The sequence below is a fragment of the Symsagittifera roscoffensis genome, chromosome 8, assembly GCF_963678635.1.
Source record: "Symsagittifera roscoffensis chromosome 8, txSymRosc1.1, whole genome shotgun sequence".
NCBI lineage: Eukaryota > Metazoa > Xenacoelomorpha > Acoela > Convolutidae > Symsagittifera > Symsagittifera roscoffensis.
This window is the reverse complement of record NC_087069.1, coordinates 25,456,066-25,528,154: the sequence shown is the minus strand read 5'-3', so window position 1 is coordinate 25,528,154 and position 72,089 is coordinate 25,456,066. Positions and strand designations below refer to the sequence as shown.

Sequence of the window (72,089 nt, the reverse complement as noted above, 5' to 3'; positions counted from 1 at the left end):
GTTAAAAGTAATATCGTGCAAAATGTTGAAATTGAGATTAACAAACCATAAACTCAGAATTGCAATAGGGCTCCTAAGCTAAATAAAATGCAAAAAACAAAGGCGTGCGCGGAAAGTATGTCTATGAAGATAGGTCGCGTGGCATATTTCAGTGAGAATCTCCAGATATTCTAAAATTGTTGTGAAAATTGCAGGAATTCTTTTTTGAGTGCCATTATAAAGCAAAATTTGGTCCCACTCACAATCCTTGTTTTAGAGCCACGACAATTCACGGGACATATCAGATGTGACTAGGTGGTTTGACGCTCGTCCCTTCAGCTGTTTACAGTCAGCTCTTGTGCAATCGATGTACTGGTTATAAACGCCATAGCCCTTCGTAGAAAATGCACTGGCTCATTTGTATCTTTTTCAACCGCTAGGTTTTGAGGCTCAGGGTGCAGCCGGCCCTAGTACAGGGTTTCCCAAGCAAGCAACTCAGAACAAATTTTCAGCTTTTTTTGTTTGTAAGCCCTTTTGTGTAAGCATTTTTTGTGTATGTTATAATCTATCCTTATTGTTTCTCTTACTTAATTGTTCTTTCCCTGATTTATAAAGTACAATGTTTTTTTTTGACTTTTTATATGATGATGAAGGACGAGTGGTGTAACTTCATTTTATTATGGAGTTCCGATTGTTACGTATAAGTTGAAACGACTGAGTCTGCATATTTAGCGAAAATTTTATGTCCATGCTTGGAAAGACTTTCCTTTTGGTTCTAGTGTTCTAAGAGTTTTTGATTATGTTCAATTTTTTAGGACTGATATATTGTAAATAGTGCGGAGCTCCACTTCGCCTCTCTGTAAAAGTATTCAGCCCCCGTCTTGTCAAATATTGGGCAAATATTCTTTTAAATTTAAATCGGCTTAGATAGATGCTGTCCAAAATATTATAGATGCGTCTTTTTAGATTCAGTTTGCTGCTTTCAATGTCTCGGAAAAGGCCCTCCAGTAGTGCTGAAAGTTCTCATGCATCACCCTCGAAGAAAAAAGTAGCAGATAAATCACCCGATAGATTGAGCAACGGTGTCTTAATATTCGACGATTTCCCGGACTTTCGGCCAAATTTAACGCCGAAAGAGGTGCTTCAACTGGGAAGTTTTGGTGGGACTTATTTTCGACCTATCTACTCAAGTGTAACTAAACAGCATTATAATGACGAAGTCTGGAAAGAGTTACCCGATGACTGGCTGGAAGGCTTAACTATAAAGAAGCATGTGGCTAGTCCTCACTATGATGAAAATGTTAATAAGTATAAAGTAAAATGCGGAGGATCGCTTGAAATGTGGGAAAGCAGCGGATGGATGCGAGCTTGTGATCCTTACGGATGGTTTCAGTGGTATTGTCGGTTCTACCAAGGTCGCCGATGTGATGACGATGAGCGACAAGTTGGGCGATGGATGAAAAGCACCGGTCCCAGAGGTCGTTGGAAGAATAATCTAATCAGTAAAATTGCCAAATCAGGAAAAAACTTTGACGATCCTTCGATATCACCAGTTGTGCGGCAGGTCTTGCAGCATTGGGGATATGTGTTAACGAAGGCAGATTTTGATGCAACCAAGAGTAAATTTCAGAAGTGAAAACTTTGGAATATTTCACCATGTTCAGTAACTCACAGCTTTTGATCAATTGAATTGCGTTTTTTATTCGAAGTGGAATCGTTTGATTGAGAAAATATTTGTCAAGTATCAATTTAGAGTTTAGAAACTTTAATTATTTTCGAGTTTAGAAAGCATCAATTTAGAGTTTAGAAAACAACTGTACCAAATTTGAAATGATGCTTAATATTCTAACAGCCGCAAGGCAAGAAAGTGATTTTTTTTCTAAAAAATTACAAACTAACGTATGTTCGAGTTCGGTTTTTTACATTTTCTTACATTTTATTGGATTAGTGACTGGTGTTTGAAAGAAAAGTAGGTGGGGTTGGCGTAGTTGTGAGGCAATAGTCAGACTCTGGAGGACAGTCAGAATCCCATAGGCCGGATATTTTTTTTATTTTGAAAAGTTTTTCAAGAGTAATGAACGTAGTGAGCACTCTTATATAGGTCCTGCTGTTTTTTTACAATTCAGCTTTTTTTGAAAAAAAAGTGACTTGTAAAAAATACAAGTCAGTTTTTTTTCAGTTTCCTTGCGATCATTACTCTTTTCCAAATGCCAGTTGCCTATGTTTTCACATTTTTAAAAACATTTTAAAAAAGTAGCAGATAAATCACCCGATAGATTGAGCAACGGTGTCTTAATATTCGACGATTTCCCGGACTTTCGGCCAAATTTAACGCCGAAAGAGGTGCTTCAACTGGGAAGTTTTGGTGGGACTTATTTTCGACCTATCTACTCAAGTGTAACTAAACAGCATTATAATGACGAAGTCTGGAAAGAGTTACCCGATGACTGGCTGGAAGGCTTAACTATAAAGAAGCATGTGGCTAGTCCTCACTATGATGAAAATGTTAATAAGTATAAAGTAAAATGCGGAGGATCGCTTGAAATGTGGGAAAGCAGCGGATGGATGCGAGCTTGTGATCCTTACGGATGGTTTCAGTGGTATTGTCGGTTCTACCAAGGTCGCCGATGTGATGACGATGAGCGACCAGTTGGGCGATGGATGAAAAGCACCGGTCCCAGAGGTCGTTGGAAGAATAATCTAATCAGTAAAATTGCCAAATCAGGAAAAAACTTTGACGATCCTTCGATATCACCAGTTGTGCGGCAGGTCTTGCAGCATTGGGGATATGTGTTAACGAAGGCAGATTTTGATGCAACCAAGAGTAAATTTCAGAAGTGAAAACTTTGGAATATTTCACCATGTTCAGTAACTCACAGCTTTTGATCAATTGAATTGCGTTTTTTATTCGAAGTGGAATCGTTTGATTGAGAAAATATTTGTCAAGTATCAATTTAGAGTTTAGAAACTTTAATTATTTTCGAGTTTAGAAAGCATCAATTTAGAGTTTAGAAAACAACTGTACCAAATTTGAAATGATGCTTAATATTCTAACAGCCGCAAGGCAAGAAAGTGATTTTTTTTCCAAAAAATTACAAACTAACGTATGTTCGAGTTCGGTTTTTTACATTTTCTTACATTTTATTGGATTAGTGACTGGTGTTTGAAAGAAAAGTAGGTGGGGTTGGCGTAGTTGTGAGGCAATAGTCAGACTCTGGAGGACAGTCAGAATCCCATAGGCCGGATATTTTTTTTATTTTGAAAAGTTTTTCAAGAGTAATGAACGTAGTGAGCACTCTTATATAGGTCCTGCTGTTTTTTTACAATTCAGCTTTTTTTGAAAAAAAAGTGACTTGTAAAAAATACAAGTCAGTTTTTTTTCAGTTTCCTTGCGATCATTACTCTTTTCCAAATGCCAGTTGCCTATGTTTTCACATTTTTAAAAACATCTACAGAAGTGAAATTCCCAACCTTGTTGTTAGGTACTGTGAAGGTACTCTCAGGAGTTCCAAATTGCAAATCTTGCGCTCAAGTGCGACTGCTCAAATGCTCTTAGTTTCCGAGATGTCACGTTATATTTTTTTTTCAATTTTTCAAAATTTGAAGTTCCCATCTCTACAGTGAGGATTTTTCTTTTTACTCTCAGGAATTGCTAATTTTGCCTCCTATTATGACTGCTCAAATCCTTGATTTTTTCGAGATATAGGTTTTGCTGTTTTTTTACAAGTCAGTTTTGTTTTGAAAAAAAGTGACTTGTCAAAAATACAAGTCATTTTTTTTTAGTTTCCTTGCGATCATTACTCTTTTCCAAATGCCAGTTGCTTATGTTTTCACATTTTAAATCTTAAGCGCTCTGAAGTTTTCCATGTTTTCGACGTGCAACTTCTCCTTTTACAATGTTCAAAATCTATGTATTATTATATATTTAAATGCGTCCTTCACTATCTTTTTCAACTTATTATTTTTACATGTATAACGAAAGAATTTTTTCACGTTTAAGCTATATCGCATATTGCAATGGTTAAGATTTTTTTAGTTTTTCAATTTCAATTCCGTGTTTATTTCACCGAAAATAAATTAAGCAGCCCAATAGTGGGATGCTGTCAGGATTCCCCCATTGATCGAAAATTTGTTCTTCAGTTATGAATGCCCAAGTTCGTATAGTGTATGAGATACGACGATTTTGATAATTTTTCAAAAATTTTAAAAAACTCAAATTACCAAAAAATTTACTAAATTTGAAATTCTAAGCCCTGTAATTGAGTGCCTTCAGAGTAATCTCAAGGCTCACGAATCTTGACTCCAAATATGGCTGCTCAAATCCTTGTGTTTTTGGAAATATGACGAGTTTTATGATTTCATTTCAATTTTTCAGAAATCTTAGATTTCAAAAAAATCTACAGAAGTGAAAATCCCAACCTTGAAGTTGGGTACTGTGAAGGTACTCTCAGGATTTCCAAAATGCAAATCTTGCACTCAAGTGCGACTGCTCAAATGCTCTTAGTTTCCGAGATGTCATGTTATAATTTTTTCAATTTTTCAAAATTTAAAGTTCCCATCTCTACAGTGAGGGTTTTTCTTTTTAGTCTCAGGAATTGCTAATTTTGCCTCCTAATATGACTGCTCAAATCCTTGAAATTTCTGAGATATGACGTTTTTTAAAACTTTTTCAGAAAACTTAAATTTAGATTATTTCTGAAAAATTGAAATTCCAACCCTTTAGTTAGGAGGCTGTTAGAGTACTCCTAGGGGTTGCGAATCTTGCCTATGAATATGATTCCCCAAAGCTTTGTAGTTTTCCAGATCTGACGTTTTTTGTGATTTCAAAAAATGTTCAGAAAATTTAAATTTAGACGTTTTTCAAAATTTGAAATTCCAAACCCTGTAAATGGGGGCTATCAGAGAACTCTCAGGAGGTGCAAATCTTGCGTCCGGTTGCGACTGCTCAATTGCTTTTAGTTTCCGAGATGTAAAGTTTCTTAATTCATTATATACTTAGATATAAAAAATTATGGTTTTTCAAAATTTGAATTAAAAAAAACTTGAATTTACCAGGCCTGTAATTTGGTGCTGTCAAACACATTTGAAAGATGCAGATGTTTTTTTCCAATAATTGCTGTTTTATGAGTTGTTGAAATTTCGAAGCAATGGAGGTGCGTTACACGCTGATCCATTTTAAACTCATTTTAGATTTCCCTTACCTCTTGAAAACTCACCGTTTTTAACCGGGAAGAGCTTCATTTCAAATATTTATTTTTTCGAAAGTTCAATCAGTTTCAGTTTTTGAAATTTTTTTAAGTCGATGATTGTAGCTTCAGACTCGTCTATAGGTCGTGATGATTTAGTTTTCAGATTTCTCTGCGAAACAAAAAAAATTACCTTTTTAGCCATTTTCTCAAATTGGGTGAATTTTATCAAAAATGTATTATTGATAAGTTGCTCCAGAAGTTCAAAGAGCATCTTGAGATTTGAGATTTTTTCAGAAAGAGTTGAAATTTTTTAGAAAACAAGTCAGTGTTTTTTTTAGTATTATTGGTTCTTTTGCAACTGTCTTTTGGCTGTGTTTTCTGTTGACTTGCATTCATTGACTCTTTTCCAGCTGCCTATTGGCTATGTTTCGAATCAATTTTTTTTTCGGATTTCTTGTTCTTTTGCACTTTTCAAGCTTCTGTTGGCTATAATTTTTCAGACAACTACTTCGGAACCGTTTTTCTGTGCTCACGAAAATGTTTATTCATTATAGCAAATAATCGTAAAAAAGGATGCTACAGTTTTCTTCCTCGATGAGCTCTTTTTGAGCTGACTAAAATCATTTAAATGATCTGGTATTTTTTGACATCTAAACAGTTGGTAATATTTATTTTCTGAAATAGCTCCAAAGGTTTACATTTGTTTGTATGCTTAGACCATCAGAAGGTTCACATGTTGATGTTTTCAAAATTTATTAATTTGTTAAACTTGATCATCTCTTCTCTATTTTTTTTCAGGGTTTACCACTGGGTGGGCTGAAATGCTCTTTGATTACTTCTCCAGGTATTTTGTAAATTTTTAGGTATTTTGTAAATCTATCAACAAGTGTTTGCAACATGTAGCTGGTAAATTTAACACAAATGATAGGGACCGAATGATGAAAAACTTTAAACCAATCAGAATCGTTAGACGTTTTTATTGGCTGAATGAATTTTGCACGAAACCGAAAACACGTAACAGAAAATTATAGCAGCAAAGGTGCAGCTAATCAAGAAAAAAATTTTGTTCGCAAAATCGGGTTAACGTTTTTTGCATAACCGATTTCAGTTTCGCGATAATTGAAAGTTCAGTCATCTGATTATTTTCTTATCGATCGATATTAATTTTTACGGATTGAATTGCTATTTTTGAGATTTTTGAATATTTAAGTCTGATTGGCTAAAATTGACTAAAAATAAATTACCATCATTCGGTCCCTCCACCAAGAGAGACTTCCATAAAATCTGAGAAACTGAAAAACAACTCTTTTTGAGCCACTTAAGTCTCGTTCATTCCAAATCAAGGTACTAATTCATTTAGATTGGCACTAAATTTTCCTGTTCAATCCTGATCATAGTCCAGGTTGAGATACTCCTGTGAGTAATTTTTTCGTGGGCTTATTTGTTCGGGACTGAATAACTTCATTGATTACAGCGGTTTTGCTCAGTTAAGAAAGTGACCGACTACTTGTGCTCGTGGTGTTTTTTTCCTCGATATATTTTCCGTCTATATGCTAAACGTATCAATTTGTATAGGAGATGATTAATCTTCTTAAATCGAACACCCAGGGGCGGATCTAGGATTTTCTCGAGGGGGGGGGGCGGATTTTCAAAAAAAAATCGAAAATTTTGACGACCTTTTTTTTTTTTAGGTCGACCAAATAGATTTTTTGAGCTCTCCCAAAGCACTGATTTGCCCCTATTTTAAAATTTTTGGAAAAACAGTCAAAAAAGCCGTTTTTGGGCACGTTTTGAAAAATTTTGACAAAAAAATCGCGTTTTTTTGGCGCGCGCTCCCCCTGAAAGTTAGTATATCTTAGCGCCGAAGGCGCCTTTAGAAAAATTTTAGGGTCGGTCGGCCAAAAATGGATTTCTGAAAAAGTATCAAAGGGGGACCCTTTGTGTCGGCAGGGGGTCGAATCCCTGAGGGGGGGGGGGGGGGGGGCGGACGCCCCCCCCCCCCTAAATCCGCCTCTGCGAACACCACTCCATACACTATGCCGTTTTATGGTAATCAGAATATTCAAGGCGTCGCTCTGATGCGAGCAGTCTTGTTTTGTTTTAATAAACCAATAACTCATAAACTGTCGAATGTCGACAAAGTAATTCAGCATTTACAGTGTCTCAGTAACATAGTTTTATATGATAACTAATCGATGATTAAGTTCACAGGCCTAGTTTCTTTGATAACCGCATTGAAGTTTCATGGATAATAAAGGAATCGAGTCTATTAGGTTTTCTTTGTCTACTAATTAAATGGGTCATAAAATCGATTATATTGTTTAAATAATTAGACGATTAAAATCGATGAAATCCATTAAAATCGATCATTTCCCATGAAAGTCTAGTGCGGGTACCCTTTTACTCTAATGTTCTCAAAAAAACCAATGTTTTATAAAAAAAGTTTTAATATTTCAGTCAAAATTACAACTATGATGACAAAATCTGATCTGTAGTCCAGATTGTGTCTCAAGATAGTAATGGTGTCTGAAGATGCACTCAACATGAACAATTAAAGCATCTAACATTCAATGTTTTCATTGAAATCGTAGTGGATCATTTAGAGAGTTTAAATTGATTCGAATTATACTATATTATATTAAAAAGTGGCACAAGTGTTATCAAGTATTGAAAAGCCAGATGTTACAAAAGAGCATATAAAAATACCATTTCATTCACTGTCAAATAAAACCTAATCACGGCTTTGAAACCTGTATTAGAAACACTTTGATTAGCACCAAATTTGGTTCTAAAAAGTTTCAATTAATTTCAAATCCTCTTACCATTTCAAAACCACTACTTAAAAAAATTGAAATATTGTTGAGCATTTTTTAAAACATCTTAAGAATAAATAATTGTATTCGGGTAATTTTTTTCATTGCGATCTTTTCTGAAGACATTTCAGATGAGTCCGTGAAATGCTTAAATTAAAGTGTTCAGAGATCCTGCTTTCTTCAACTTTTGACAAAAGTGGCGTAGAAAGCGATGTCCCCCTTTGGTACTATTTACGACATCCCCCTTTGGTACTATTTATGACATGGCAATTTTGAGGGGGTAGCGTACGACAGAAAACACCAATCAAAAACCCCCTATTCAAAAATTGATATTTCAAAGAATTAAATGCAGCGGAAACACTATATTTTCCGCAAAAAAAGCGAAAGATATCGTTTTTTGAGAGCTCGAAAATTATTTGGGTCAAACATTAAAAAAGCAGGTAAAATTGGCTGAAATTGGAATAAAAAAGTATTTTCAAAGAGCTTGGAAAATAATTTGGTCTGAACTAAAAACCGTTGAAAATATTTCCGAAATATTTAAATTCGAAAAATAATTTGTGATGATTTTGACAAATGCTTAATAGTTTTCAGTTGCAAACAGATGGCTGAAAGCGGAAGAAGAAGCAATCAAGCTAGAGGGTAAGTCGCAATACCAAAAGAGCATCATTCTGAACAAAACTGACCAATTTGCCAACTAGCCGAAAAATTGATATTATATAGAGCCTTGCTCCGTTCAGTTTGGTTTTTGGTCGATTGATACACGTAGGATGTTTTTTTGTTCTGGTAAAATACAAGGAAAAAACAGTCAAACTTTTCAATGCAGTTTGTCCTTTTATTAGACTTTCGTGTCCCGAGTTTTTGTCAAAGCGACATATCGGGAAAAATGACAACTAGTCCAAAGCAAAATTTAGTTGTTTTTCAAAAATATGAGTTAAGTTCGGTCGGGACTATAACTCATAGAGTAATTTCGGATAGGGTACACCGTCTGCTCGTCACGCTATCTTATTTTCGGCCGGATAGATTCGTGCAACTTCTTAGTCTAATACCGATCCTAATCTTACTCTTATTACTACTAGTCTCAGGGTGTTTAACTAGTCTCTGCTAGGCTCAATAGATCTAGAGTATACTGGTATTGTTGCGGCTGCTGAAGTACTCGGGAGAGGCAACTATTTTCTAAGTTAAATTCAAATCTCTCTGGTGCTGAAATTACAAGTAATTTCAGCACTTACAAATAAGTGGGTAGTTAGTTAGATGGATTGTGATTGGTTAATATTAAATACTTTACAATGGTTACTTGCTGTGACACGTAGCTTTACTGACAAGTCGGAGCTTCAAAAACCACTCTTTTGAAGCATCCTTGTGATTATGCACAGAAAAAAGAGGCACGTTGAGAAAGAAGGCAATTTTGAAGAATCTCTTTTTGCTTTGAGACTTTCTTTTGAAAGGTGGATGCCGAAACTTTTATAAATTGTTAAACATCAGCTTTGCATAGTACAAAAATAGAACGCAACGAGATTTTTTAAGTTTGCTTCCTTAGGATTGAAAAAGACGAACGTTGGAAAAAACGGCTAGTAAATCAAAATTTAAACTGATTAATTGACTGAGCAAAAAATTGAGTGATGATTTATGCAAAACACTAGAAAAAAAATTTATGAACAAAATTTTAGGCGGCCTATAAATTAAGTCAAAGAGAAAAATTTTTACACATCTTCGATAACAAATCGTTTTGGTCAACACTGACCTTGCCGGAGAAGCAACAAATAATATTGTTATTGTCTAATTTCAAATTTTTCGTTCAATTGGAAAAGTGTCGATGAGCACCACCTCCAAAACGAACTTTTGCCGAAGATATTCTCCTCAGTATGTTTAAAGAAATGTTAGAAAACAAATGACGCAAATGACGCAATTGATATAGAAACATTTAGACTAGTGATAGAAAGAAAAAAGGCGTTCCTATTATTATGCCTGAAGATATTTGATGCCAGAAAAAAAAACAAAGCATTAACGACAAGAATTTTCAAATTGTAAAAGTGGAATTGAACTGAAAAATCAAAATCATTTCAACCTATATGTTAATTCCAATAAGCGCAGTGTACAAACATAAAATTACCAAATTTGAAGGTTTCTCTAGTATATTAGTAGTACTTCAAACAGTATGAATGCGGATATTTTAAGGAAAATATTGGGCCCAGCTCAAAAATTGGAAATCAAAATTGTAGCATGATGCTAGTGAAAAAACTTTTCTGCATGAGCATCAAAATGTCATCAAGGGAACAAAAATTCAACAACTTCTCCGGATTATTTTTCCAAGCTGAAGGGCAACATCAAGTTGAAGACTATTACAGATCTCTTGTCGGTTTTGTGTCGCTTAGGGCGTTCAAAAAACTCAAAATTAAAAAAACTTTTCTATCTAGATAGTGCTACCTTCTCAACTCATTAAAATATTTCAAAACTAAAAACTTATCTCTCCAGGTAGTCGTGGCCTCTCAAGACGAAGAGTTTTTCTCATCATTGAACGTTGTCAATGAAATCGCATTTACAAAAATAAATCAATAGTGAGCAAAAAAGCATGAATTAAATTTCAATATCTAGATGTGCATTTGGATAGAAAAAATTGAATTCAATGGTCACACTGAAGTTATTGAAGCAAAATTAAATTTTTAGCCTGGATTTTCTTTCATATCAACTTCTGAAAACTTTTCTAATAACTTTTTGCGCTGAGTGTGAACCTGTGACTTCTAACTTTTAGATATGAACTACATCCGATGAAAACTTCATATCCTTAAAAATCAAAAAGGAACAGAAAAACAGTGATCTACTCGAAAAAACAGCATTAGTTTTCCGATGTTAATAGAACTTGAAGACTCAGATAAAACCAAAGCAGAACGGAACGAGAAAAGCAAATATCCAAATAATGTAAACAATGAGAACCTTGAACAAAAAACCTTTTTTAAATACCGGAAAAGTTTTTTATCGCGATATTAGTAAATAGATCGGCATTGAAATCCAATTGTGATAAGATTGATCTTATTTTAAACAAAACAATTTTAAACAGAACAACTAAAAATTAGAGCCAATGTTGAAATCAGTATACTTAGTGCGGGAAATTTGAAAAAATATAATGTGAAAGGGCTTCAGCTATACAAAATTTTAGAATTTTTGGTTAAAATCATTTGCAATGACTGTGAATCTGAGTAATTTTTTTTTCAAATCATATAAAAATCTAAAAAGAAAACTTAGAAATGTTTTGATTATTTGAAAAAAAACACTACAAGTTTTCAATGTATACTAGAACCCGTAAAATTTTAAAGCGGTCTCACAAATCGTCTTTCAAATTTCAAAAAAGAGCAAAAAATAAACCATTTTTTCCTGTCTTTAAAACTTCAGAGAGTAAAACTATAGAAAAAAAAGTTATCAATTTTTTTTCTAGTCTTTAAATATGCTTGAAATTTTGCCAATTTTCTAACAGAACAATTAATAATTAGAAATTGAATAATTTCAAAGTATTAAATGGCAAAAAATTTAATTTTATTGGTTGTTTTGCACCGCCATCATTAATAAAATACTGTTGTTCGAACCGTTGAAAATGGGGATAAACTGTATATTCAGGTGTATTTTATTTTCAACACAAAATTTTATCGGTATGAGTCAAGTGATAGATCATATGGAAACCCTTTCAGTCGTGATATGAACAATTTTTTTTCAATTTTTTGATTTTTTCTTTAATTTCCAGGGAATAATGTGAAGGAGCAGGCTTGTTTTCTCTTTCAGCCAAGATTATCTACCCCGAATATTAATTGTAATGGAATCGAATTATTTATCGTTTCAAAGCCCGTTCAATTTTTAGTTTGAACGACAATATTTTTTGCGCTGATTGACTCCTGAAAAGAGGCAGATTTTGTCTAATGGCAATCTGTTTTCTTAAGATGATTATATACAAAAAAGTTTTTAATGATTTTGAACCTATATTGAAAACAATTTTTTATCGTTTGTTATGACTTATTTTTATTGTTATAATTTTACTCGTGAGCTGGCAAGCAGAGTTCAATATATGATTTTTCTTTGTTTTTCCAAATTGCTCACTTGGTTGCACTTTTGCTATAATCAAATCCTGTAGCTTTAGAAATTTCATGAAAACATTTCTCTGAAAATAAGAACAGGAAAAGAATCCAGATGATGTTACAACTAGTTTTTAGAAGGAAATCTTACTAAATTGAATCAAATCTCCAATATCATGAGGACGAATTAGAGAGTCATCCAGAACGAACCATCAGAGCTGCGGAGAAGCCATAACAATTATGCATACTATTTTCAAAAAAAAAAAACCGTACTAACTACATGGAAGACCAATAATAAACAAAATACTCTGAAAAACCAAACCGAATCTATGTATGCTTCGAAATATTTCCCAAATAGACAAAAAACTTGCTGTTGATATTTCAATTGCGTGAGTTTTACGCAAGAAAAAGAAAACAAAATCATGAAAAAAGCTTTCATTAAGAGAAGAGTTTCAAATTTATAGTAGCTCTCAAAGCGTCTAACGCAATATTATCTGTATGAATATGAAAAGAAATTCTGGACAACCTTGAGAGTACAACATTAGAGATAGAGGAGCATTTGCGTAAAACAGAATAAACCAAAAATTTTAATTAGCAAAATAGTTTTTTCCTGTGCAAAGACAACGTAACCTTTTCAAACATATACTTTTGTTAATGAGGATTACATTCTGTGCATATGTGAAATTTCGAGACAGTAGCTGATTCTAAATCACTCAACAAGGATTAAAAGAATTCTGCACTAAAAATTACAAATAATTTTGAAACCTTTTTTTGCCAGAGAAGGGCTATATTAGACATCCAAAACTATATATTTTTTGATAAAACTATCAGTTTTTATCCTACAATGGTAATTTTGATACAAAATGAACTTTACTCGATTGCTTTACTTGCTCGAAAATAGACGAAAAATCAAAGGTTTCAAAACCAGTTTTTCTCAACACTGGTAATTTTTTTGGAATTTTTTTAAAGAATTGTTCGAATCACTAAAAGGGCTTTAATATGATGTACCCAACCCAGTCCGATTATTTTTTGTGGTACTTGACTTTGCGTGAAAAATGAAAAACAAGGAAAAAACTAAAATACACCTGTGTACAAAGTTGCTCCCCATTTTCAATGGTCGGAACAATAAATTCAAACGAAATGTGGTAATTACCAAAATGTAGGAATATGAATTAAAACAAAAGTTATCAAAGTGTCAACAGTAAAAATGAAAATAAAATTTAGCTCAAAAAACTAAGGAGAGAAAAACGAGATATTATATTCGTCATAAAAAAAAAACAAACAACATAAGCTCTGATCAATATTTTTGAAATGCTTAACAATCCGTTGAAATTGGACAAAGAATGCAAAGAAAAAGATAAGTCTCTCTGAGAAAACAGAACTTCCGACTAATGGTAATTTCATGTAGGCGAACAAATCAGATCGGACAGGTTAGAAAACAGGTTTGATTGGTGATGGTATCATAAAAAAAGTAGAAAAAAGCTTAAATTTTTTTTCAGCATCGCTCATGAAAGTTTCTCAATATTTGTAGGAAATCTTGAAAACTGAGAGAAAAATCAAGATGCAAAAAAGTTATCGTGTTACATCTTCTTGACATATACCCTAACCATGATTGCCTGATCTTTTTCTTTTTTTTACATGACATAACGAAAAATAAAATAAGAGATCACCCAATACAACAAAAAGCTAATAGCTGAATAAATCTGCCTTGAATCAAACGAAGTTGGTGCTATTGGTAGATCTGTATCTAGTTAATTTTGCAAAAACAAAACAAAAAGAAGCTAAAAATTAGCACGTGCTAGCTTGGGAAAATCAAACATAACAAAAAGTTAAACAGTTATTGTTCCGGCTTTCGATAGGAAAGTAACGGAATATTTGTGCTCGGGAGTGTGTTTGTTTTCTTCAGACAAATTTCGACTTTTTAACTAGCCATTTTTGAAAGAAATTTTCAAATCGTTCAAAAACTATTGTTGTCTTGAGCTTAAATTTGAAAAAAAATTTCACTTGTGATCATTTTTTGTAAAGTTAAGCGGGTTTAAAAATTGCCATTTTGGCCAATTTGGGACAATTAACGTGTGATATTGAACTTTAAGCGAGATTAAATCCGTCTCAGAAATTGTTCCAAGTGGTTCAAGGAAGCTTTTATGCCGTAATTGATTTGTTATTAGGAGCAAAATCTACCACTTTGTACTTAATTTGACATGTGGGGGATGTTTTCACAAAATTAAATTAAATTAGAAAAAAAATTTAATTTTATTTTATTACATTCAAATTTTTCATGTTATTACTGCTCCATAGACCTTAAATGCAGTCGAGACAGTAAGGGCTTCGCCCTGATACGAGCAGTTTTGTTGAAGTTTCCAAATTAAAAGCAAAAGCTGCTACAGTCTAGTGAATATTGTAACCATAGTCTTAGTGAATATTGTTCGCTCGAATAAAAAAGTTTTTTTTTTCAAAATATTGTTTTTTCTGCGTCGTGTTAGGAAAGAATCTGCATGAAAAACTATATTTTAGGCATATTTGACAGGAAAATAAAAACATGAAAAGAGTAATAAACATTTTCTGCAAAAATGACAAGGAAAACAAAAAAACTTTCGAAATTTTTTTTTATTAAATACAATTTTTTTCTCGAATTTTTGAAATTTTCGATTCCTAAAATGGCATTAGAAAACTCCAAAATTAGTTTTACTTGAATAAAAAATAGGAACGAAAAAGCGATTTCTAGCGGCTTAAGTTGAGCCTTCTCGCTCGCTTTGTATGCTCGAAATTTAGACAAAAAATCAAAAAGTTTAAATGAGTTTTTATCGACACTGAAATATGTTTTTGGAAATCTTAATGCTGTACGATTCGGGACTGAAAGGGCTTTAAATTGGTTTTACGCATAATATTAACCCAGTCTGGTAATAATTTGTAGTATCTGACTTTCTCGGGTTTTTCTCTACACTGACCGAAATTTTTTACAAAATTTTTCAATATCGTTCGATTCACGACTGAAAGGGTTTGAATATGATATTTCGATAGACACATTCGGATGATTATTTAAAGTACCTGATTTTATGTGGAAAACAAAAAAAAAGAAAAACTCAAACCCACGCGAATACAAAGTTTCTTCCCATTTTTTGCAAACTGAATACTTTTACAAAAAAGGCAGAACGCGTGCAACGTGTTTTAAAAATTATACTCAAATATTTGCAAAAAAATGTGAGAGCGAGAATTGTGTATACGTCTCTTCTAAAATAAATTCCTGATTTCAGAACTGAAAATATCTGTCTCGTGGATCAGATTTGCACACTATCAGATTAACTAGGGCTTTTCGGGATTATCAAACATTAGTTTCTTAAATTGGCAGGGGAAATGATAAAAACCACAAATCACACAAGAAGGGCAGAAATGTAGAGAGAATCCGAAATTGAGGTCAATTTTAGCAGACTTGATCAAGTTAATTAAATCAATTAGACTCTTCAAAGATAGAAAAATAATGATTCGTAAACGGCGAAATCAATAATTCTGATGGTTACTTGGTGTTGAAGAAAACAGTTCAACATCAATAATGAAGGACAAGTAGCCCTGAATATTGTGTTAAATTCATCCCCCGACGTTTTTTGTCTCGCTTCATTTGTGAATTGAATACGATAGTGAACTGATTTGAACTGTTCTTATTGTATGAAACATTTGATGCTACTCCTTCATAATTTTGATGAGCTTTTTATGTTTAGAGAACCAGTTTTGGAGAGCTACCGAATCGAGTTACCAGAAAATGTGATTGGTCGTTTGATTGGGAGAAATCGATCTGGACTAGCTAAGTATAAAAAAATTCCGGGAGTTCAAAATGTTCACATCCCAGATGAACAAATGGAGCGTTATGGCCAGTGTTACCTGGAAGTTACTGCAGATACCATTTCTACATGCAACAGAGTTCATGAAGAAGTGAAGAAAAGAATTGAGTTTATTGTCTCGAAACGTAGCACTTCAATTACCTTTGATCATACCACTCCGAATTTCGATGCAATCAGGCTGCAAAAATTTGATCAGGCTGGTTCGAACGCAGTACTTTTTGGGAAGCAGCCTCGAAAAAAAATGGTTGTTTCTGGCTTTGTAACAAGACTCGCTGAAGATATCAACCACCCAGCAACTGTACAAGACAGTTTTGAGCCAGACGCAAGCTCAAATTATTTTGACTACACTGCAGAAAATGTGGAATCGCTTTTTGACTTCTGTCTTAGTGAGTTGGAACCATCTCATTGCTTCAAATTGAATTTGATTATGAAGGTTGGTAAAATATTCTACATGTCTGAGAGGCGTTACGAAGAAATAGATTTGAAAAAATCAGAACTGATAAAAAACAAACAGTGCTTAAACAGCAAGAGATTGGAATACGTTTTCTGCCCCAGATTAAATCCGGAAAATATAACAATGGAGGATCTCGAGGAAAAGTTTGAGAAATTCGGTTTCGAGGAAGCTTCGGACGTTTGCAGAGAGGCAGACATGATCGTTAGTCTCACCCCTCGTGGGAATAAGACTATAGGTGTGAGCTTTGTTCATGACATACACAATCCGAAGATTAGCAAACTTTCTAGTGGTTGGACTCGTAATTTAATTGGAATCAGTGAGGCTCCTGTAGACTGGCGGGCAAGTTTGTTTCTTGAAAAGAATGAAACTGAGGAGGACGAATTACCGGAAGGTATCGAGAAAGTACTGGACGAATGCTGGAACCATTGCAACTCCTCCGAAGAATTGTCACAAAATGATCCCAACCAGAATGAGTATCCAATTGGCACTGAATCATGGAAAATTGTCTGTGTTGAACAAATACAAAAGACGAAAACCTGGGTGAAAAAAATTGACTATGATGACATAGATGAAACAAGCACTGAAAAACTACGCATCAAGGTACTTATTTTGGATTATTCAGTTTAGGTCCGGCGTGGCTTTCTCATAGAGTAATTTCGGATAGGGTGTACCGTCTAATTGCCACGCTATCTAATTTTCGACCGGATTGATTCGTGCAGCTTCTTAGTCTAATAACGATCCATGTCTTACTCTTATGTTTCCTAGTCTCAATAGATCTAGTATATACTGGTACTCTTGCGAGGTTAGAAGAATGGACGTGTAACTGCATTCTAAGTTAAATTATTAAAATATTTCTTCTCCGCGTGAAACTATAATTAATTTCATCTTTACAATTTATCATAAGTTTTGATAAGGGGCTGTGATAGGTTAGATTTAAATATTTTACAGTGATCATTATCTAGGAATACAGTTGGACATAAAATGATTGTTTTAAATTGATTCCACCTCTTTGTGAATGGTGTAAATGTGTAAATGGTGAATGGGTGTAAATGGTGGATTGATCTTTCGAGTGAAATGGTGAATTGATCTGGAGTTGAACATTTTAACAATTCCTTTTAACAATTGTGTTGCTACTTTTCGATATAATTCGCTGTGTTATATCTCTGTTTAGAACCCATTCCATGTTGGTATCGAAAGCTGATTTCAAAAATTTGAGTGATCAAAATTATCTTCATTGTGAGTGTGAAGTAGTAACTTTTAACATATGGACTCTTTTGATGGTCGACAACGTTCTTGTAAGTTGAACTTGTTTGATGCGTTTAAAATTTAATCTGATATCTGGGATAAGGATTTCGAATAATCCAGTTTCGGCTATCCAGTGTTCGTAAAGTGTAGTACATGCGCAAAAACCTTTACAATGTGATATTTGATTTGATGCTACAGAATGTGTGAATGCGTCAATTTTACCATGATGTATGAATTTCCTTCAGAAGAGGGTGAAAAAGGGCCTTTTGTATTGAATGAGGTTATGTGGTTAAAAAATAAACCTTGTCTTTTAAAATCTAGTTTTTGTTTTCGACATGGAAAAGGCTTTTTGAGTTGTCAGGTGAGACAGTAATTACAGTGTAATTTTATTCAATATGGTTCAATAGCGAAATAAAAGTTTTTTTTAAAATATTGTCATAGGTATTTTCTGACCCATTATGTCCGTTAGTGATTGATGAGTGTGCTGTATAAAATGCGATTAGAGTTGAACTGAATGGTAAACAGGATACTTCATCATCGGGTTGTAAATAATCCAAAATAACTGGCTTTTCAATGATTGATGTGATATTGATTTTGCGGAAAATTAGAAATGTTTTTTTTTCCTACGATGCTTATATCTGCTATCACAGGTTTAGTTTTGTTGTGTGCAAAGTTTTCATTCGGTGTATTACAGAGTCTAGCTTTTGGTTTTTTTAGTGAGTCGGTTTTAAACTGATGTTAGCGTGGGTATGGCTTATTGTGAACTGTAGGCTCAGGTCGTGCGAGAAGATGCAAGATATCAAGTGATGTCAATAATAAAAATACATATGTATCATAGTCCTGAAAATGGTTTGTGAAAAGATGTTTTACCAATGGTTTTCTTAGTGTATCTTTTGTTTTTATAAAATAATTCCCCACAAAAAAATGAGAGAAACAAAGATTGTCTGTTATTTCTACTTGAGATGAAGATAAAGAGTGACTTGTGAGATTACCTACCTCAACAGTTATCTCAACTTCTAGAAGATTTTGCTGAAATATTATTTAAATAATGATTTTGTATGTCTTTGTGGATGTCTTGTTTATGTTGTAGTTGATTTAATTCCCAACTGTAGAGTTAGGTCCTCTCCAAACGTTGATTCAATCAAGAAGGAAGTGCTACGAAGGTGTTACAATCCAGACGAAGGGGTTTATCAGAGTTTGATACCTATTAATTAGATATTGTTCTAAAATTATGGGGAGATGTTTAGAGATGAAATTCTTGTTAGTGATTGTGTTGATAGTAGAGAAAGTGTTCCTTGTAACGTTGATAAAATTGAACTAGAAAAAAGATCGATCAGGCCGTTAGCTAGGCTGGGTTTGCCGCGGGGCAATGTGTAGTTTATCCAATATGGAAGTGTCTAGGAGGGTTTGGGGGTAAAATGAGTTTTCTCTTATTTGTTCTGCTGTTTTTGTGGTGAAATTAGGTTTGTAGATAGCGAAGTGCTTTCTATTGTTGTTAGGAGGGTTGAGGAAGTTGAAGATGCTGGTGGTGAGGGTACGTTGAATTGTGTTGGTGGGGTTGCGTTTTTTCTGTTACTTCTTGGAAGAACTCTTTGTCTTTCAATTGGGGTATTTTGACTTTGACTATTATATCGAAATCTGTTCAATTCTCTTGAAAATATCGGGTAAAAATATTTGTTGGTTCTTATTGTGGTTCACTGAAAGGAGCGTATGATGTGCTGGAGTTATTTGTTCTAATAAAAAGTGCTTGTCTTTTTTAAAAGGTATATGGACTTTTGACGCATGATACCCGGGCAGGTGATTTAAAATGAGTTAATTGTGAGCTTGAATCATCGAATGTGCGGGGATTTTGGTTTGAAAATTGTGATAGCTTGACAGATGGGGGTTTAATGTTTCGGTTTTGATCAGCAATTTTGATAAAAGTATTTTTTTTATCAGATAAAACCAAGAAGAAACATGTTCTTAGTAATAGTCTTCGACGAAATTGATTATCAAAAAGGTTGCTAGTTTTAAGGCAAGTATTGTTTTCTTAAGACCTTTATGAAGTGCTGACTTTAAGCATGCAAGTACATATAGCCAGATTACAAAAATTATCAGGAAATCGTTTTTATTCAAAGAAACCTTATCATTTAGATGAAAAGTTATGGTTGTTATCGTATCTAATTAAGATATCAATGACTTGTCAGAGGTAAAAACAAGCTTATAAGAAAAGCAGAAAATGGCAATTTTAAAACAAAAAAAAAGAAGAGTTAATAATATAAATTCTAAGGTATCAGTTGAAAGAAAAATACAAAGGATCAGAAAAATAGGTATGAATTGATTTAAGTTTTTTCAGATTTTTTTGAAAATTTGAACGACTGATTGAAGCGTGATCATTCAGTTCATTCAGCCAAAAAAGGAATTAAAATTCCGAACCTTTTTACGGAAAAAAATCGAGTGGGGCCGGATTAATTATTGATTTTTGACAAGTAGGTTTGTTATAGGGAGAAAGTTTTGATGAAGACCAATCTGATGGGCTTGGTATTAGGTTGCTGGTTTTTATTTTTAGTTACAAGATGATCAAGTTCTTTTCAGAGCTAGGATTTTAAACAAGAAGATTTTGTGATCTGTGAGCTTTGGGCTGCTTTCCCTATTTTTTTTGTAGTGTTTTGAGGTCTGAATTTATTGAATTTTGTAGATTTTTGATTTATATGGATTTATACATTTTTGTTGATTTTTGTTTATCAAAAGGATTGTTTATCAAAAAAACTGCGCTCAATTATCGAAGGGGAATGTATTATTCATAAAAAAAGTTTCTAATTAGTCAAATCTGAGAAAAGTTTTTCTTTTTTACTGACCAAGAAATTTTTAAGTTGAAGTGCCAGTTTGATTTCAAGTTTTGATCTAAGCGTTGAATTGAACTGTAATGGAAAGTTTGAGAACCTGAAGAGCGATGATTGGCTGATTGTTTGAATTTTGTTTCTGATAAATTTGAAATTAAACTGGGAGAATTGATTTAAGTAGAAATTGATACAATATATATATCTTATGAAGGTGTTAAAGAGATGTTAAGAAAAAAATTGTTAAGTGTCTTACTTTTTTCAGTACCTTTGTTTGTGATCTGAAAAACTTATAATCTTTTCCTGGATAGTTTCGAAGTCTAGATCGTTTGTTTTGTTTTGTTCTGATTTTCATTTGTTTTTTCAGTTTTAAAATTTTCAATTGTGTGTGTCTCAATTTTTCCGATACTTTTGAATGTGATCTGAAAATCACATACCTTTGAATGTTTATCTTTTTTTATCATATAAAACCAAGAAGAAACATGTTCTTAGTAATAGTCTTCGACGAAATTGGTTATCAAAAAGGTTGCTAGTTTTAAGGCAAGTATTGTTTTCTTAAGACCTTTATGAAGTGCTGACTTTAAGCATGCAAGTACACATAGCCAGATTACAAAAATTATCAGGAAATCGTTTTTATTCAAAGAAACCTTATCATTTAGATGAAAAGTTATGGTTGTTATCGTATCTAATTAAGATATCAATGACTTGTCAGAGGTAAAAACAAGCTTATAAGAAAAGCAGAAAATGGCAATTTTAAAACAAAAAGAAAGAAGAGTTAATATTATAAATTCTAAGGTATCAGTTGAAAGAAAAATACAAAGGATCAGAAAAATAGGTATGAATTGATTTAAGTTTTTTCAGATTTTGTTGAAAATTTGAACGACTGATTGAAGCGTGATCATTCAGTTCATTCAGCCAAAAAAGGAATTAAAATTCCGAACCTTTTTACGGAAAAAAATCGAGTGGGGCGGGATTAATTATTGATTTTTGACAAGTAGGTTTGTTATAGGGAGAAAGTTTTGATGAAAACCAATCTGATGGGCTTGGTATTAGGTTGCTGGTTTTTGTTTTTAGTTACAAGATGATCAAGTTCTTTTCAGAGCTAGGATTTTAAACAAGAAGATTTTGTGATCTGTGAGCTTTGGGCTGCTTTCCCTATTTTTTTGTAGTGTTTTGAGGTCTGAATTTATTGAATTTTGTAGATTTTTGATTTATATGGATTTATACATTTTTGTTGATTTTTGTTTATCAAAAGGATTGTTCATCAAAAAGACTGCGCTCAATTATCGAAGGGGAATGTATTATTCATAAAAAAAGTTTCTAATTAGTCAAATCTGAGAAAAGTTTTTCTTTTTTACTGACCAAGAAATTTTTAAGTTGAAGTGCCAGTTTGATTTCAAGTTTTGATATAAGCGTTGAATTGAACTGTAATGGAAAGTTTGAGAACCTGAAGAGCGATGATTGGCTGATTGTTTGAATTTTGTTTCTGATAAATTTGAAATTAAACTGGGAGAATTGATTTAAGTAGAAATTGATACAATATATATATATCTTATGAAGGTGTTAAAGAGATGTTAAGAAAAAAATTGTTAAGTGTCTTAATTTTTTCAGTACCTTTGTTTGTGATCTGAAAAACTTATAATCTTTTCCTGGATAGTTTCGAAGTCTAGATCGTTTGTTTTGTTCTGATTTTCATTTGTTTTTTCAGTTTTAAAATTTTCAATTGTGTGTGTCTCAATTTTTCCGATACCTTTGAATGTGATCTGAAAATTTTAAATAGTTTCTTGGTTGATTTCGAAGTCTAGATCATTTGCGTTGTTGTATTTTTACATTCTATTAAGGACCTTAATGTTTTACTTGTCGTTTTGATCTGTTTTTGTGTAAGGGTGGTAAATTTATAGTGGTTTTCTGGTATAGTTTTTGTCGTGTTTTTCGTTGTTTTTTTTGTTTTCGTTTTATCAGCTATTTCATGATTAACTTTTTGTTGAGGTTTTTCAATAAGATGGAGCCCAGTAAAAAATACAACCGGGTAAGTTGTCGGATTATTTAACCTTTTGGGTGATATGGTGAGAGGTTTTTTATGTGTTGCGTAATCTTTCTTTTTTTTGGTCTATTAGTTCAAATGTTACGTCTGTGGAATTTTCAATTCTTTCATAAGTTCCTTTTCTGAACGGTTGTCATGTCTTTTTTATATTCTTTTGTGTATTGTGAAAATCCGAATTTCTATCTGAAGCGGATGTGAAACGTGAAATGACCTTATTTTGAACATTTTTGTTTGACCTTTTAACAATTATTTTGCTGATTTTTGATGTATTTCGCTGTGTTTTATTTCTTTGTAGAATCAATTCCATGTTGCTACCGAAAATTTTTTTTCAAATTTTTGGGTGATGAAAAATATTTTTTGATGGTCGACAATGTCCGTGTAAGTTTTTTGATGCGTTTGCTTTAAACCTATTGTTTTTTGTGACTTTTGAATAAAAACCATTTCATAGGGTGATAATCCAAAAGTTGTGGTTATATGAGAACTATTTATACGTCCGTTGACAATTCAGTGATTTTTATCATTTCAGTTTATTATACATCGTAAATAACCATGGAGCGAACTGTCCAAGTCTTCAGTTAATCAATTAGTTCAGGGACGTGTGAATTTTCATGTTCAAATTAATGTTATTCAAATGACATAAAGTAAGAAGTTCGTTATTAGTGATATTTGTTCCGCTATATGTGACACGAATTTCGCGTAATCCAATTTTGGATATATGCGTAATAAGTTTTACAACGTGTTATTGGATTTGATGCTACAGAATGTGCGAATGCCACTACTTTTACCGAGATGTATGAATTTCCTTCAGAAGAGGGTGAAAGAGGGCCTCTTGTATAGAATGGAATTCTGTGATTAAAAGGTAAACGTTCAACTTTACCGTCTTGTTTTCATCTTTGGCGTGGAACAAAAACATTCAGCTGTCGGGTGAGACAGTAAATACAAATTATTTTTATTCAATTTGGTGCATTTGTGAAGAAGTTTTGTATGAAATTGTCATAGGTATTTTCTGATGTATTATGTCCGTTAACAATGGATGAAGGAGCCATAATAAATGCGATTAGAGTTGCACTCAATGGTAAACAGGGTAATATAAATATCGGGTTTTAAATTTTCCAAAATAACCGTCTTTTCAATTTTTATGTGTTATTAAGTTGAGGAAATTTTGAAGTGAAGTTTTTTTTCCTAGGATGCTTATAGCTGATTTCGCAGGTTTGGTTTTGTTTTGCGCCAGCACTTCATTTGGTATATAAAACGGTGTAGTTTTCGATTCATTTCCAGTGATTCGTTTGTCGCTGTAAGTGTGATGGTGAAAAAATGTTTTTTGTTTCTTTGTTTCTTCATGGGTTGTTATCAACAGGGTCTTTGAAATCGAGCTTAATTAATGTGTGCAAATTGTTTGTATCTAATGGTCCTGATAATTTGATTGTGTCCACTATATCTTCTTTTTCTATTAATGTGAATGTTTTACTATTTGTATTTTTTGCCTTTTTTGTGTTTGTTTATATTTATTTTTTTAATCCATGAGGAATACGGTATGGGTTTAAATGTGTTTTTGCCTTTAGAGTCAACTTGACAGTGATTATTCTGACAATCTAAGCTTAATTTTTTGCATGCTATATGCATTGATTTTCTACTGCATTTGTGCATTCGAGTCGTGGTGATGTTTTATCATGAGCCAGGAAAAAATTTATGTTATGCGGAATTTCAACTTTGGTCTTTCGTGTTGGAAACTCTGGTAGAGTTTTTCTACTAGGATTACTGGCGAAGTAACAATTTTACTGTTCTCCAGACTAATTTTAGGTTATTTGAAATCTACACACTCTATGTTTTGGGTCTGTTTCCAGTTTAAAAAGAAAAATTGTAGTGTTATGATCTGTGAAAAAAACTGTTGGAAGTTTTGATCCGAAAAGTAAAAGTTCGTTCTCTGTTTGTGTAAAAATTTTAGTTGTACACTTCCACATGACCCTAGAGTGTCACAATTCTGCTTCTGTAAGAAGTGATGAGTCGGTTGAGATTAGATTTATATTATTTGTTCCGTGGTGAGGTTGTGGGAGTGTTGTTCCGATTCCGCAGTTTGTTGCATAACAATTTGCGTGGAAATAAATAATCTGGGTCAAGGAGAGTGTTCGAAATTTGTTCGCTAACGAGTTTTTCTATTTTCATCAATTCGTTTTTGATGTTCAATTGTCCATTCAAAATTATTTTGTCGGCGTAATTTACTGTAAAACTGTTTAAGACATAGTTGCGTTTTGTATATTTATTAACTTAAAAAATTGAACATTCCCAAAGCTTCTGGAATTTTTTTCATTTTTTATGGCAACGTTTTTTTTATTCTGTAAAACAGCATACAATCTTGATTTTTTGAGGGTTGATTGTTTGTCTTTCAACTCTGTCTCCTAAAAGCTTCACTATGGTTAAAAAATGCGATTTGACCGGGGATGTTTCATATTTTCTTTTTCCAGTTTTTGGTGATAATTTTCTAGGACTTGGAACATTTCTGCCTTTGTATTTTAAGATATAAAAAATTCGTCCAAACATGTGATTACTTTGTTTGATTAGAATTAGCGGTCAAATAATTTTGCTAATAAATACGGAAAAACTGCTAGTGGAAACGCCATAGAATAATCCATTAGTTTCTTACTGCTGGATTCCAATAATAAATTGTTTTAGTCGCCGTAATTGATCATCAAGAGCATTTGATTATATGCGCTGTTCATATCTGCTTTGTGTAAAGCTGTCTATTCATCTTTGTGAGTATGACTTGTATTGGTTCTATTGGACAGTTATTTTGTGGTTCATCTATTAAAGAGTCTGAATTTTCAGTGTATTGACATTCTTTGGCGTTATTTAAGGTTTCGTAAGTTAAGTAAAATCACAAAGAAATTTCCTATAAACGTTACTTTCCAACATTAGATTGAACCCTCGAGCTTGCTTAGAATTTTTGTTTTAAGCAAGCACGAGATTTCTAATATTGTGCACTAAAAAAAACATTGAAAATTAACCCACGTTGAAATATAAATTGATTTCATGAAAAATCTGCGACAGTTTTTCATTTTACACTCACTACCTATCCCAATTGAAAAAACGTACGGTTCGCTGTTCCTGGGCTCACATTAGATGAATAACAAAAATTGTTTAATAATCTGTGAATTATAAATTAATTAACAACTAAGGTGAAAAACAAAAATCAGGGCTTCGGACTCGCAAATAAAATGATATTTTTTGCAAATGAAGTTTTTTTGCTCTCAGAACAAGTAATTCTTGGACTTTCTCAAGTTGCATATTTTAAATAACTTTAATTGGTTTGTTTGGTTATGAAAATGCTTTGTGAAAACACATTTCACCAATGGTATCCTTAATGTATCTATCGTTTTTAAAAATTATTTCTCAACAAAAAAATGAAGGAGGCAAGGATTGTACTTTTATGTCTGGTTGAGATGAAGATAAAGAGTGGTTTGTAACATTGCTTAGCTTAAATTTTCTCTCAATATTTAGAAAATTTTGCATGGGTAATGTTTAAATTTAATGATTTTGTATGTCTTTGTGCATGTCTTGTTTATGTTGTAGTTGAGTTAATTCCCAACTGTAAAGTTGGGTCTTCTCCAAATATTGATTTAATAAAGAAAGAAGTGCTACAAGGTTGTTACAATCTACTCGTAGGGGTTTATCAGTTCTTGATACCTATTATTGAGATGTTGTTCTAACTTTATGGGGAAGTTTTTTTAGAAGAACAGTTTGTCTTTCACTTGGAGTGTTTTAATTGTGGCTATTATATCAAAATCTGATTAAGACTTTTGATAATGTTTGGCACACATAATATGTTTGTTCACCTTGGGGTTTTCTAAAAGGAGCGTATGGTTCGCCGTAGTTATTTGTTCTGATGAAGGTGCTTCTCTTTTTTCAAAATTATAAGAGTTTTCAACGCACGATGTCCGGCAGATGATGGAGAATGAGTTAATTGTGTGTTTGAATTATTGAATGTGCGGCGATTTTGGTTTGAAAATTGAGATAAGTTGGCAGATGGGGGATTCGCTTCTGAGTTTTTTTCAGCAATTTTGACGCAAAATTTTTTGTCAGATAAAATCAAGAAGAAATTTGTTCTTGATATTAATTTTTGACGAAATTGATTATCAAAAGGATTGCTAGTTTTAAGACTGTTTTCTTAGGACCTTTATGAAGTGCTGATTTTAACCATGCTAGTACATATAGCAAGATTACAAGATGAATCAGAATTCTTTTTTAATAAAAAGAAATTTTATCATTTAAATGAAAAGTTTTGGTTGTTATTGTACTTGATTAAATTTTCTATGACTCTGGACAGGTAAAAATAGACTTGTAATAAAAAGAAGAAATTTCTTATACAAGAAAAGACAAAAAGACCAATCTGAGTGGCCAGGTTATAAGTTGCTTGTTTTTGTTTTTAGTTACAGAGTTATTAGGGTTTTCTGTGAGAGCTAGATTCCCATAGCTAATTTCTTTATTTTTTCGTGGTGTTTTGTGGTCTGAATTTACAGAATTTTTTTGTTTTTTTGTTGATTTTTGATTTTTATGGACTTATACAATTTTTTTGATTACTGGAGGGTAAGTTATTATTCATAAAAAAAATTGTAAACTTGTCAAATATGAGAAAGAATTTTTTTTATTGACCCAGAAATTTTTATGTTGAAGTGACAGTTCTAGTTCAAGATTTGGTCTAAAAGCTGAATTCAACTGTATTGGAGAATAGAAAGTGTGAGAATCTAAAAGCCGTGACTGGCTGATTATTTGAATTTTTTTTCTGATAAGTGAAAAATAAACTGGGAAATGTTATTTAAGTAGAAATGGATAAAAATGTATAACTAATGACTAAAGACATGTTTAAGAATTCAAAGAGATGTTTGTGATGTTAAAGAATTTGTCTGATGTGTCCTAAAGTTTTCAGTACCTTTGATTGAGATCTGAAAATTTATTATTTTTTCGTTGGTTGATTTCGAAGTCTAGATCATTAGCTTTGTTCTGATTTTGCCTCTTTTCAGATTTAAAGTTATCAGGTCTTATGTGTCTTAATTTTTTCATTACCTTTGATTGTGATCTGAATATTTAGTAATTTTTCATTGGTTGATTTCGAAGTCTAGATCATTTGCGTTGATCTTATTTTCCCTTATTTTCAGGACATTGAAGTTTTCTTGTCATTTCCATCTGTCTTTCCTGTAGAAGTGGTTGTTTTTACAGTGTTTTTTCTGGCATAGTTTTTGTCATGTTGTTTGCTGCTTTTCTTATGTTTTCGATTTATCTGCTATTTTATTATTAAAAGTTTATTGAGATTTTTCGATAAAAAGGAATCCAGTAAAAATATAGCTGGGTAAGTTGTCGGGTTGCTTTTTCTTTTGGGTGGTATGGTGAGAGGTTGTTTCTGTGTTGCGTAATTTTTTTTTATTTTGGTCAACTATTCAACTGTTACGTCCATGGAACATTCAATTCTTATATAAGTTCCTTTTCTTAACGGTTGTAATGTCTTTGAAATTCTTTTGTGGATTGTGAAGTTTCGAATTTCTATCGAGGCGGGTGTAAATTGTGAAATGATCTTAAATTGAGCAGCAATTTTGTCATGTTGTTTGCTGCTTTTCTTATGTTTTTGATTCATCAGCTATTTTATAATTAAAAGTTTATTGAGATTTTTCGATAAAAAGGAATCCAGTAAAAATATAGCTGGGTAAGTTGTCGGGTTGCTTTTTCTTTTGGGTGGTATGGTGAGAGGTTGTTTCTAAGTTGCGTAATTTTTTTTTATTTTGGTCAACTATTCAACTGTTACGTCCATGGAATATTCAATTCTTATATAATTTCCTTTTCTTAACGGTTGTAATGTCTTTGGAATTCTTTTGTGGATTGTGAAGTTTCGAATTTCCATCTGAGGCGGGTGTAAATTGAACATTTTGTGTTTTTAACAATTGTTTTGCTAGTTTTCGAATTATTTTGCTGTGTTTTATGTTTTTTTTGGAATCAATTCCATGTTGCTACCAACCGAAAATTAGTTTCAAAAATTGGTGTGATGAAAAATATCTTTATTTTTTTTGTTGGTCGACAAAGTTTTTTGATGCGTTTGCTTTGAACATGATTGATTTTCGTGGTTTTTGATTGAAAGTTATTTAAAAGAGTGATAATCCAAAAGTTGTGGTTTTATGAGAACTATATGCCAGTGGGAATAATTTTACGTCCATTGACCATTCAGTGTTTTTTTATCATTTAGGTTTCTTCTACTTCGTAAATTTTCATGGAGGAAACAGTTCAATTCTTCTGTTAATTGATTAGTTCATGGGACGTGTGATGTTTTATGTTCATTTTCAATGTTATTCAAATGACATAATGTAAAAATTTCGTTATTTATGACATTTGTTCCGTTGTCTGTGACAAGGACTTCGGGAAATCCAATTATGCTATAGGCTTAATAACTTTTACAAAATGTTTTCGGGATTTGATGCTACAGAAAGTGCGAAAGCGTCTACTTTTACCGAGATGTATGAGTTTTTTTAGAGGGTGAAAGAGGACCTTTTGTATTGAATGGTTTGTCCTTGTTAGTGTACGTGGTGAAAAAAAGTTTAAGAATTCAAAGAGATGTTTGTGATGTTAAAGAATTTGTCTGATGTGTCCTAAAGTTTTCAGTATCTTTGATTGAGATCTGAAAATTTATTAATTTTTCGTTGGTTGATTTCGAAGTCTAGATCATTTGCGTTGATCTTATTTTCCCTTATTTTCAGGACATTAAAGTTTCCTTGTCATTTTCATCTGTCTTTCCTGTAGAAGTGGTGTTTTTACAGTGTTTTTTCTGGCATAGTTTTTGTCATGTTGTTTGTTGCTTTTCTGATGTTTTCGATTTATCTTTTTCCTAGGACGCGTATATTTTTTTCGCAGATTTGGTTTTGTTTTGTGCCAGGATTTCATTTGGTGTGTTAAGGGGCTAGGTTTTGATTCTTTTACATTGAACCGTTTGTCCTTGTTAGTGTACGTGGTGAAAAAATGCTTTGTGTCTCTTGGTTTCTTGGTGGGATGTTATCAACAGGGTCTTCGAAATCGACTATAATTATTGTGTACTTCTTGTTTGTATCTAATGGTCCTGATAATTTGATTGTGTCCACTATATCTTCTTTTTCTATTAATGGGTATGTTCTGCTAATTGTAGTTTTTGCCTTTTTGTGATGTTTTTTACATTGCTTTTAATCCATGAGGAGTATGGTATGGTTTTAAATGTGTTTTTTTTCTTTAGAGTCAACTTGATAGTGATTATTCTGACAAATTAGGCTTATTTTTTTTCTTGTATCCGCATTGATTTTCTACTGCGTTTGTGCATATTAGTCGTGGTGATGTTTCATCTTGAGCGAGGAAGAATATTTTGTTTTGCGGAATTTCAACTGGGGTTTTTTGTGTTGGAAACTCTGGTAGAGTATTTTTACCGGGAGTATCTGGCAAAGCAATGGGTTTAAATGGGTTTTTTTCTTTAGAGTCAACTTGATAGTGATTAGTCTGACAATCTAAGCTTATTTTTTTGCTTGCTATCTGCATTGATTTTCTACTGCGATTGTGCATTCTAGTCGTGGTGATGTTTCATCTTGAGCGAGGAAGAATTTTTTGTTTTGGGGGATTTCAACTGGGGTTTTTCGTGTTGGAAACTCTGGTAGAGTATTTTTACTGGGAGTTTCTGGCAATGTTTTGGGTTTGTTTTCAGTGTGAAAAGAAAAACTGTATTATTATGATCTGTGTTATGATCTGTGAATAAAAGTTAAAGTTCGTTCTCTGTTTATGTAAAATTTTTAGTTGTACACTTCCACAAGACCATAGAGGGCCGCAGCTCTGCTTGTGTAAGAAGTGATGAGTCGGCTGAGATTAGATTCATATTATTCGTTCCATGGTGAGGTTGTAGGAGTGCTGTTCCGATTCCGCATTTGATCGCATCACACATTGCGTGAAACTAATATATCTGGGTAAAGGAGAATTTTTGAAATTTGATCGTTAATGAAGTTTTTATCTTCAACAAATCTTTTTGGATGTTCAATTGTCCATTTTAAATTGTTTTTTCGGCGTAATTATTGTAAAAATGTTTAAGATATAGTTGCAATTTGTACACTTATTAACTTAAAAACTTAAAATTCCCAAAGCTCCTGGAATTAGTTTTTATTGTATGATAGTGGTATTTTAAAACAGCAAACAATCTTGATTTTAAGAGGATTCATTGTTTGTCTTTCAACTCAAATTTTTGTGTCCTAAAATCTTCACTAAGGTGAGAAAAAATCTTCAAAAAGGTGGGGATGCTTTCATATTTTCTTTGTCGAATAATTGCTGATATTTTTATAAGACTTGGAATGTTTCTGCCTCTGTTTTTTATTGCATGAATTTTTCGACCGAATATGTGATTACTTTTTACTTAGAATTAATGTTCAAACGTTTTGCTAAAAAATACGGAAAAAGCTGGTGGTGGAAATGCCATAGAGTAATCCATTAGTTTCTTATTGTTGATTTCCAATAAAAAATTGTGTTAGTCGCCGTGATTGTTCATCAAGAGCATTCGACTATATGCGCTGTTCATATATGCTTTATATAAAATTGTCTGTTTATCATTGCGAGTATGACTTGTATTGGTTCTATTCGACAATTATTTTGTGGTTCATCTATCAGAGAGTCTGAACTTTCAGTGTATTGGCCTAATTTGGCGTTATTCAAGGTTTGGTAAGTTAAGTGAAACCACACTGAAAATGTTTGAATGTTACTTTCCATAATAAGGTTGAACCCTCGAGCTTGTATGAAGTTTTTGTTTTAAGCAAGCACGAGGTTTCTAATACTGTGCACTAGTACGAAAAACAAAAACAAATTAAACCCACACAGGAAGATAAAAAACTTCATGAAAAATCTGCGAGAACTTGTCATATTGCACCACTAGCTATCCCAATTGAAAAAACGTACGGTTCACTGTTCCTGAGCCCAAATTAGATAAGTAACAAAAATTGTTTAAACAATTGGAAATAAACAACCAATCAACAACTACGGTGGAAGACAAAAATCAGGGCTTCGGACATGCAAGTAACATGATTTTTGCAAATGAAGTTTTTTTGCTCTCAGAACAATTATTCTCGGACTTTCTCTTGATACTTAATTATTATAGTTTTATTTATACCCCGAGCCACTATATTTCTAATAAACTTTCCCAAATTATTTTTGATTATTTTCGATTTCGGTTGAAAAATAGTTTCGATTATTTTGATATCTTTCTGTAATGGAGGAAATAATTCAAGTCAAGCTTGCACAACTGTCTGGAACGTTTCTTTCATGATAAGACTTTAGCTCAATAGCTATTCCATTCTTCATTTCAAAATTTTTTTTTCTTTTTATAGGGATGTAAATTAGAGAAATTAATTTTTTTTCGAAACATCAGGTTAATTAATACATCAAACTGAACCTCTTTAATAGCGCATTTTTAGTGCAAAGTTGTCGCTTTTGAACTTATTGACTAATTTTTTTAAAATATTTGATTGCCCAAAATATAGTTTTATGATCTGTGAACAAAGTTATTGGTTGTTTTGATCAAAACACTAAAAAGTTGTTCTCTGTTTGTGAAATCATTTAGCTGTAGACTTCCTCATGACCTTAGAGGGTCGCAGTTATGCTTGTGTAAGAAGTGATGAGTCGGCTGAGATTAGATTCAGATTATTTGTTCCATGGTGAGATTGTTGGAGTGTTGTTCCGATTCCGCATTTGGTTGATTTGTTTGGTGATATTTGGTGATATTTTTCTAAGACTTAGAACATTGCTGCCTTTGTTTGTGATTGTATAAATACTTTGGCCGATTATGTGATTACTTTTTTACTTAGAAATAATGATCAAAACAATTTGCTAACAATTACGGAAAAAGCTGGTGGTGGAAATACCACAGAATAATCCATTAGTTTCGTATTGTTGATTTCCAATAATAAGTTGTGTTAGTCGCCGTGGTTGTTCATCAAGAGCATTTGATTATATGCGCTGTTCATATCTGCTTTGTGTAAAATTGCCTATTTATCTTTGACTTGTATGGGTTCTATTGGACAGTTTGTTTTTGTGGTTCATCTATTAGAGAGTCTGAACGTTCAGTGTATTGACCTTCTTTGGCGTTGTTTAAGGTTTCGTAAGTTAAGAAAAACCACACAGAAATTTCCTATGAACGTTACTTTCCAACATGAGATTGAACCCTCGTACTTGGTTAAAATTTTTGTTATGACCAAGCACGAGGTTTCTAAAACTGTGCACTAGTACAAAAACAATGAAAATTAATCCCACACTGAAAGATATATTAATTTCATGAAAAATCGGCGACAATTTGTCATATTGCACTCACTACCTATCCCAATTGAAAAATTTGTTTGTTGTTCTAATTTGGTTCACTGATCCTGTACTCAAATTAGATAAACAAAAAAAAATGTTTAATATTTTGTTAAGTATAAAATTAAGGTGGAAGACAAAAACCAGGGCTTCGGCACGCAGGTAACATGATATTTTCGCAAATGAAGTTTTTCTGTTCTCAGAACAATTAATTCTTGGACTTTCTCATGTTGCTTAATTTGTATACTTTAATTTATACCCCAAGCCACTAGTTTTCTAATAAACTGCGCAAGTTTCAGTTTCGGTTGAAAGTTACTTTCGATCATTTTGATATCTTCCTGTAATTGAGGAAATAATCGATGTTAAGCTTGCACAATTGACTGGAATATTTCTTTCATGATGTGATTCTAGCTCAATAGCTATTCCATTCTTCCATTTAAAAGTTTTTTCATTTCATAGGGAGGTAAGTTGCAGGAATTTATTTTTTCGAAACATCAGGTTAATTTATACCTCAAACTTAATCTCACTAATAGTGCAATTTTAGTCCGAAGTCACTTTTGAACTTAATGACTATCTTTTAAATATTTGATAGACCAAATGCCATGTGTATATATTGTAAATCTTTTTATTCTGTCTTTTTGGGGGAGTGGAAGGGACGGCTGGGGTTGGAACTCGTCAGAAGCCAAATGAATGTTGTTTGTTTCAAGGCTACGAAACAGCGAACGAAGAAATTTTATGATGAACACGGGTATCGTGCAGACATCCGACATGTGTCAAACATCCGACAAACAATAAACTGGGGAAATTTTTGAAAAAAAAGCTTCCTAAGAACAAATATCAAACATTTTCAAATAGTAGGGCAAACATTCAAAATCTATCACTCGCTTAAAAGATGATTTTCGATTGATTTTCAAACATGATTTTTGATTGACTTCAAACTGAAGCAAGTTGTCCAACACCAGTATAAACTATCATTATCAAGAAAATAAATTAAGAGTCTTTCAAACCCCTCAAATTTTTCATTCCAACCTCTGAATCAGTTTAAAAAATGCAACATAATTCAATTGAGAAAGTGATAAATAATTAGCATGGTGTTAACATTAAGTATATTTTACGAATTTGAACCCTGCTTAGTGAAATTGTTTTCTCTTTCGAAGTTCTCGTACGTCACATTAGTTCTTAATTATTATGCAATATCGGATGCTCGACCTTACGGATGTTTCCACTAGACCCGATTACAAATGGGAGACGTCGATCTCAATTAATCTGAATATTGACCAATCAAACGAAGGCGAGGAGACCAAGAAAACTGCGAGCAGTTTGGCCAGAGAACTGATGTTGCTTCGCAAACGGGTCCAAATCTTGTTTCCATTGCAGTAAAATAACTCATTTTGAAAAATGATGTATCAATAAGCCGGGACTAATTTGTTTTCTTTGTGGTTTTATGGGTTTTATATTCAGACATGTGGTTTTATGTGCTTTTATGGGTTTTATGTTCTTACTTGTGGTTTATATGGATGTTGGGTTTTTTGTTCAGACATGTGATTTTATGTGGTTTTAAGGGTTTTTTGTTCAGACATGTGGTTTTACCCGCACTTAGTAAAAAGAGAAAATAATCGATTATAATATTGTTAGCTTATATTATTGTTAGCAAAATTTTACTCAATTATAAGCGCCAATTTTAGATGTTAAACGATTTATAATCCATTATAATGATAACATCTTTGGTGACACTTTGTTTTAATAAACAATAATCAGTTATAATTGATTATAACTTTTCTGAAACTCTTTTAGAATCTCTTGCAATCTCTTTTATAATCTATTTTAATAGATTTTAACTCCTTTTTCTATCAAAAATTTATTTCAAAAGAAATCAATTATAATGAGTTATAATTTAGCGATTCTGCATGAAAACAGTAAAAATCAGTAAGAAGTAAGAATCAGTATACCAGAAGCGGACCTAGAATTTTTGTGAGGGGGAGTCTCCTAAACCCTATAAAGGTTGACTATATTGACTCCGTGTCTCCCAAGGCATTAAAAAGAAACTGTTTTGGTCAAATTGTATGCGCAGCAGGCAAAGTTTCGAAAACTTGTGCACTTTTTGAAATAATTTGACCAAAAAATTGCTTAAATTTAATATATATTAGGTGCCGTTAAAAAATTTTAGAGTCTATAGCCCAAAATAGATATCGGAAAATAATGGGGGAATCTCAAAAAAATGTGTAGGGGATTGAGGATATTTTTTGGGTAGGCAGGGGGTTGAATACCTGAGGGGGTGGGGGCTTCCTAAATCCGCTGATGTTTATAATTACAAAATTACAATTTCTTTTAGTTACAAATTACAACCAACTGAAAAGCACACAAAACAACACAAAACTAAAACGAAAAGAAGCGATGACGTTTGTTGAATAATAATGGATTATAATCCATTGTAGTGGATTATAATTCAATAAAATTTGACAAAAAAACGTTCATAATTAATCGATTATAAACGTTTATAATGATTTTTATTGTTTCGAAAAACAGTCATATTATAATCCATCTCTAATCGATTATAATCAATTCTGTTTGAAATTTATGGAGACTTTCAAAATCCAGGTAAAAAAATTGCTATGCTAAAAAACTGGAAACCAAAACTGTAAAATTTTCTATAAGCGATAAAATTATTTATCAAACTTCGTGACCTGTACTGAAATAATCTGACATGGACTCTACAGTCCTGAAATATGGATACGCTTTCACAAAAAAGTCTGAACATGCGAATTAAAAGGGCTATGGGTTTAAATTTATTTCACCGAGAGGGGAAACTGGTTGACAAGCAGCTATGTTTTATTCAATAACTTTTTATTTTAAATTCCAACTTTGATAGGTAAAAGAGAGTTAAAAAGTATTTAATTAAAAGCGTTTTCTCTGTGATGCAAAAGATTGATAGCCCGGGGACATGGTGGAAATGTCGATCCCAATTTGGCGTTTGCAGACCCTCGCGACAAAAAGGCCATAATTATTGCCAAAGTTACTCAATTTTAAACCAGCAAGACTATGAAAAACTTTTGCAACCCGTACGACTAAGTTCAGAATTTGTGATCAACTCAGTGAGTCAAAAATCTCAATTTCAACCCCAATCACAATTTGTGATCAATACGTGAGTCAACTTTTGAACCGCGGTATGAATAAGTTAACATCTTCCCGTGCCTCTGGATAGTAGCCTTGAGACAGTCCTGTGTACGTATCGTTTGCATATACTTCATTCTACCAGAGGATTTAAGGTGGGTGAGTTCGATCTTATGCCGATCTAAAGGGTACCCCTTTGTCCTGTTTTGAGATCTCCATTCTTGGCTGGCGGACCCTACTTTTTTTTCTAAAGGCGCTTTAGGCGCCTTTTAATACTAATTTCAGGAGAAACGCGCGCCTATCCATAGAACTACCCATTATCAAAACGGCAAGGGTGGAATCCTTCATAAGCGAAGGGCCGATTGGACGAAAATAAACATCAGCAATCGGATTTCAGTATTCCAAAATTTGGAAAGAAAGCGTGAAAACCTCAAAGAAAGTAAACATTTCCAGGGATTTAATAACAATTTAGCCGAATAAAAAAACGGTAGAAATACGCAAAATTATCAAATTGTTACTGACCGCCGGCGAATTGGAATAAAATTTATATTTCAAGGGTTTCCTTATAAAATAAGCAAAGCATTGCTTCATTTAAATTCTTTTAGTTGAACAGCAATTGATTCATTTTAATAATTGACTTTCGAGTGTTTTTGTTTTAGGTCCCTTTCCCATGAGTTTTCGCCCATTCGGTCCTTTCACCATGAGAACAGCCCCCGGTTGCAAGTAGAATTAAGTTTGAGTTTCTTCATTTTTGGCTGCTCAGAAAACCTATTGTTTATTTACATATAGTATTTTAAGACTGAAAAAAAAGAAAAAATCAGAAACTGCCACATTAAACCAACCTAGGCTGCTTTACTAGCTATGGCTGGCTAATAGATGAATTTTTGACATTTTAATATCTTTATGTACTTTGCTCGCCAACAATTGTAGCAAAACTGAAAACAATTTGCTCTAAACCGGTATAATGAAACATTTACACAACTGGTTACCTACACAAAATATTACGTTATCTTTTTTTTGCTTGCCAACGGCAAACTACAAAAATTAAACAAAATAGGTAAAATTAGAGGCTGGTATGCAATTTAAAGCATGAGAGTGATTTACTGGCGGCGTTTACAAAACAATTGTTTCTTGTTTGTTTTTTGGCTATGGTAAACTGCAAAACTGAACAAAACAAGTCCTGATAGAAGCTGGTATGCAAGTTGGAAAACATTATGAAAGATGAAATGATTGACTGCCGATTTTTTAACAAAAACATTACGTTAACACTGTTAACGACGCTAAATTCAAAAAATTCTACCTGATTAAAAACTCAAGAAGAAAGAACTATGAATAAAATATCTAATATGGGGTGATGAGCCGATGGTGTTTTTATGAAATTATACTCTCGTTTTCAAAGGTGACAAGATTTAAAGCTGTATGATATACAAAAATGTATTAAAACTCGCACCCTGAATAAACTCATGAGAAGTGAAGTCATAAGCAGTAACGTTTGCAAAACAAAACTTTCTCGTTTTTGCTGATCGTAATTCCCAAAAACTGAAATGAATCCGTATTATATGACGATGTATGGTACTATTCAAAATTTTATTAAATTTTTTTATACTATCTTCAGCAGTTTTTAACCTTCGGGACATGGTTTTGTACATTACCTTACCAAATTCTTTCACATGGCCAATTTTTTTGTTTTGGCTCACATGGCTCAAAGCAAATGTTCTTTTTTCTAAAAACGGTTTCCCTACATAAGCTGCACAGAAAAAATTGTTTCAACGGAAAATTTTTTCACGCGCGTTTGTTCATACTTTCGACACAAATTCAGTTTTTGTCCGTACTGGCGGAGCATGAGTAAAAGACAAGAAAACAGAATTTCAAAATGTTGTTTTTATGCCGAGACCAAAACTTAAGATTCGGAAAAATTGGCTAAATTTGAAGCAAGTTTGAAATATATAAGCCCTGAAATTGTTTCGGCGGAAACAACGAGGCGTATTCTCAAAAAACAGGGTTCTGAGTAGTTCTGCAGCTCTAAAGTTAAATTTGGGAAGGAAAAACAGTTCCTACAGATTGCGGAATACCCTTTCTTGGCCAAAAGTTTTGTTTTCTGCAAAATATTGAGTTCTCTGGTAAAGTAAAATCCACTCTTGAGACAAACGCATATATCCGAGTATAACATAAGTGTGGTGAACGGTATAACGGTGCACCCTGTCGAAAAAATCGTCGCGTTTTTCAGTAATGTGTTGGGCGTTTATTGGATTTGAACTTTGACCTGGTCAAAAGCCCCTTAAATTAAAATTCAAAAGTTTATAGGGTATTTTTGGAATCATATTTTGTCAAAGAATAAGCGAAATTTAGCTGGAAACTGATGGAAAACAACTACCAGTTCATATAGCAAAAATTACTTTACAAAATACATCTGAGAATGTTGTCAAAATCATCGAACTGCCCCCCTTTAGTCCAGATCGGAACATCATAGAAAGTGTTCGGGCTTTCATGAGAAGGTGAAAGCGTGCTATGAATCTCACAAAAAAGTAGTACCTCGAAAAAAAAACATCGAAAAAAGAAATCTGTCACTTCCGAGTTTGTGGAAAAAAACGTAGTAACTCTATAGCTAGAAGTTGCTTTGGTTATCAAGTTGAGAGATGCTGCTAATGGCTACTAGTTTAATTTTCTATTTTAGTTTTTAACCTTTGATGATGAATAGACTTGTCGTTTATAAATTGTCTGAAAATTTTCAGTGTAGTTGCCCACAAAATCAAAAAACGACCAAAATACTAAAAGAAACCTAATCTTAATTCAGTTGTTAAATTGAGTGTAAACGAAATTATGCATAAGGAATAAGGAACAAATTGCAGTGAGATATAGTACGGAAGCAAATATAAGAAGGGTAGTGAAAAGCTACATCGGAAAATAGTCCAACCTGATTTCAGCGGATTAATAACATTTGGAGAAGACTAAACTATTGAAACATGTCGAAAATTGCCATTCATCTGAAGAGCCGGCAGTTCGACCCTGGCAAAAATCATCCGGGTTGACCTCCATACACCTAAAATGGTTATCATACAATTCCACACAACAAAAATCATGGCAACACAAAAACTTTGCCCCAAAACTTGTTTTTGTTTTTTTTTCAATCGCAAATTGAATTTTGTACGCAGGCAAACATTTTCCCAAAAAAAATTTTCGCAAGCAAAATTTTTTTTTTGCATGCATAACGTAGTCCTGGATACGATAATATTGGCTTTTTTCTTTTCACTTAATTTTTCTTTTCAAAAACGCTGAAAATTTTTATTTCTTTTGTATGACGTAAATATGTATGCCTTGATGAATGTGTGATATTTTGAAAATTCAAAAATTTTAATAACCATCATTAAAAATTTTGCCAAAAAAAAGTTTGTTACTTTTGTTATATCATTTGTGAAAGACAGCTGGAAGACAATTCAGGTCGTTTTTTATGCATTATAACTTTAGGACCGTCCAAATTTTGGTGCTTTGGGTAAACAAGGTCTTTGTCACTTCTGTTCGGTTGCAAAAACAACCAAAAATTTTTCAGAAAAAAAAATTCAGAAACAAAGAAAACTGGAGTACTTTTTTTAAAATCGAAAATTAGGTCAATTTTTTTCAGGCTGGCCAATTTGAATTCCCGAGAACTCCCACAACACTAAAAAGAACGTATTTTGACCAGTTTTTTTAGCTCTGCATGCAAATATGTGAAAAACTGGTCAAAAAATGCCGTTTTTGGGCCCTTTTAAGAAAATTACTAAATATTTTTTCTTCAAAAATACTACATATGGCCACCCCTGGATGAACTTGTCCGTTCAAATTTGCAGAAAATTGCCTAAAGTAGAGTCATTATTTACAAATATTAATCAATTTTCATGGATTGTTAATGGATTTTAATGGATATTTATTTGTCGAAAGTAATCGATTAAAATGGATTAAAAACCCATACCCTGTCTAAATTTGCCATGATAATCGATTATATAAATAACATTTTAGTCAACAAAAATCCAATTTAATCGATTTTTATCCATGAAACTTCGGTGCAGGCCTAATTGAAGCAGTTTCATCGTTCTCAACCGCACCCTAAAGCAATGACTAACGCCTCTGAGTAGATATTCTTTGATCCTAGAAAAATCTAAAATGGCATTTCTGTGGAGTCTACTGGGGCTGGAAGAGGTAGCCAGCCAAAACAATAACAGAGGCTAAATTAAAAACCTACGCACTAGTGGATAATAGAAACGTGTGGAGTGTCTCTACGCTGCCAGACTCCTTCATATCAAACAAAGGATTGAGGGCACGGCGTTGGAAGGTATAGAAAAAGGTGGCTGTTAGTCGGGCAGAAACAAAGCGGCGCAATGTCAACACTGACACGTGTCACGACCTCTTTGTAGGTTGCCATGGATCAAATAGGAATCTGATAAAGGGTTGAGGGTTGAACTTTTGTAATTTGAAGATTGCAAACGCCGTATGACTTGGTCCCACCAAAAACACCCCCGTTTTTACGACTGGATTACCGATCAAACAAACAATGCTTTGTCAACCGGGCGAAAAAGACTAGCTAACAAGTAAAGAGAAGTTATCTCAGATCAATACAAGGTTAAAACTGTTACAATGTGTCATAACACGTAATCGGACAAACACCTACAGAACAGATTCGAGCATTTTTCTCACCTACAGCACGGAAGATCGTGAGCGGTTTTTTATACAGAACTTCGCCTCACGTGAATTTTTAGACAGACCGCAGAAATCAACTAAGCCGGACAATTCATCCCACAGAAGTCCCCCCTCCCCCCTCCCCCGCTTCATAGCGGTATCATGGGGGTGCGGCGCGAAAACCGACATCTAGATGTCCCATTACGATCATTCCAGCTCCAACTTGAGGAGCTAGAGGACACACGACATCTCAATCTAAGCGGCAGGTGATTGTAATTTCGGCCTATAATTCTCAGGGCCGAAGGAGCCTCGAACCAGTGGTGTATCGTCACAAAGTTCACCAGTGAGCTAGTATAACATTCGCCCGGAAAGTACATAACGACGGAAAGTAGAACTTAGCCCTGTAACGATTGGCTATCCTCAAAATTAATTTCTACGTGCTTTTGAACGTCTCTACTAAAGCCAATTCAATATAGTCTTTCGTGAGAACTGGTCGACGAATGTGTCACAGTGTGAAGACTAGCGGTCGAACGATTCAAATCAACTCTTTAAATAGGGAAAACAGAGAACCAAGGACTGGCTCTCAGCATCCCCAGACAACGAGGTCACTACAGGGCTACTACGTCATAATAAATATCTTATCCATCGGAGTTGGCTTGAGCCTTTTCTCACTCCTAGCTCCTCATAATCGGTGACTAAAACTAATTGATTTTATTTAGATTAAATTCAGGACATACTCGGAGAGCTAGAAGATAAATGATTTCATTTGAGATCTCAACAACTGATCTTAACAACGGTTTTCTCAACAACGGCAAAGGTTACTTCTCTAAAACCCAGCCTTGCCGATTCGCTTAAGGGAGAAAGTAACTATTATAAACGCAGAGCCGTTACGTTTCGAAAGGCTTCTTTCCCTCTTTCAATCGCTCAACCGTAAACTCGTATTTCCGTCTTCTTAAATGGTTTTTTGGTTTATTTCTGTGAGCAAAACTTTTGTTCTGATTTCCGTAGTATTCAAGTTGGCGCGAAATATTTCGTCGTTTTGTTCCATGACAATCAAATTTCAAAGACGAATCCGACACTTCTCTTTCTTCAGTCAATTTTTAAAAAAATATTTTTCGATAAATAACGCTCTTAACTGTTGTTTTTTACGCATCGTACACCTAATAATATTCAAGTAAAATTTTCAATCATTCTGGTCGAATGGCACATTAAAGAAAAAATTTTCTGCTCAAAAGTGAGGGGAGCCTTTAAAAACTTTGAAAAAGAAAGAAAAACAAGTCTTGCTTAGGCAATGTAGTCTCGTTCATTTCCAATCAAGAAATTTTGTTATGTTCGTACTAAATTTTGCACTTCGGCCCCGACCCTAACCCAGTTTGAGTTTATGATGTAATTTTTAGAAAAAACTAAGTGCTAGAACTTTTTATCGTTACTATAGAACTGTACCCGCATCCAGTTTCAAGTGTTAATAATCGCTTATATTACGATTTTAGTACCAGTCTCACTTAAAATGAGAAACAATCGATTTTAATCAATTAATAATCCATTATAATCTCCTTTTTTAAAATCAAATTGTTATTAATTATAATCCACTATAATCGATTACAATCGATTTTTTATCCATCTTTTTATCCATAAGATATAATTCGAATACAGGAAAATTTCGGCAAAATAAAAGTTTATAATCGATTAGAATTGATTGTAGGGGTTTTTAGTAAAAAGTATAATCAATAATAATCAATTATAATCGATTAGAAGAGATTATAATCTCTTGGAAAAAATCACGATTATAATCAATTATAAATTCCTTAAAGACATAATTTTGGTAATTATAGTCGATTATAATTGTCAAAAAATCATCATAATAATCCGTTATAATCGATTGTTTACGCCTAAACTTGGATGCGGGTAAGTTCGCAGCTCATATCATATGCCAACTGTGGCGTCAAGGCAAACTCTCATGAATAATTTTCTCATGTGCATATTTGTTCTGGATTGAGTAACCTTATTCATGATCGCGTTTTTTTTCTCAGTCTTCAAAAAAAAACTGAGAGAAGGTTTGTGCTCGTGGTTTTTTGTTTCACGCGACAATTTTTGTCTTATTGGGCAAATGAAGTTATCGGGCAATTCGAGATAATAAACACGTGATAAGTTTCGTGTAACCAATGCATAAGCGGCAGTTTAATCTATGGCTCAAAAATTGTTCCAGATTGAACTGAATCACGCTAATTAATCTAATTATTACGTTAAACATCCCACTTATTGTATTGGAGATGAGTTATAACTACTCCAGAGACGTTTTAGGGCAGTCGCAACATTCACGGCGTCGCGCTGATCCAAGCCGTCTTGTTTTGTGTTAAAACTTTAATTTTAACAAAGTTATCGAAAGTTGACAAAATTGTTTTTCTTAAGCATTTGTATTCACTCTGTTGTTTTTACAGTATATTTAACTGATGATTAGTTTAAGAGGCCAATTTTCAATACCACTACTTCAGTCAGATCAAGTGAACTATCCACCCTTAAATTAATTTAGGGGAGATTGTTCACTTGGTAAAACTTAAGTTGGAGGGCCCTACAGTCTACCTTTTTTTCTAAAAAAAAGCGACCAATGTTCATAGAAAAAAACTTTCAAATATTTGAGTCAAAACTACAAATATATGATGTCAAAAGTCTGCTGCGCTGCATCAGTCAATATTGTGAATCGTGCATGCGAGTCCAAAATTGCTATTAAGATCATTCGTTGATATTGAAGAGAACAATTTAGTGTTAGAAAGTTGAAAACAAATTCGAACTGTGAAACAGTGGAACGATTATTGTCACGTTTTTACGAGCCAGATGTTACAAAAGATCTATACAAACTAAGTCCTTTTTTCCAGCCACATTTCGAAATTAAAACTTGTATTTGTATTAAGCACATTTTGCTTAAAAGAAAAATTGCTCTCCAATTTGAAATCAAGTACCGTAGCTAGCTTAACAGTTTGAGAGATTAAACTAAATTATTCAAAAATTGAGCACCGTTGAGTAATTTGTTCAAAGAAATTATCAAACCACAAAACTGTAATCAGGTAAATTTTCACCACGCTCTTTCTACAAAAAAAAACATTTTCGTGAAATGCTTTAACATAACTTTGAAACTTTTTTTCAACCTTTCATAGCATTGTCAAAAAAAGCATGTTGCCTTGGTGCTGCTTACGACATTCAGTTTTGCCAGTGGCTGACTGGCGTTCTCGTTCTCGGTCTACTTTTATTTTTTTCCTTGCAGATGATACAGGACATTTTATTGGAAAATAGGCAAAATATAGTGACTTTGGAGAGCTCGGAACATCAATTTTGTGAAACATAAACAAATTTTTTAAAGTTGCCTGCAAACATTCTATTTTCTGCAGAATATGAAGAGAATGTGTTTTTGAAAAGCTCTGAAAAGCTCAATTTGTGATGGTTTTTAAAAAATGTACGATAAATTATAGGCTTTTGCGAGAAGATGGTAGGTGCAAACACCGTGGATGAGCAGCTTGAAAGCTCAAGAAACACCTTCAAAGCCAGAGCGTAAGCTGCGAATTTGATTGTGTTTAATTCAGATCAGCACTGCCCAACCTGTCAAAAAGCCGAAAAGTACTAGTAAATTCCTTGAGAGTCTCTCAAACTAATTCAACTCTTCTTTTTCTCAAAACAATAGATTCAGTTTTGTTAGTATTTTGATGAGTTTCACCGAAACTTTCTTGCAGTTGAATAATTTTTAAAAATCATTTATCTTTATGCAATGCACAAAAAAGTTACCGACTTGACAGATAGACAACAGAGCAAAAGGAAATGAGAGACAGCATTGAGGTTCAATTATCACAAAGAATTCTGGAGTTACAAACGAAGCTGAAAAAAGAAATGAAGGAAAACATAAAATCAGAGAGTGATAGCGAGAAATAGAAAGAGAGAGAGAGAGAGAGAGAGAGAGAGGGAGAGAGGAGAGAGAGAGTGCGATTGATAGAAACTGACGGACCGTTCAATTTGATCACCTCATTGATGCGGTGATTCTTTAGTACTTAAAACTTTTGTTATTGCTTGGAAGATCGTAACCCGTTGCTGCGAGGTATGAACTCGAACTTAATCGAATGAAAAATTAAATTCAACAAATTCGCTCAGAAAAAAAATTCATTATAAAGTGCTATTTTTTTTACATCTAAGTATAAAACCTGTGAAGAAACCTTGGTATTTATAAGTTGTCGCTGTGTTTTTTTCGGATGCAGGCTCTTAGGTAACGAGAAAGCTGCTTACCTAAATCACGCACTGCAAATTTCTTAGCGATATGGTATAGACTCAACTTTTGATAATGGAAAAAAACGTGGAACCTAGGGTTTTTGTTCAGAGTATTACTGTTTCAGGTAAACTGTCGAAGTCAGGGAGATTAGTGTTTTCGAGAAATATATATTTTTTGTAGTTTTCAGAGCAGTCTGAGGCTAGAATTCTAAATAAAGATTTGAGTTGTGAAGTAGTTGAGAAAGATTTTGCAGTTATAAAATTATGCTACTGTCCAATAAAAAGAGGCACAATTGAGAAGAGGGAGAAAATTTTGAGATGAAATAAAATGATTTTCTTTGCAATGATTTAATTCAGTTTTTAGATTGAAAGCTCGTTTTGTTTGTGAGGCCTCATAGAGGCAAGGAAAACAAAAACTCAAGAGCGTAGAAGTTTCAAAGCATTGAAAAATTGTTATTTCAGCAATTTAATTCAGAATTAAACTCAATTAGAATGAGCACTAATGAGATAGTAGCCGATTGAATCACTCGAGCTGAGGAATTACAGTGTATCTTAGATGAAGCAGACAACGGTTTAAATTGGTTCCGTTTGTGTTAATCGCTTTTCAGGTCTTTCAAATTTTATGAAGACTTTTTGTTCATTGAAAACAGTTTAGTTAAGTTCGAGTGAGATTCAAGAAAAACGATAAACGGTGAAAGTGATCGTATAATTGAGAAGGAAGAGACTGAAAAATTTTCAATCCTAGAAAAAAATTTTTTAGATGCAACAACACAAAGAAAAAAGAGAAACAATGAAAACTTCCAGGAATTATCTATGGTTAATCAGTCATACAGACGGCCCATGAAGAACTTCATACAATTAAATTTAATACACATGTCTAAGCAGTGTGAAACGAATTTAGGGGCAAAAAAGTAAGAAAAAAAACAGAAGGTGATTGAACTCAAATAAACTCCTACAACTCAATAGATAAGATTGAGGTTGAATTAGTTAAAGATTCAGGCGCAACTTGTAGTTCGACAACGGAAAAACATTATTTGCTGAACTGGAAGAGAATTTCTGCGAAATATTTGATAACGCTTACTTACTGTAAGACACTACCAAAAATTATTTCAAAAGTTTTCAGTGAAAGACTGTTCTATGTACCAAGGAGATCAGAACATTTTTTGTCAGTTACAAAGCTCATCAGAGGAGCAAAGCTTTCAGTTTTTTAAGATAAGTCGTGTATTGAACAAGGAAAAATGACAATTTATTTTCTAAGTGAGCGAGAAAAAATTAGGTTTTGTTAAGCTAACAATGGTAGATGTTGATAAAGTTGCGATATAATCAGTTGGTTTTAGAGTCAATAAGGTTAATTGTTGTAGAGAGACAGATGAGAGGAATGACATTTTTAATGATATAGTTGAGGATTAGAGAACAATTGAAAGGCGACGAAAAAAAGAAAGGCGACGAAAAGATCACTTTGAATGAAAAAAGATCACTTTGAATTGAAAGGCGACGAAAAGATCACTTTGAATGAAAAAAGAGCACATCTAAAAACTAAACGTAATTTACAGAATCGAGTAAGGAGGAGTTGAGAATCAGATAGAAAGATTAGCAGTTTCAGAGCCTGGAATTCAAATTAGCTTCAAAGATAGTGAAGATTAGGTCATTTCTAATAAGAGCAAGAGAACTAATGGGGGTTTTTGAGCAACGACAGAAAAATAGTGGTATTGCTTTGAGCAACAATTTTTCAAGTCAGTTTGTAGGATATTATGCATAACTAAACTTGAAAGAAGGAGTCTTAAGTTCCGTAGAATTAAGTTCTCATCTTAAAAGGGTCACTTATAAAGTTTTTGTTCAAAGTAACTTTTGACTGGATAACGCACGATGTCTGCAATATGACGCGATAGTGTTTTACGAGATCAGACTCGAAAAATCTGCATTCTAGTTTTTTATCGCTCTCTAATTCAACTGTTGATTGATAACTTGTTTTGCTGTCAACCTGTAATAGTTTATGGGCCAAGCCGCCCCCAAAAACGTATCAGTGACGGATTTACTGGCTTAACTATGTTGTTATGAGATCTTGCTGCGATTTGGTGGCAGAGATGAATTCACTTAAAAAATGGACGATCGAAAGAAATGACAAGCCAATGGGACAGGCATTGAGAAAGTTCAGTGATCAGAGAGATGTAAGTGTGATCAGAGAGATAAAGGAAGAAATACACTGAGAGAAAGAGATATATCCAGATGTGTTTTTCGGTACGTAAACTATGCTTTAGATCAAAATTAGGCAGAGAGATACATGCCTAATTATATTACGCGCTGCGATTTGATTTGTGATCTGATATAGACAGAAGCTGTGATAATAGAAAAAACGTGGAACAATACATTGTTGTTTAAAGCTTGAGTTTTTTGGTTAGAGTCAGAAAAAAAGTGTTTTCAGAGCAGTTTGAAGCTAGCATTTTTTCTCAAGTTGAATTATGTTTTGAATGGTGAAGTAAGTAAGAACAGAATGTGGCAGCCAGAAAATATGCTACAGTCGAACAACAGAACATGACATGAAAAAGAGACAAGAAAAAGACAGAAAAGGTTTGGATGAAATTGAATTGCTTTTTTTAAATTAGTTGAACCACAATATAAAAAGATAAGCGACCAAAACAAACTGCAGTTTTTGATTTCAGATATGAGCAGCTTCGATTGAACAATCAAGAGAACTGAATCGGTTTTATTGTTAGAGCACAAGATCTGCAGTCTAGCTTGATAAAAATGACGAGTGTATAAATGAAAAAAAAAGCGTTTGTGTCGATCATCCTTAGAATCTTTCCAGAGGAGTTCACAACTTTTTGACCTTGAAAATGAGCAGGAAAAACTTTTAATCCGGAAGTTCAAAGGATTTGAAATACTAAAAAATTAAAGGTTGATAAAATCAAAATTAAAACTGTTGGATTTAAAATGAATAAGACTTACTTTTGTAGAGCAACAGAAAAGAAAATTGAAATTTTTCGTAGTCAAGTTGAGGAATTGATGACTGAAAACGATGATAAAAAGAAACAGACTGAGCCGAAAATAGAGTTTGGAGCCCGTCTTAAAATTATATTTTATTTTGATGAATTGAGTGAGGAGGAAGAGTTGATAGAAAGATTCGAACATAAAAAATTTCAGAGCATAGACTTCATCTTAGATTCAAAGATAAAAGAGCGTAAGAAGTTTGTAGAAAAAAATGAAATTGTCGAAATAATAGTTTGAATTGCATCAAGAACAAACTTAAAGTTGAAGGGACAAAATTGAGAAGCATATTCAATGATGTTACCACTTATAACAAAAATTAACAGTTTACCCTACGAAATGTAAAATTTAAAGAATTTATCACAAGAAGCGACAGAACGAGTACAACGACGAAAACAGGAGAGAAGGAAAATAAAGACGATGGACAAAAAGATAACTGAGCAAAAAAGTTTAGGAAAAAGACGTGCAAGAAAACAATATCGAGTGTAAAGGAACTGAATTTTTTGAACGGCTAAGGCAGTCAAAGAATAAAACTAAGCCAAACAATTTACTATAGCAGACCTAGATAAAAAAAAATGGCCGAAGCTGACTACCAAATAAAACTTAAGAAACAGAACAAAACATTCCGCATCATGTTAACTATCCCCCCCCCCCATGGTACTTTGTAAAGAATCTCCCCCCTTATAAAAACACATTTCATTTATGCTCAACTGGATTGGTTTTGTGTTTATCAGAAATGGGTTCTGTTGCATTCCTATTTGTTGACGTTATTTCAGTTCGCATTCCTATTGGCTGACGTTTTTTCAATGAGTTTCATCCAAACCTTGTTAATGATCCCCCCCCCCCCATTGCAATAGGGGGGATTAGTTAACATGATCCAAAAGTCCTAAAAGATGCAAGTATCTTTAAAACGACAAGAAATGGAAAAAGTTTAACTATTCCATTCTCAAAATTTATTAAAGAGTTAAGAAGTAACGTTGAAAAAATCGTTGGAATAACCCAACTCATTAAAAATGGCTTCAACATCTTAAGTTTTTTTGGTTTCGGACGACTGGATGACTGCCAATATAGCAGAGCAAATAAAAAAACAACAAGCTGTGACAGAGCAAACCAGCGGGGAAAACTCACTGCAGTAATGCAGTAACCCGACCAACTGCAGACAAAAAGGTCATGCAAATTACAAAAAATAAAATACGGTGACTAAAAAACTTTTTAATAAACGCCTACTTTACAGCGCTAGATTTATACCATTGGACTTTTATTGACCCGAACCAGTTGTTTGAATACGTGATCTTTATAAATAAGTGATGACTAGCAGCTGTTAACACTGATCGTACAATAACCAATGTAAAATTATACCGAATTTAGCTACTACAAGCTGTAAAGCAGATTAAAAATCCTGTGCTAGTTGTTGAGGATAAAATCAATATCGAAGTTATGAAGCAAAATTGTTCATTCGAAATCAATCCAATTGGAGTCCCAAAATAGCACAAGGAATATTTTCCGGTAGAAAAATTTAAAATATCATCAATTAAATTTCTCTTCAAAATCAGAAAATAATAAGAAATCAACAAAAAAGCCAAAAAAGCAAATTCGGAAAACCGGGCTGATTTTGCCAAAAATGAAGATAGCAAACGATGGAAAAGTGAAAGAAATGAAACTTTCTCAGCAGTAACCAATTTGTGACATAGAACATACTTCTAATATACGGTAAGAATTCGCCGCGTTTTTCTTAATTAGACCGTAAAAAGGCTTTAATGAAAGAACTTGGATTAAAAAACTTCATACCCACTATATATTAGAACTCGACCGTTGATTAGGTCATACGAGCTCTCCACGTTGCAGCCTGTCGTCATACAGATCTCACTGATAGTTCTTCAGCAGTATTAAGAACTCGCTGCAAGCGCTGTACGATTTGTCCGTCATAACATTTTTTATCAGTTGGGACAAGGAAACAAATGGAGTGTCAATTTAAGATTTTTTTTTCTAGTGACTCAAAGAAAACTATTTTAATTGTTCGAGTTATGGAATTACGCTAATGAACTACGGAACCAAGACTATAGCGTATGTCAGTACTTCATTATCAATTGTACCACAAGCAGTGAACTTTAAGAAGACATGCCGGGTCGAAGTCTCTGACTTTTGTCCGGAGTTTGACAGTCGCGACTTGTCCAAATCCACAGTTAAATCGGATTATCACGGCAAGATTTTAAACCGAGAAAGTCTGCACATACTTAATTAGATCGCGATAATCTCGAACCAAAGTTGATCATGTAACATACCCGCAGCTGACAGAAAAAGAAAAAAAAAAGATTATATTGGACTTTCGTTCTGTAAATTATTGTCATTAAAATCGATTCTCATGTTTTTCTCAGACAACCAAATGGAATTACAAACGATTACCTTCCACTATCTTTTTTTTTAAAAGCAGTTATAGTCCATTTGAGTATGTTTTTATTCAATTATTCGAGGAAAGTGACGGAGCATTCGTGCTTGCAGTAGTGTTTTTCTCCAGGCAAATTTTGATCTGGCATTTTGACATAATTTTCTTTCAATCAAACAAGTATAGTTAGCCTGAGCTCAATATAAAAAAAAAATACATCACTTGTGATCATTTATTACTAATTTATGGGAGTTAAAGGATTGCCAGTTCCTCCATTTTGGGATAACTAAGCACGATATATTTCGTGCATCTAACGGGTGAGCGGAGATCAAATCGTTCTAAATTGAATCAGGGCATTCAAACAATTAAAATTTGCTATAAGCAAAAAATGTTAAGTTTTAATTTACATATTGTTCGGGGAATACGTTTCAAAAACGAATATCAAAAAAAAATTGAAATAATTTTTAATGAAAATTTCATCAATTCAGTTTTTTTAAAGCAATACGATGCCATAGACTTTACAAGCAGTCGAAACTTCATGGCTTTGCCCTGATACTAGCAATCTTGTTTCCACTTTATATGTTTGTCATTTTGCAACAATTTGTGTTAAAAAAACCAAAACTTTGCAAGATATTGCAAAAATTATGATCTCACTTCACTTATTCTACCCTCTTTTCCTCAAAAAAGATTATAATTGTGGGAGGGAAGGGGTGCTAACCTTGATAAAGTTGAGAGGGCGGACGTTAACCCAACCCCTCCCGACGATAACAACGCTAACTCCCCCAACACAAAAAGGGGTTAACGTTTGGGGTGGGTGGTATAGAACTTTTTTGTCCATCAAATACAATTTTGTCTATCCCTCATACCACGCAAACACACAAACACACACACACATTTGATCTCCAAAAAACAATTATCGAATCAGACAATGTATGTCGTTAGTGTTTACACCGTTTTTTTTTCAAAGAGGTTACGAACAAATCTACTAATTAATGATTTAGTTTTATATAAATTTGCGCAACCCCGCGCTTAGCTGAAAACTGGACAGTCTGGAAAACTCTGGATAAATGAACATTCTACTTTTCGAATTGTCTAGAGATTTTTTTCAAGTCATTGTTTCAGACAATATTAACTCAATGCATTTTTGAGTTGAACTTCAATGATGATAGCACCTGTATTTTTTCTATCTTCAGCATTTCTTAACCCTTTTCATTTTGAGACGAACTAAGTAAAAACGACGAAATTCAGTGTTTTTATCGTAATAGAGACAAAACTTAGCTTGAGAATTTGACACTTTTTGATAGAAAGTTTTAAATTTTGTGCAGCTCAGTTAATTTAAATACTCGAGAAATTGTTTGTTTGATGCGCATGCTAAAGAACAAAACATAGGTTGCGAACTTATTCATGCTATGATAAACTTGATATAATTCGAAGCTCTATCTCTTGATGAGGATGCTCAACAAACTTAAATTGTGCAAAGCAAATCTTACCGTGGAAAAATTTTCATAAAAATTACTGCTAATGATGCTGCCTATAAAAAAGTACCTTCTGCGAACCAAACTTGCCAAAATAATTACCGTTTTCTTTGCTTAAAGTAGTTGCTGAAAAACCAAAACTTCGCAGCAATTCTAACTATAGAATTTTTCAGAGCAATTCAAAAAATAGTCGCTAGTTGGGCCAACTTAATCAATTTAAGGCACTATAAGTCGATTCGAATTATAAAATATTTCGAAGTTTAATAGTTCGATGAAGTTGCTTTTGGAAACTTTTTTTTGGGAGAAGATATAAATAATTGAATTATTTCAAAACTTTACCGTTTGATGGTCATATTTGAAAAACTGAATTTTCTTAGTTATTCAAGTTATAAAATAACCTAAAGTTTCTCAAAAATTCATCGATTGATAAGGTTGCTCAATTTTTTCAGAACAATTCATATTATGAACTAACATAAAATGTTTTAAAGTTTCATGGTTTGATAGCTTTGCCTAACCATTTCTTAAGCCGATTAAGTTTTTCAATGCATCAATCTACGCGACGGAATGTTTTGGTAGTTAGATTTTTGGAAAAATCATTTTAGCAAACTTATTTGATGAAAAACGTTTCTTTACTTTGGCTTATTTTGTTACAAAATCCTACTGTTAGTAGTTTTCACTTCTGAAACCAAAGTAAAAGATAATTTTTTATTACTTACCCCATTTTAACGCATTTCGCCAAAATTTTCAATAAGTCGGAATTTCCGTTATCCTAGTTTTTCTTAATGTTCTTGACAAAACCATTTCAAGAGTTCTTGATAATTTCTATCGTCCAAACACTACTGCACATGCACTAAAATTTTTTCTGGTATGTTCGATCGAAAACTGTAAGAACTTCTTGAGTTAAAGTGTTAAAATTGCAACAGTGTTAAAGTTTTGCAAAATTTTCAGTCTATAAAACAATTAACCTATGACGTAATGAAGAATAATTAGGGAACTAATGAAAATAAACTTAAGAATTCAGCAATCCTGTCAAAAAACGGACATCGAGAAAAAAAATTTGTAGCATTTGATAGAAAACATTGGTCAGTATTTTATTTTTCAAGTTATTGAGAACAGCAAATCGAAATTTTAAGTAATAACTAATTAAAAACTGCACTATTTTACTGCACTTTAGCATCAAACGCGGAAGAGGAAAACCGAGTACAGGTATAATCAATTCACATGTGTGATTTTTGTGTTCTACTTTAGACTAGCTTAATTTTCAGAATAAATATATCCAATTCATTTTTTTTTTCGAAGTAATAGATTAAGTTCAAAAAATTTCATTGCGTATATTCGTTTTTTTGAGCACAAAATGGATTTCATGAAAAATTGATAAATCCGCAAAAAAAACTCAAAAAGCTTGCTGCACCGATATGAAATGTACCAAAAAGTTGGCTATTTTTGGTGCTCTAGTGCAAAAAACTTCATCTCTATAATAAACTGAGAAAATAATACTTTGTATCAATTCTGTGAGAACGATGATAATTATTTTTCTAAAACTATTTTAGAAGCTGATGGTTGAAGCTATTAAAAATGTTTTTTTAATCGTTACGTTATTTAACCAGAGAAACTCAAACCTATTCATTGGAAGATACGAACTGCATTCAAAACTAACTTTATTGAGATAACATCCCTGGCCTTGAGCCGAAACCATTTTAATATTAATAAAGAAAGTAATGCAAACAGCGCACAAGTTGTATTGGCAAACTGAGTACAGAGTTTAGTCTTTTCATCGGCCTACATAATTTTCACTTTTTTCGCAAATTATACTGACTCTGTATCTAACTCTGTTCAATTTATCATTTCACAATTCAATATTTCGAACTCATCCAGAGTTCATTTTACGAAATTTCACTTGACTTTTATTTGTTGTGTACAATTGTAACAGAAAGTTTTAATTTTTAATACACAAAAATTGAAACTCTAATTAGTCAATTTGAATTTTTGATAACAAAAAACACTTTGATCCAAGCAACACTCATGATCAATTTATTTCAAAAAAAATTATTCACGAAAAATTACAGGGTAATTGATAAACATTTCATTTACGATGTTAAGAAACTCCTGATAGTTCGCATAATTTACAAATTATTAGAGAAGGGATTTTCACAGATTCGTTTTAAAGATACAAAGAAAAGTTTTTGAAAATTTTGGTCGACCAATTTTCAGTTTGAGCTCAATGCACAAAAATGTTTATAAGTTTAGGAGAAAAAGCCTATCATGAAATCTTCTGAACAAATTTACAACCTGGCCTGTTATAGCTTGATCAGAATCCTTATAGGTGCGCAAACCAGAGATTGACTGTAGTTAAAACACAAAAACTATACGTGTAAGTACACAAACGTACTAAAACGATAAATGAGCAATTTCAAAAAAACATAAGAAAGGTCTTGAGAGAAATTCTTTTGAGAGACTTGGAAGCTGAAGGCTCAGATTTCAAGAGCATAAGATGTTTTGTTAGGCTTGGAATTCGAAAACTCTTCAGTTTCTAGTTCAGTAAAAAAATCAGTTTCTAGTTCTCTTTTCCTTCATTGAAAACCATCACTTGAGGCTCGTATAATGGCACAAGTGAATCTACATCTGGCCAGTGCATCAATTAACTGTAAACTTTGTCTCATTTTGACGCAAAAGTGTCTCCAAGTTTTTTGAGAAGGTTCTAAATCTCAGGCCCAGCATCAATTGAAAAATTATCGAGGTGAAACATGCCTTTCGAGCAGAACCTGTATCTCGAAAATTTTTTGTTTTCCTGTTGCAGCCAAATTCAGAGCACGGAATAGCGGTCTGTTGAAAGACGAGGGTGCATCAGCGTCATTGACACAGTTATTAGAAAAATGCATCTCTATGTCAATCTTAGTAACGCGCGAAAAAGCTCTGAAAGATTGTTTCGAAAACAAGATCGTTTATAGCTAATTACCATCACAGTTCTCTCGGTATCATCGCTGCAAAACCCTTCACAGTGTTGAGAGCTTCATTTTCTCGGCGAGTCATAAGTCCTTTTTTTTCCATGCCAAAGTGTGTCGGATTGTGAATGCTGCCTGAGAGCTAACACATGCAAATGGCCCTTCAGTACATGATACACGAGTATACATAACTTAGATTTTGGAATACCAGCATGCATAAAACTTTCACGCACAAAAATTTTATGCGCTAAATTTAACTTCAACTAAAAAAAGCCTTGGATAGTGAATTCGCTAAATTTCATTTATGGAGCAAATACTACTCATAAAATTTCAAAGTCTGGAGAAAAAACTAGTTTTCGAGTATCCACTTCGTTTTGTTTTCGTATGAAATGTACATACCACCATATGAAACTGTATAACTAAAGCTTTTTGTGAACCTTGACGAAAATAAAAGTTCAACAGAAGGGTACTGCGTGATCATGATTTGGTTAGTATAAAAAATCAATTTCTCATGAAAATAATCCATGCTCGTCATTTTTAGAAAGCGCAAAAACAGCCTGAAAAGCAATTGTTACATAACCGCAAAAACAAATTTCAAGTATTTTCATCTTTTGAAGACAACAAATTTGAAATGTGTCAACTTATTCAATTTACTAAGATTTTTCGTCACAATGAAACTCTTAAAATCATAGAATTTATTAAAATTTTGAAGCTAATAATTGTGTTTCACGTTTACCACAGTAAGTTTTTGGTTTTTTTTGTGGTTTTTTCTTTGTTGGAGATCTGGATTTGATCTTAACGTTAATAAGTTTAGAGACTTCGCACCCTTGTGTTACTACCTTGTGAAATAACAAAAAGTTTAAATCGCGAAAGGCATTTTTAAAAGATTTTTTTTGTTGTTTCTCGACCTTTTGATACGCCCCAGTCTTCTCTATATGAGGGACCCATGAACTTGAAGTGATCGTTAACTGTGGTAGATAAATTATCATTCGGATCAATATCAAATTTTTTAAAATCTAAGCTTAGATCACTATAGGTCACTTGTGTGTGTTTTGTTTTAAGTTTTATGTTTGGTCTCCGCTTTAGCTGAATTAAAACAAATTACTGTTTCAATTTAAATAGAATTGTGTGCACTCTATTGTCTAAAACTTTATTATTTACTTAATTAGTTTTGCAGAAAGAGATCAATTACGGAGAAAATCTGAAAACTAAGCGTTCATTGACAAACTCATATCATTTTTAGATTGAAACAAAACTGATCGTATTAATGCAAAATCCTGAACATTCCGACTGCCTTTTAAGATCTATGGAGCAGTAATAACAAAAAAAATTTTAATGAGATTTTTTGTGAAAATGTTCCCCCCACACGCCATATAAAAATCAAAGTGCTAAATTCAGCACCTAGGAACAAATCAATTATGGCAAATCAGCTTCGTTGAACCAATTGGGAAAGGTTTCTAAGACGGATTATATCTCCGCTGATGCGCAAATAATCCGTTAATTTTGTTACGAAAGTAACAATAATAAATTTTCAGAAAATTGTCCTTAGTGAAATGTTCTGAGGCACTGAATAACAGAAAGGTTATAAGTTTCAAATTAGTTGCACTTACTTCATCGGTATGTAGCCTTTCTCGCAATGCTTCATTATTGATCCTTAGCCCGGGTTGACCTCCTTAAATTGAAAATGGTTATCTTACAGAACCATACACTGAAAATGCTTGTCATACAATTCCATACATCGAATGTATGAAAAAATGCTGGTCATACAATTTCTATACAATTTCAAAAAATCATTGAAAAAAGATTCGAACTAGTTTCTACGGCTATTTGAACCAAATAGAACGGTTTCAACCAAATAAAATTGGAACAAATTGGTTATCGTACAATTTCCACATATAAAAATTGCATGACTAGCATTTTTTTGATGACGACTCAAAAAATTTTCCAAGTTATATTGAAATTGCTCAAATATTCGTTTTTTGTTTTTTTTTCAACCGCAAATTTAATTTTGTAATCAAACAAACATTTTCCAAACAAAAAACTTTTGCATGCAATTTTTAATTTTTTGTCTGCATAACGTAGTCCTGGATTCGCAAAAATTGGATCTCTTTTTTTGGATTTAATTTCTCTGAATAATTTTTCTCAAACAGGCTATAAACTCCTATTTCTTTTGTATGGTATGTTTATAATACCTTGATCAATAATCAAAATTTAAAAGCTTGATGCTTTCAGTATATGATTTGTGAAGAGAACTCATACACAATTCAGGTAGTTTCCAATGCATTGTGAATGCCAGACGATCAACCTTTTGTTGACTCTAGGTTTGAGTAAACCATGGTTTTAGTCACTTGTGTTCGGGAACGAACACATCCCAAAAATTTTGAGAAATGAACGTGTTTTTTTGAAATCAAATTTTTAGCTCATGAAAAAATTCTTGTCCTACAATTTCCATATATAAAAACTGCTTATCTTAGAGTTTTCTTAACACTTTCTGTATCTATAGAAATGTACGATGTTTTTTTTAAATCAAATTTTTAGCTCATGAAAAAATTCTTGTCCTACAATTTCCATATATAAAAACTGCTTATCTTAGAGTTTTCTTAACATTTTCTTTATCTATAGAAATGTACTTTTACCACAGTAAGCTTTTGGTTTTTTTGTAGTTTTTTCTTTGTTTGAGATCTGGATTTGATCTTAACGTTAATAAGTTTAGAGACTTCGCACCCTTGTGTTACTACCTTGTGAAATAACAAAAAGTTTAAATCGCAAAAGGCATTTTTAAAAGATTTTTTTTGTTGTTTCTCGACCTTTTGATACGCCCCAGTCTTCTCTATATGAGGGACCATGAACTTGAAGTGATCGTTAACTGTGGTAGATAAATTATCATTCGGATCAATATCAAATTTTTTAAAATCTAAGCTTAGATCACTATAGGTCACTTGTGTGTGTTTTGTTTTAAGTTTTATGTTTGGTCTCCGCTTTAGCTGAATTAAAACAAATTACTGTTTAGATTTAAATAGAATTGTGTCCACTCTATTGTCTAAAACTTTATTATTTAATTATTTAGTTTTGCAGAAAGAGATCAATTACGGAGAAAATCTGAAAACTAAGCGTTCATTGATAAACTCATTTCAATTTTAGATTGAAACAAAACTGCTCGTATCAATGCAAAATCCTGAACATTCCGACTGCCTTTTAAGATCTATGGAGCAGTAATAACAAAAAAAAATTTAATGAGATTTTTTGTGAAAATGTTCCCCCCACACGCCATATAAAAATCAAAGTGCTAAATTCAGCACCTAGGAACAAATCAATTATGGCAAATCAGCTTCGTTGAACCAATTGGGAAAGGTTTCTAAGACGAATTATTTCTCCGCTGATGCGCAAATAATCCGTTAATTTTGTTACGACAGTAAGAATAATAAAGTTTCAGAAAATTGTCCTTAGTGAAATGTTCTGAGGCACTGAATAACAGAAAGGTTATAAGTTTCAAATTAGTTGCACTTACTTCATCGGTATGTAGCCTTTCTCGCAATGTTTCATTATTGATCCTTAGCCCGGGTTGACCTCCTTAAATTGAAAATGGTTATCTTACAGAACCATACACTGAAAATGCTTGTCATATAATTCCATACATCGAATGTATGAAAAAATGCTGGTCATACAATTTCTATACAATTTCAAAAAATCATTGAAAAACGATTCGAACTAGTTTCTACGGCTATTTGAACCATAAATTTGGAACAAATTGGTTATCGTACAATTTCCACATATAAAAATTGCATGACTAGCCTTTTTTTGATGACGACTCAAAAAATTTTCCAAGTTATATTGAAATTGCTCAAATATTCTTTTTTTGTTTTTTTTTTCAACCGCAAATTTAATTTTGTAATCAAACAAACATTTTTCAAACAAAAAACTTTTGCATGCAATTTTTAATTTTTTGTCTGCATAACGTAGTCCTGGATTCGCAAAAATTGGATTTCTTTTTTTGGATTTAATTTCTCTGAATAATTTTTCTCAAACAGGCTATAAACTCCTATTTCTTTTGTATGGTATGTTTATAATACCTTGATCAATAATCAAAATTTAAAAGCTTGATGCTTTCAGTATATGATTTGTGAAGAGAACTCATACACAATTCAGGTAGTTTCCAATGCATTGTAAATGCCAGACGATCAACCTTTTGTTGACTCTAGGTTTGAGTAAACCATGGTTTTAGTCACTTGTGTTCGGGAACGAACACATCCCAAAAATTTTGAGAAATGAACGTGTTTTTTTGAAATCAAATTTTCAGCTCATGAAAAAATTCTTGTCCTACAATTTCCATATATAAAAACTGCTTATCTTAGAGTTTTCTTAACATTTTCTGTATCTATAGAAATGTACGATATTGTATAATAAGCATTTTTTCATATATGAAAATTGTATGACAAGCATTTTCGGTCAATGGTCCACCCGGGGGAGCATATCAAGTATCAATTGACATTTTTTTTGAATAAAAATGAAGGTTGACTAAAAAGCAGTTGCCCACTGCTAGGACCAATCCAAAATTTCAAGAAAAAGTTATACTAATTTTTTTGCTTCACTTTTTATTATAAATTGAGGTCGGTTGAAAAAGATGTTGCCTATTACCTTTTATTATCTATAAAATTTTCAAGCTGTCATTACAAACTGAGTTACCGTATTGATTTTCTTCGAAACTGAAAAATAATTATACTCTTTGATTATTGATTTCATGATTGATTTCAGAATGATTTCGAAAACTATATCTGCGACACAAAAGATTGTTTCATCTTATTTTAATTTCTTTACTTTTGACTTTGAGTCACTGTAACAGCATCAGTTCAATCCCAGCTTTCTTTCGTCTTGAATTTTAGCGGTCACAGCATTTGCAAGGTTATGATAAAATGTCAATAAAATAGCGCGAGGGGAAACCTTTCCAGCATGGGCTATTCTGATTTTTTTCTTTATAAAATATTTAAAATCCACATCTTCCAATTTGTTAAAATTCTTTATATGCGCCAATACAGTCAATACATTCAATGCAGTGTCATATGCTATGACAAACCTATTATTACAAAACTATAGTATGGATAACCTATATTTTGCTAGTAATTATAAATACGTGTTTCTGTGTACGTAGTTTTCGTTATTGAACTCCTTTTAATCAAATGATTAAAAATGTTTTATTTGCGGTCAATAGACAAATACTTATCATCAGCAGACCATGGACTAAAGTTTTCAAATTTGAATTAACGTTTTATTGACCATTTTTAATCGAAAAAATAAACTATATTGGATTTTAAAAAAATAGTGTTATTGAAACGAAATACTTTCTTCGAAACTGTAAAACAATCAAAGTTTTTGAAAGTCTTTTTATTGATTTCAGAATGACATCGGAAAAATATATCTGTGACACAGAAGATGGTTTCATCTTTTTTGATCCAGATACCGAACAACGGAGCCCAAAAAATATTGCCCTAAGTTTCCAGGGTTTTTACAATGCATATCATCGACAGATAGCGTCCTATGAAAAAATATCAGAAGTAGTTCTGCATAAAACTCGTGATGGACTATCGAAACAAAGTACAAAGAGAAGGTTTGTTATAATTGGAACAGATAATGGGTTCTGGTGGTCCTTGGAAAACTACCCAGAAGACGGAATTACGATTCAAAGAAGTGCAAACTATAATACCCTAACCCGGATCTATCGGACGAAACAACGAGACGTGATAGTTACTGAAACTGAGGGAGTTTCATTGAGTTCTAACTGGCTTAGATGTCTATCTTCTTTACTTGATTGGGAAGACATAACGTGTGGTGACACTTCTTTGGAATTATCGAGAACGGATTTATGTTTTAGAGTTTTTATTCACAGATGGCTCAAAAAACAATTATCACCGACCCATGAAACTGTTGATGAAGGTCATTCATTTATAAAAACCTACCTTGTGGAAAAAACTGTTGAAACTCTCGTGATTAAATCTCTTGAACAAAAAAGACTAATCAAAGAAAACATCGATTCAATCAAATTGCAAGGAAAGATAATTATTTACCTATTCGTGTTTGCATGCCTTTCATGTGTCTATTTTACAACTTTGATATTTTTTTAATTGCTGTTTATTGCTTGAAAGTATGAAACTAAATTTGTTTTAAATTTTTTTGAAGAGGAAAAATTGGTTTACATTCTCACATTATCAGAAATTTCTTTGTATATGATTTCAGTTTGAGGCAATATGTAATTATTTTTACCCACGCTAGATGATTTATATTTTTAAATAGATGATGATTGTATTATATTCTGAACCAATTGAACAAATTCGAAACAATTTAACAAACTTAGGGGGTATTTAGAAATGTAGTAATATAAACTAGTTATTGATATCAAGTTCCATGCGGCTTATAAACTATTGTGCAGAGCAAATTTGTATTTGCGCTTTACCACACATAGTTTGCCGATATTTCTCAATATGCAGTTTTTTCTAAAAGTCAATGGCGATCGAAAAATGTACAAAATGAACAACCCTCATATGGTTGATTTTCTTGATGTTTTACAAAATTGGAGAAGTCGAGTTTCAAAAAATTGGTTTTAGTAACTAATTGATTTTTTTCTACGCTGCCAAAAAACCTCTAGAAACTGATTAAAAACTATATTTAGTAAAGTTTTCAAAATCAATATTAATCGCGTTGTTATATATTTTTTATCAAATAAAGTTTGAAATGATGTTTAAATTCTTACAAGAATGAAATTTGTGAAATAAAAATAATTTTTGTTCATTTATCAGAAAAGGTAAGATGCTATACCTTTAAATTCGAATAATTTTCAAAATTGTTTGTAAGATATTATCTAAGAGTTGATAATATTCATTAGACAAAATGAGAAACTAGCAGCTGAAAAAAAAGGAAGGAATTACCGATCAAGCATTATTGAGTTATGTATTGGTTACTATACTCATAGAGTAATTTCAGATAAGGTACACCGTCTGCTTGTCATGCTATCTTATTTTCGGCCGGATAGATTCGTGCAACTTCTTAGTCTAATGCCGATCTTAATCTTACTCTTATATCTCCTAGTCTCAATAGATCTAGTGTACACCGGTTTGCGCGAGTTAGTACAAATAAGTATGTTGTTAGTTTGATGGAGTATGATTGGTTAGTTTTTAATATTTCATAGAGATAAAATATCATAATCATAACCAATGATAAATACTAAATTAGACCTGGTTCCACCAATCCGGAGTTTAGAGAGTTTAAGTTTTTCAATCTTCTTTTGTAGTGTAGGATGAATGATGGTGTTTTTCTTTAGAGGTTGCGAGCTTATTCTTTTTTCGGGTTTGGAAGAAGAGATGTTATCACGATAGTTTCGGGAGATCATCTTATGGTTGCTGATCGGTTGTGATGAGTGTTGATCTGTTTGATTTTAGAGAATAGGAACATTACTATTCTATATTTCTATTCTCAATCTTGTTCGGATGTGGCATGTAGTTCGACTTTGGATGAAGTGCCTGGTGACTTGGATCTGTACGTATACTTGAGCATCGAGATGTCCGTTGATTAGTTGCAATGGGTTTCCTTTGCCGCGATGACAAGTCGTACTTTAAATCCATTGAGTGTAGTGATTGTAGGCAGCATGTCAGGTGGGTCTGCCATTCCGTAGTTGGAGTGTGATTGGGTTGTCAAGTTCCTTGCTGCTCGTCTTTGGGTTGTATTTTATCTATAAAATGCATTGTTTTTCTTACATAGATAAATCTTTGTTAATTTTGTTTTTTAGTCATGATCTTGTATTAGTTTTTATCGTTGTATTAGTTATTATCGTTGTATTAGTTTTTATCGTTGTATTAGTTATTAAGCGTTACTTATTTAGTTTGGTTATTTTTGAGAGCTACTCACACTTGAGTAACTCTGGTCAAAAATAGAGTCGTGGGTGCCACAAAGCGTGAATGTAGTACGGTGGGTGAGGCCGGCTATAGAGCATGCTCAGGACGTCCTCCTCTGGCGGGTTAGGCCAGAAGTGAGGTTTAAATTTCATGCTCTTTTTTTGGAGCGTCCTGTTTTAGTTCAATCTTTCATGCTATTTTTTAGTACTGGTGTTTTCTTTTGATGTCTTAGTTATGTTTTTTTCTCAAAAATCGAAATGTTTGTTTTGGGTTTGTTTATCAACTTTTGGTGTTTTGTTCTTTCGTGTTCAGACTTAAAAATAGTCTTCAAAAGAATAATTTATCCAGTTCTAAGCTGGTATTAATCCAGTTTGGGTACCGTGGGTTTTCTTTTCTTAGTCATGCTATTAGGTTGTCGTTTGTGGTGTTTACTAAGCTTGTGTTGGTTAGTTTGGATTATTATATAATTCCTTTCCAACTGGGTTAAAGGAAAGTTTGAAACGTGTTAAAATTTGTTAGAGTTGCTATCAGTGAAAGTTAAAACTTAAATTCATGATTTTAAACAATTCTTCGTGGGCGAGCTGTGCAATTGTGGATAGAATTTGTGGGCGAGTGAATATAAAGAAGCGTCTTTGAAAAGGTTTGTACTGCTATTTGCAATTTATGAACAATTTTTATTAATTTACTTCTTCAAAAATATGAAGTTTACTGCTTGATTTGGGGTTTGAAATTATTAATTTAATTTCAATTGTATGAATATTTACTGCTTTGAGAAAAGAACTTATATATCAATTTACTGCTTTTACGGGATAATTTTATTGCTCTAATTACTGAATAGGTTAATGGAAATGTATAAATTGATAAAAAGTTTCTGTTTTTCATTTTGCTTTTTTGTTTTGTTGATGATTCATGATTGTGCCTATGAAGAAAAAAGAAAATCTTGAATAAGAATGGCTAGTATTTTTTGAAAATATTAGTGAATCATTGAATTCATATTACCTAATCGTCGGTGAAGAAACCATGAGTGAAAACGTCGTGGATGATATCAGATGAGGTTAGTAACTTAGCTGGCAAACGAATGATGTGTTTAGTTTGCAGAAGTGGCCAAAGCAATTCGATTGCTTTAATGATGTTGTGCTCTTCAGTGCTAGGTGATAGTTCATACGGTGTGTTTTGAATAAGGTTATAGAGTTTATGATTATACTGAGTGTTTTCTATGAATTCTAGGACTGGGACTTCAACGGGCTGGAGGAATTCATGAGGGACGATTAGTGGGCGGGATTCGTCTACATTCAGGAGTTTGGTTGGGGGACAGAAGATATACATCTGGCTGATGGGATCGTAATTTTGAAGGGTGCCTTGTAAATTAGTGACTTTAATACTATAGGTGAAGTTCAGAAACAATGGTGAGGTGTATTTAGACTTAATGTATTGATATCTATGGTGAGGTTGTCGTGCTGGTGTATTGAGAGTGTAATGGTGTTGAATGAAATGGTAATAAGTGTACGTGTGTGTTTGTTTAGTTCGTGAAATGACATCGTGTGAACAGTGCAAATCACGTTCTTTGGGTGTGAGGAAATGAAATATTTAGTGAAAAGTGCTTAAACTTGTTAGTGTATGAATCATAAGCATGAATATCACGCAGTGGCGCTGAAATGACGTTGTGGTATTTTGTTTAGAAAGATGTCTCCGTTGGGTCGTATGATTTTACGATCGTAATAATCGATAGAATAATCATTAGCTTTAGGTGCAGTGAATTTGATTAGGGATTGTCTGTATCCTATTTGTGTGAATTGTTTTGGGGTTAGTGCTGTTGTTAGAAGATAGAGTTGGGTGCTGCACACTTCATTGTCATAGGGGGTTTGTATAGTGGCTGCGATAGTGGATTAATAAAGTGATAGTTTGATGTCCAAGAAAGTGTAGGGTATAAAACGTGCTCGTTTACATAATTGGGTTTCTCATTATTGGGGTCTGAATGGAAGTATGTGTATTATGGGAAAAAGGGTAGACATATTTGGAGATATTCTTTGGTGTTATTGTCAAGTGGATGATTGATAAATGTTGTGGATGTTCCTGGGTTAGATGGGAATGGAGTATTTGGGAATTTTCTTTTAAAGGTTCGGTAAGCTCTGGTTGTACTGGAGGATGGGGTTGATGAGGGAGTCGGGTTTTGTGAAGGGGTATAATGTGAAGAGGAGTTTGGCGTTGATGGGTTGGATGATATTATAGATTGTGAAAGTTGGTGAATAGTTAGTGTTTGAGGTTGTTGTAATTGTTGTTGCAGTGTGATGAAGTTATCAAGCTCGTGTATAAATGTGTGTTTTCTGAGTCGTTGTTATCGGTTGATTCACTGGTTAGAGTAGAATATATAGACGTCACATTTGAAATGGGATAGGGAGGGGAAGGGTGTTCAATTCCGACTTGAGAATGAATAAGTTGAAAGGGAGGTTGGGAAAATGCAGATGGGCTGGGTTGAGAGTTGGAAAATTTGTCGGCTGTTTCGATATCGGAGTTATTGAATTGGGAGATGGTGTTGTATACTGTTGTGCTGGGATTAGTCTCCGATTCCATGCTGGATGAATTGTTATGATGAGGTAATTGAGGTGGGGGGAAGCAAAAACTGGGATGATGGGAAGGTTGTTCTGGTGGTTGGCTGGGTGAGAATTTGATCGATGGAGGGATCCAACTTGGCGGCTCATCGTGGGCTAAAAAGATGGTTGTTCTGAGAACGAAAGTTAGTGGTATGTGGTTGTTCTATAATTTGTTCGTATGTGTCTTCTATACTGGGTTGTCGGGTTATTATGTGTCGAATCGGGCTTTGATAATTAGATCTCGGAGTTATGAGGTCTGTTAGGGCGTTTTTTTTTTAAATTTTGCGGTACCAATAATAGGGGATGGTTATAGTTTAGGTTTTATATTTGTGGTGCTGTAGGCGTTGTATTCGTATCGTTTTGTGATTCGTCATCTGTGTTTGGTGTTGTTGATAGCTTAGTATTGTATTCTTTTATTTGAGCGTCTAAAAGTATTTTATTGATTGATGCAGGAAAAATTCCAAAAAAATCCTGCAAAAAGTATGCGTGCTACGGTTGCTTGTTTGTTTACTTGTGTGTGCATTGTGCATGCCTTGTAGATTCCTTCTAAGAGAGAGAAAAGAAATCCAAGAAACTTAAACATTGCGTATAATATAGTCAATCTTTCTAAGATGTAGTAGGGCCATCCTAAAAAGGCAAGAAATTCAGTTTTCAGATTTACAAAACTAAAAATTTTTATTAGTGATATATCTTGTGGTCTGTATTTTTCGCCATTTAAGTAAATGTAATCTTTTTTATCTTTAAAAAATCCGCAATGGTCTTCTGCGTATATGTCGGAAAAGTCGGCTGTTTCTGCTAGTTTGCGTAGGTTTTGATCTATGGATTGTCGTTGTATTGTGTCCATTTTTGTGGGTAAATCTTGAAACTGTTGTGTTCGTATGTGATGTTGAATGTCGGATTTAGAGTATATGCCGATTGATTGTAAATCAAAATTGGGATTGCGGGCAATAGCTCTAATCCTTTCATGTGTCTATTTTACAACTTGCTGTTTATTGCTTGAAAGTTTGAAACTAAAATTGTTTTGAACTTTTTTGAAGAGGAAAAATTGGTTTACATTCTCACATTATCAGAATGTTTTTTGTATATGATTTCAGTTTGAGACAATATGTGAATATTTTTACCGACGCTAGCTGATTTATATTTTTAAATAGATGATGATTGTATCTGAAAATATTGAACAAATTCGAAACAATTTAACAAACTTAGGGGGTATTTAAAAAAGTAGTAATATAAACTAGTTTTTGATATCAAGTTCCATGCGGCTTACAAACTATTGTGCAGAATAAATTTGTTTTTGTGCCTTACCAAACATAGTTTGCCGATATTTCTCAATATGCAGTTTTTTCTAAAAGTCAATGGCGATCGAAAAATGTACAAAATGAACAACCCTCATATGGTTGATTTTCTTGATGTTTTACAAAATTGGAGAAGTCGAGTTTCAAAAAATTGTTTTAGTAACTAATTGATTTTTTTCTACGCTGCCAAAAAACCTCTAGAAACTGATTAAAAACTATATTTAGTAAAGTTTTCAAAATCAAAAATCAATATTAATCGCGTTGTTAGATATTTTTTATCAAATAAAGTTTGAAATGATGTTTAAATTCTTACAAGAATGAAATTTGTGAAATAAAAATAATTTTTGATCATTTATCAGAAAAGGTAAGATGCTATACCTTCAAATTCGAATAATTTTCAAAATTGGTTGTAAGATATTATCTAAGAGTTGATAATATTCATTAGACAAAATGAGAAACTAGCAGCTGAAAAAAAAGGAAGGAATTACCGATCAAGCATTATTGAGTTATGTATTGGTTACTATACTCATAGAGTAATTTCAGATAAGGTACACCGTCTGCTTGTCATGCTATCTTATTTTCGGCCTGATAGATTCGTGCAACTTCTTAGTCTAATGCCGATCTTAATCTTACTCTTATATCTCCTAGTCTCAATAGATCTAGTGTACACCGGTTTGCGCAAGTTAGTTCCTGAATGAGAACAACTGTATTCTAAGTTAAATTCAAATTGCTCTGCTGTTGAAACTACAAGTAGTTTCAACACTTTACAAATAAGTATGTTGTTAGTTTGATGGAGTATGATTGGTTAGTTTTTAATATTTCATAGAGATAAAATATCATAATCATAACCAATGATAAATACTAAATTAGACCTGGTTCCACCCATCCGGAGTTTAGAGAGATTAAGTTTTTCAATCTTCTTTTGTAGTGTAGGATGAATGATGGTGTTTTTCTTTAGAGGTTGCGAGCTTATTCTTTTTTCGGGTTTGGAAGAAGAGATGTTATCACGATAGTTTCGCGAAATCATCTTATGGTATCTGATCGGTTGTGATGAGTAGTGATCTGTTTGATTTTAGAGAATAGGAACATTACTATTCTACATTTCTATTCTCAATCTTGTTCGGATGTGGCATGTAGTTCGACTTTGGATGAAGTGCCTGGTGACTTGGATCTGTACGTATACTTGAGCATCGAGATGTCCATTGATTAGTTGCAATGGGTTTCCTTTGCCGCGATGACAAGTCGTACTTTAAATCCATTGAGTGTAGTGATTGTAGGCAGCATGTCAGGTGGGTCTGCCATTCCGTAGTTGGAGTGTGATTGGGTTGTCAAGTTCCTTGCTGCTCGTCTTTGGGCTGTATATTATCTATAAATTGCATTGTTTTATTTACATATATAAACTTTTGTTAATCTTGTTTTTTAGTCATGATCTTGTATTAGTTTTTATCGTTGTATTAGTTATTATCGTTGTATTAGTTTTTATCGTTGTATAGTTATTAAGTGTTACTTATTTAGTTTGGTTATTTTTAAGAGCTACTCACACTTGAGTAACTCTGGTCAAAAATAGAGTCGTGGGTGCCACAAAGCGTGAATGTAGTACGGTGGGTGAGGCCGGCTATAGAGCATGCTCAGGACGTCCTCCTCTGGCGGGTTAGGCCAGAAGTGAGTTTTAAATTTCATGCTCTCTTTTTGGAGCGTCCTGTTTTAGTTCAATCTTTCATGCTATTTTTTAGTACTGGTGTTTTCTTTTGATGTCTTAGTTATGTTTTTTTCTCAAAAATCGAAATGTTTGTTTTGGGTTTGTTTATCAACTTTTGGTGTTTTGTTCTTTCGTGTTCAGACTTAAAAATAGTCTTCAAAAGAATAATTTAGGTAGTTCTAAGCTGGTATTAATCCAGTTTGGGTACCGTGGGCTTTCTTTTCTTAGTCATGCTGATAGGTTGTCGTTTGTGGTGTTTAGTAAGCTTGTGTTTGTTAGTTTGGATTATAATATTATTCCTTTCCAACTGGGTTAAAGGAAAGTTTGAAACGTGTTAAAACTTGTTAGAGTTGCAATCAGTGAAAGTTAAAACTTAAATTCATGATTTTAAACAACTCTTTGTGGGCGAGCTGTGCGATTGTGGATAGAATTTGTGGGCGAGTGAATATAAAGAAGCGTCTTTGAAAAGGTTTGTACTGCTATTTGCAATTTATGAGCAATTTTTTTATTAATTTACTTCTTCAAAAATATGAAGTTTACTGCTTGATTTGGGGTTTGAAATTATTAATTTAATTTCAATTGTATGAATATTTACTGCTTTGGGAAAAGAAATTATATATCAATTTATTGTTTGTACGGGATAATTTTTTTGCTCCAATTACTGAATAGGTTAATGGAAATGTATGAATTGATAAAAAGTTTCTGTTTTTTATTTTGCTTTTTTGTTTTGTTGATGATTGATGATTGTGCCTATGAAGAAAAAAGAAAACCTTGAAAAAGAATGGCCCTTATTTTTTGAATTTATTAGTAAATCATTGAATTCATATTACCTAATCGTGGGTGAAGAAACCATGAGTTAAAACGTCGTGGATGATATCAGATGAGGTTAGTAACTTAGCTGGCAAACGAATTATGTGTTTAGTTTGCAGAAGTGGCCAAAGCAATTCGAGTGCTTTAATGATGTTGTGCTCTTCAGTGCTAGGTGATAGTTCATACGGTGTGTTTTGAATAAGGTTATAGAGTTTATGATTATACTGAGTGTTTTCTATGAATTCTAGGATTGGGACTTCAACGGGCTGGAGGAATTCATGAGGGACGATTAGTGGGAGGGATTCGTCTACGTTCAGGAGTTTGGTTGGGGGACAGAAGATATACATCTGGGTGATGGGATCGTAATTTCGGAGCGTGCTTTGTAAGTTAGTGTCTTTAATACTATAGGTGAAGTTCAGAAACAATGGTGAAGTGTATTTAGAGTTAATGTATTGATATCTATGGTGAGGTTGTCGTGCTGGTGTATTGAGAGTGTAATGGTGTTGAATGAAATGGTAGTAAGTGTAGGTGTGTGTTTGTTTAGTTCGTGACATGACATCGTGTGAACAGTGCAAATCACGTTCTTTGGGTGTGAGGAAATGAATGGTTAGTGAAAAGTGCTTGAATTTGTTATTGTATGAATCATAAGCATGCATATCACGCAGTGGCGCTGAAATGACTTTGTGGTATTTTTTATTTAAGATGTTGAGGGTGAAACTGTATGGAGTTTTGATGAAAATTTTTTCAGTTAGTTGGGGGTTAGCAAATGAGTCGTTGTTTAGAAAGATGTCTTCGTTGGGTCGTATGATGTTACGATCGTAATAATCGATAGAATAATCATTAGCTTTAGGTGCAGTGAATTTGATTAGTGATTGTCTGTATCCTATTTGTGTGAATTGTTTTGGGGTAAGTGCTGTTGTTAGAAGATAGAGTTGGGTGCTGCACACTTCATTGTCATAGGGGTTTGTATAGTGGCAGCGATAGTGGATTAATAAAGTGATAGTTTGATGTCCAAGAAAGTGTAGGGTATAAGACGTGCTCCTTTACATAATTGGACTTCTCATCATTGGGGTCTGAATGGAAGTATGTGTATTATGGGAAAAAGAGTAGACATATTTGGAGATATTCTTTGGTTTTACTGTGAATTGGATGATTGACAAATGTTGTGGATGTTCCTGGGTTAGATGGGAATGGAGTATTTGGGAATTTTCTTTTAAAGGTTCGGTAAGCTCTGGTTGTACTGGAGGATGGGGTTGATGAGGGAGTCGGGTTTTGTGAAGGGGTATAATGTGAAGAGGAATTTGGTGTTGATGGCTTGGATGATATTATAGATTGTGAGAGTTGGTGAATAGATAGTGTTTGAGGGTGTTGTAATTGTTGTTGCAGTGTTATGAAGTTATCAAGCTCGTGTATATATCTGTTTTCTGAGTCGTTGTTATCGGATGATTCACTGGTTAGAGTAGAATATATAGGTGTCACATTTGAAATGGGATAGGGAGGGGAAGGGTGTTCAATTTCGACTTTGGAATGAATAAGTTGAAAGGGAGGCTGGGAAAATGCAGATGGGATGGGTTCAGAGTTGGAAAATTTGTCGGCTGTTTCGATATCGGAGTTATTGAATTGGGAGATGGTGTTGTATACTGTTGTGTTGGGATAAGTGTCTGATTCCAAGCTGGATGAAGTGTTACGATGAGGTGATTGAGGTGGGGGAAAGCAAAAACTGGGATGATGGGAAGGTTGTTCTGGAGGTTGGCTGGGCGAGAAATTGATCGATGGAGGGATCCAACTTGGCGGCTCATCGTGGGCTAAAAAGATGGTTGTTCTGAGAACGAAAGTTTGTGGTATGTGTTTGTTCTATAATTTGTTCGTATGTGTCTTCTATACTGGATTGTTGGGTCATTATGTGTCGAATCGGGCTTTGATAATTAGATCTCGGAGTTATGAGATCTGTTAGGGCGTTTTTTTTTGAAATTTCGCGGTACCAATGATAGGGGATGGTTATGGTTTAGGTTTTATATTTGTGGTGCTGTAGGCGTTGTATTCGTATCGTTTCGTAATTCGTCATCTGTGTTTGGTGTTGTTGATAGCTTAGTATTGTATTCTTTTATTTGAGCGTCTAAAAGTACTTTATTGATTGATACAGAAAAAATTCCAAAAAATCCTGTGAAAAATATGCGTGCTACGGTTGCTTGTTTGTTTACTTGCCTGTGTATTGTGCGTGTTTTGTAGATTCCTTCTAAGAGAGAGAAAAGAAATCCAAGAAAGTTAAACCCATCCTAGAAAGGCAAGAAGTTCGTTTTTCAGATTTACAAAACTAAAAATTTTTATTGGTGATATATCTTGTGGTCTGTATTTTTCGCCATTTAAGTAAATGTAATCTTTTTTATCTTTAAAATATACGCAATAGTCTTCTGCGTATATGTCGGAAAAGTCGGCTGTTTTTGCTAGTTTGCGTAGGTTTTGATCTATGGATTGTCGTTGTATTGTGTCCATTTTTTTGTGGTTTCTGGTGAAAACTTTTTGAGTGGTTGCATAAGTGTAGGATATGGTGCGAGAAGATAGTATTCATCTTCGTCAGGGTTTAATTGTACTACATTGTGGCTATTTTCTGATCCACATGGGACTGCTGTATCCCAAAAATAAGTTCTTCCGGAGAGTGTATCAACAAAATGTACTTATTTTTTTAGAATTCTGGGATTCTTTTATAGCATCTTTTGTCTTCAAAACATATAAAGGTGATACTTTTTTGGTACAAGTGTAACACCATAAAACAATTCCTTCATAGTCAAAAAAATTTGTTATGTTTCCTGACAATAAATATCCTGCATAAAGGATTTTAAGTACTGCTATTGCAAGTGATTGTAAAATTTGTGTGCGTTGAAGTTCGCATAGTTGATGGAGTGTTTCAAGTTCTGTCAATCACATTTCTTGAAAGATCCTACTTATTGTGTAATCTAATTTCATGTCTAAATTTATGTCATAGTGAATTGCGGTAATATCAGTGTTGTTCATGAGTGCCAGTTCTTGTAAGCGTGTACTGTCTTTGTCATGTGGTTTTAATTTTCCACCAATTCTTCCTGTATTTTTTTGAAATTGTACTGGGACAAATGAGTTTTCGACAGTGGTTGAATGAGATGTAGCCCTTGCATGTATAATTAATTTTCCTGTTTTCATGTTAAAACCCTCTTCGTATTCGACAAGAATTTCTGAGTAATGTGTTTTGTAAAGTGCTTTGGTGAATTTACATGCAAGTTCCGTTC

General features: G+C 33.2%; 2 protein-coding genes and 1 long non-coding RNA gene across 3 annotated transcripts; all 3 read left to right on the top strand.

Moving 5' to 3' along the window:
• Nucleotides 1-933: 933 nt before the first annotated feature.
• Nucleotides 934-1,717, top strand: LOC134853220 (uncharacterized). Its single transcript, XM_063869182.1, has one exon. It carries the CDS (start codon nucleotides 965-967, stop codon nucleotides 1,613-1,615), a length of 651 nt encoding a protein of 216 aa, XP_063725252.1. The 5' UTR covers nucleotides 934-964; the 3' UTR covers nucleotides 1,616-1,717.
• A 512-nt stretch (nucleotides 1,718-2,229) lies between these two features.
• LOC134853516 (uncharacterized) lies at nucleotides 2,230-2,922 on the top strand (the record flags this gene model as incomplete). The annotated part of the gene is made up of 1 exon (XM_063869514.1): nucleotides 2,230-2,922. A coding segment is annotated over one exon (591 nt), but the record flags the coding sequence as incomplete, so codon positions are not given.
• A 13,254-nt stretch (nucleotides 2,923-16,176) lies between these two features.
• LOC134853286 (uncharacterized) lies at nucleotides 16,177-34,361 on the top strand. The gene is made up of 3 exons (XR_010164335.1): nucleotides 16,177-16,929; nucleotides 33,468-33,508; nucleotides 33,990-34,361. It is a non-coding gene; the product is annotated as an uncharacterized LOC134853286 (long non-coding RNA).
• The last annotated feature ends 37,728 nt before the right edge of the window (nucleotides 34,362-72,089 follow it).

Coding starts and splice junctions, on each gene's coding strand:
- LOC134853220 (XM_063869182.1), top strand. CDS start 965: ATGTCTCGGAAAAGGCCCTCCAGTAGTGCTGAAAGTTCTCATGCATCA.